Here is a 72,089-nt window from a genome sequence, read left to right on the forward strand (position 1 = left end):
ATGACTCTATGAATCTATAAACTGCCCATCAGCCATCCAGCCCATGTATTTGTAATGATGTTCGATTAAAATCATTTACAGAGGAACCTCGATTTTCAGATGGACATGGGCAGTGAGTACTTCATTCGGTTAATTGAATTCTGGATAACTGAGTTAGCCGAGCATTGGGACCTTGCGACCTTATTTGGTTAATTGAATGCCAGATAATTGAGCTTCCTCTCTAAATCTATTCAAACCATGAATTTATCCACCTTCCTGGAAAAGCTTCATACTTTTTGTGAAACAACCTTTAATTTTATGTTATTCTCCTATTATTTACATGTACCTTATACACTGATGTTCCACTACTGTTCAACTCTTTGTCTTTACAGTCTCACTCAGCTTGCCTTTACTCCAATCACTACAAAGTTCTGCTGTTTTAACTTTTCTCTGGAGAGTTACAAATCTTCCTTTGCCTGTGCACTCTACTATTCCAATTCCTGCTTTTAATAAAATTCGTGTGTGCACTGATCCCAGCCCAGTTTATGTACAGTCCATTCCAAAGTAACAGTTTCCTCTTTCCAAGAGACAATGGCCAGTATCCCATGAATAAAACCCTTTCAACCCACACCATTGTTTAGCCGCACTTTGGTTCTAAATTGATTACAGTATATCTCATCTAACAAACCAGAAATTATTACCTTTGTGGTTCTGCATTTTAATTCCACCCCTAACTTCTCACACCTCCCTGAACAGGACAGTATTCCTAGTTCCACCCGTGTCATTGATTCCTACATGCATCTTCCCACTCATACTCAACATTTGTCCCCACCCATGAAGAAATGTCTTTAATCCTGGCAACAGGAAGGCAACACAATAGTTGAGACTGGAGAGAACTGTATCCATCCCTTTACTGCACCGTCCTCTGTCACTATTAAATGCTTTCCAGTCTTCCCGCACCATCCCCCCCCCCCCCACCCCCCACACCCCCCCGCCGTTGAATGGAAACCCCCATCATGATGCTAAGACCAATTTGCTCATCCACCCACCATTCTAAATAGATTCTGCCACTCCGGCAAAGTCACCACCTGCTGGATCCCAACAGCTTCTTGACTCTAAGTCACATCCCTGTCCCTGGCCATTGACCAATTCTTAAGTCATAGACTAATAGAGTCATAGAGATGTACAGCACGGAAATAGACCCTTCAGCCCAACTTGTCCATCTTTCCCCTCTCACTCTAAACCTATGCCTTCTAGTTCTGGACTTCCCCACTCCAGGGAAATGATTTTGTCCATTTACCCTATCCATGCCCCTCATGATTTTATAAACCTCTTTAAGGATACCCCTCAGCCTCTGACATTCCAGGGAAAACAGCCATAGCCCATTCAACCTCTCCCTATAAATCAAGTCCTCCAACCTTGGCAACATCCTTGTAAATCTTTTCTGAACCCTTTCAAGTTTCACAACATCTTTCCACTAGGAAGGAGACCAGAACTGGATGCAATATTCCACCAGTGGCCTAACTAATGTCCCGTACAGCCGTAACATGACCTCCCAATGTCTGTACTCAATACTCTAACCAAAAAAGGAAAGCATAACAAATGCCTTCTTCACTGTCCTATCTACCTGCAACTCCACTTTCAAGGAGCTATGAACCTGCACTCCAAGGTCTCTTTATTCAGCAACACTCCCTAGGACCTTACCATTAAGTGTATAAGCCCTGTTAAGATTTGCTTTCCCAAAATACAGCACCTCACATTTATCTAAATTAAACTCCATCTGCCACTTCTCAGCCCATTGGCCCGTATGATCAAGATCCTGTTATAATCTAAGGTAACCTTCTTCGCTGTCCGCTACACCTCCAATTTTGATGTCATCTGCAAACTTACTAACTGTACCTGTTATTCACACATCCAAATCATTTATATAAATGATGAAAAGTAGTGGACCCAGCACCAATCCTTGTGGCACTCCACTGGTCACAAGCCTCCAGTCCAAAAAATAACCCTCCACCACCTCCCACTGTCTTCTACCTTTGAGCCAGTTCTGTATCCAAATGGTGAGGTCTCCCTTTATTCCATGGGATCTAACCTGACTCACCAGTCCCCCATGGGGAACCTTGTGGAATGTCTTACTGAAGTCCATATAGATCACATCTACCACTCTGACCTGATCAGTCCTCTTTGTTACTTCTTCAAAAAATTCAATCAAGTTTGTGAGACATGATTTCCCACGTATAAAGTCATGTTGACTATCCCTAATCAGTCCTTGCCTTTCCAAATACATGTACATCCTATCCCTCAGGATTCCCTCCAACAACTTGCCCAGCACTGACATCAGGGTCACTGATCTATAGATCCCTGGCTTGTCCTTACCATCCTTAAACAGTGGCACCGCTATCCATTTTGAAATAGATAAATGCAAAACCAGTCTACAGTTACTGCGACAACATGAAGACAACTTCACTCGTTATTTAATACTGATGCACACTATTCATTTTGTAGTAAGCTTTAAAATGAATAATAGAAAATTTAAAATTTTGATAAAGACTGCAGGAGTGCATGGAAACATTAGCTGATTGAGCAGATAAGTGGCACCTGCAATTCAGTGTAGAAGATGATGAAATTTTGAGTAAGAACAGGGAAAGGCAGTAATTACTGAGCAGTGGTGCTTTTTTAATTTGTTTATGAGATATGGATATCACAAGCAATGACCTGTCTGATTTGCCCTTGAGAGATCATTGAGACGCAACCATATTGCTGCTGTTCTCCTCATTTGGTAAGGTCAGCAGATGTCTTTCTTTAAAGTACATTAGTGAATCACACGGGTTTTTACCACATTTTGTCGTTTCATGGTTACCATTACTGATGCTTGATTTTTTTAATATAGAATAAATTTAAATTCCCAGACCATTAGCCTAAGTGTCTGAGGAACTAGGCACTGATGTTGCCACTATGCCATGGTCTCCTGATTTTGTTTCTGGAGCCACAGAATCAATATAACAACTCAAGATGAAAAAGTAATTTTGTGTATGTTCCTTAGTAGTACGTTATTTACAATATCTTGTAAAACATAAACATAACAGCATCTGAAGAAGTGTAAGATTGATTTACTTGCATGTTACCATAATGTGGAATTACAATTCAGAAAAATGTGAACTTCATGGAGTGACATAATGGAGATCGTTAAGGTTATTTTGGTCTGTACAGTGATGAATTATTTATGCTGATCAGTGAGGTTATAACAATGGCACTAATTTAAACGTACTCTGAAATGAATGTTAGAAAATAATTCGAGTAGTTTGGATGTAACATTTTCTTCCACAAACTGATGAAACATCACCTAGCATTTAGTTTCGAGAGAATAGTTCATTAGAGTCACAGAGTCATAGAGATGTACAGCATGGAAACAGACCCTTCAGTCCAACTCGTCCAAGCCAACCAGATATCCCAACCCAATCTAGTCCCACCTGCCAGCATCCGGCCCATATCCCTCCAAACCCTTCCTATTCATATACCCATCCAAATGCCTCTTAAATGTTGCAATTGTACCAGCCTCCACCACTTCCTCTGGCAGCTCATTCCATACACGTACCACCCTCTGCGTGAAAAAGTTGCCCCTTAGGTCTCTTTTATGTCTTTCCCCTCTCACCCTAAACCTATGCACTCTAGTTGTGGACTCCTCAGCCCCAGGGAAAAGACTTTGTCTATTTGTCCTATCCATGCCCCTCATAATTTTGTAAACTTCTATAAGGTCACCCCTCAGCCTCCGATGCTCCAGAGAAAACAGTCCCAGCCTGTTCAGTCTCTCCCTATAGCTCAAATCCTCCAAACCCAGCAACATCCTTGTAAATCTATTCTGAACCTTTTCAAGTTTTACAACACCTTTTCTGATAGGAAGGAGACCAGAATTTGGGCGGCACGGTGGCACAGTGGTTAGCACTGCTGCCTCACAGCGCCAGGGACCTGGGTTCGATTCCCGCCTCAGGCGACTGACTGTGTGGAGTTTGCACGTTCTCCCCGTGTCTGTGTGGGTTTCCTCCGGGTGCTCCGGTTTCCTCCCACAGTCCAAAGATGTGCGGGTCAGGTGAATTGGCCATGCTAAATTGCCCGTAGTGTTAGGTAAGGGGTATATGTAGGGGTATGGGTGGGTTGTCGCTTCGGCGGGTCGGTGTGGACTTGTTGGGCCGAAGGGCCTGTTTCCACACTGTAAGTAATCTAATCTAATTGCACGCAATATTCCAACAGTGGCCTAACCAATGTCCTGTACAGCTGCAACATGATCTCCCAACTCCTGTACTCAGTATTCTGACCAATAAAGGAAAGCATACCAAACGCCTTCTTCACTATCCTATCTACCTGCCACCCACTTTCAAGGAGCTATGAACCTGTACTCCAAGGTCTCTTTGTTCAGCAACACTCCCTAGGGCCTTACCATTAAGTGTATAAGTCATGCAAAGATTTGCTTTCCCAAAATACAGCAATTCGCATTTATCTGAATTAAACTCCATCTGCCACTTCTCAGCCCATTGGCCCATCTGGTTCAGATCCTGTTGTAATCTGAGATAACCCTCTTCGCTGTCCACTACACCTCCAATTTTGGTGTCATCTGCAAACTTACTAATTGTACTTCCTATCCAAGTCATCGCATCCAAGTCATTTATGTACATGACAAAAAGTAGAGTGCTCAGCACCAATCCCTGTGGCGCTCCAACACCACTCTCTGTCCTCTACCTTTGAGTCAGTTCTATATCCAAATGGCTAGTTCTCCCTGTATTCCATGCGAATAGAACATTTGGAAAATGATATTCTAATCAAGCAAAGTCAGCATGGACTCATGAAAGAGAAACCACATCTGACTAATTTATTAAGGATTTTCGAGGAAAGTCTTAACAAAGTTGGTAGAGGGAAACCAGTAGACGTTGTTTGACAAGGTACCTCTCAAGACATTAACTCATAAGATGAGAGCCCCTGGTGTTAGAGGTAGTATATTAACATGGGTGTAGAATTGGCTCATGAGCAGGAAATAGCAAGTGGGGATAAGGGGTTGTTTTTCAGGTTGGCAACCAGTACCCAGTGGGGTTCCACAGAGATCAGCGCTGGGACTGCAACTGTTTACAATTTATGTTAATGACTTGGAGGAAGGAAGTGAATGTATAGCAGCCCAATTTGCACATAACAACAATAAGTGGAAAGGTAGGTTGTGAGAGGGGAACAAACTTTACTGAGAGATATTGATGGATTAAGCGGGCAAATATTTTACAAATGGAGGATAATGTGGGTAAAATGTGAAGTTTATTTTGGAAGAACAGAATATTATTTAAATTGGAAAAAACTGCAGAAAGGTGTAACACAAGGCCTTGGGGTTACTTGTCCATGAAACACGGCAAAGCTAGCACACAGATGAAGTGAATAATCATGAAGACTAATAGAATGTTGGCCCTTGTTTCAAGGGGGTTAAAGTAGAAGAATAGGGAAGTGTTACTGCAACGGTACAAGGAGCTGGTGATACCACATCTGAACATAAGGGGTATGAATGCCTCCTGGAGCAAAGTGTCCAGGTAAGTCCACTCCTTCCTAATGATTGTTCGCAACTTTGACTCCCCACTCATCCATTCTGAGGCAGAGTTGCTCAAGTTCGGTTGTCAGGGGGGTGCAAAGAATTCCACACATTCCCACATGTTGCAGTTAGGGCATACTACCTTCTCTGTAATGTCTGCCTAATCTTACTTATTTGGTTAGTGAGTTAAGTAGTATAACGACAAATTTCAGTCACTAGCTTGGAAAATAAAGAAGGACATCAGCAACTGGAGCAAAACAAAAACAACAGTAAAAAAGTAAGTACCAACTTCACAATTGCAATAAATTCCCTACTTAGCAATTAGTTCAGGAAGCACTCTTTGGAAATAGGCAGAGTGTAATCTAATTAGTAGATTTCTAATAAGTTGATAGATTCAGATGAATGTTTTTGTTCCTTTATGTTGGAAAAGTTTCAGATCTAAGTTTCTAGTTTCAGGTTAACTGCTATATGATTGGTAAAATAGAGTCATAAAAATTGATACAACAAGCACTTTGTTGAATGTTGAATTATTTATTACAGCTATATTTATTTGAAATTTGCATTACTTAGAATATATGTCTTCACAACCACAAACCAATCTTTCTTTTAACTGAAACTTCACATGTTTAAAAAAATACCACATCCAGAGGAAATGATCCAAGTGACTCTTACATTTAAACATGAGTTCCTCCAGTTGCTGCAGTGATTTCTTTGGCTCACTGTTCTGTATTATTTATATTAATATCTACATTCCATAAATTACTATTTACTTCACAAACCTAATTTATACAACTTCCAAAATATTATAAATGGAATTTTGTTTTACTTATGACAGCTGGCATATTAGCAACTTTGCTAAGTGTGGATCTCTGTGGCCATAAATTATGTCTCTGAAATTTATGATGAGCATATAGGATATAATATAGAACTTGGCCTGTTCACTTCCAACATCACTGAACTTAATGACCAGTTACTAGATATTTTGTGATAATTAGCAGCACAATTAGAATTTCATCTTCGCTACAGCATTTCTATATACGAACTTCTGTATATAAAATGCCACTGTTTGCCTGCTTCAGAAATGCTTTGTGAAAGCATATAAGTAGCTGCAACTTTAGAAATTTGCAGAATTATCACTGAGGTGGATTGGCAAAAGTGAAGATCACAATTATAATCAAAAGGTAGAAGTTAATGAAGGCAATAGGGATCCTGGTGTCAGACAGCATTATCACTTGGGATGGAAGTGACCAGACAATTAACAAGGATCCCAGTATCAAATGTTGTGTATGGGCTTTAGGGCTGCATTAGAACCCTTTCAAGATATTTGTTTGCCCTTTAATCTTTGAACCTGTGCATCCTCCTCTCATCCTGGCTGTACACAACATCTCAGAGAGGTAGAATTAATCCTCTGTGAAATAGCTTCTATTCTAACTGAGGAATTACATCTCCAGCTGGATGAATTATATTCCAATGTGTGTAGTGTAGCATGACAAATCTGTCTCTCTATTCACCTTCATCCATTAAGGAAATTGTATGTTTTGACTGTGGAATGTTTAAAACCATTGTGTGCCTGAAGGCTTTTCCTATCTGCCAAACAGTTAAAGATCCCAAGCATATGGAAAAATGCAAGAAATCATAATATGAGTGTTCAAATTTTCCACAATTATCATATTGCATCTTCCAGCAGATCAGCAGTGATTACTAAAGGGTTGTGCATTAAACTAAATGATGCAGAGAAAGTTAGTCTGTTTCTTCCTCTCTGTTGCTAGCATTTGGATCGGGTAATATCTTTAGCTCAGTCAGAAAAGAGTGATGTTGCTCCTCATAGGCTGTTGTTACCCATATAAAGAAATCCGTTCCTTTTTCAATATCAATCTATTATTCCTGGTTCTGTTTAAAGGGCCAATTGCTGGCAAATGGGAGGAGATTAATTGAGGGTATTTGGTTGGCACAGACAAGTTTGATCTAAGGGTCTATTTCCATGCTGTACATCTCTATGACTCTATCTCAATCTGGTGACTCTGAAATGTATAAATTACCAGTCTAAAAATGTAGAGGAACTTTAAATGTTCCTCTTTATGTTGAAATAGATTGTGCACCTGCTTTAACATGTTACTGTTTGGACAATAAAGATGTTACTGTAAGCATAAATATATAGATGAATGAGGAGCCAATAGCACAAAATGTTCAATGATATTTTGTGCCATCTGAAAAATATGTTACTGTTTGAACAGTGAATCATCATAAAATTTATCACTTCATTCTATTTGTGTTCTATTCTTCAGGGACAGGATGCACTGAGTATGAACCTATAGTAATTATAATGATTAAAGGTGTAGAGTTTTTTTGTGATTAAAAGGACAGATGTTGATCAGAGATAGCACAGTGCATGGAACTGACAGCATGATTTCAAAATGTATGATCTACAGAAAGATTAAACCAAATTGTGATGGCACTAGGGACAGGCATAATTGAGAAAAAAAATCGCAGGTGGTTTTCTGTATGCTGGACATGAGCTCAGATCTTGTAATCTTTTGAAAGGCGGGGGCTGAACTCTTTATGGGCAGAGGGACAATTGAAATGTCTGACAAGATACTCATGTGCATGTGTCCAGGATTTTCTCAACATCGCCCAACCATATTATGCATTATCTCTCACATTTTGGTGTTGATGATGCCTTGCTACAAACAGAGCAACATTATTAGATTCATGGGCTCTTAGCAATTCTATGAAGAGGTACTGTGTGGTTCTGTGTGGGAAACAGTAAAATCAAGTCTTTATATCTTTCAGAGCAGAACTGTTGTTGTGCTGGTATTTAAAACATGCTTCAATTCTCTGCTGTTGATATGCTATCTATACACTGCATCTAGAGCTGTGTACATATGGACATTGACACCAGTTACTGTGGAACTATAACACAGCACAGACAAAAGCCTTTGGGAGGAAAAAAAGGAGAACTGAGGATAAAGCTAGTCTGATGAAACAGGGTGGGGAAAACTCCTTGTTTGATGCTGCACTCTCCATATAATGGGCTAGGCTGAACAGACCATGGGAGTCCCGATCCCTTGCCAAATGTAATGGAAGGCTCATTGCTGTCTGGCTAAGAAAGGGAGAATTATTTTGTTTGTAGTACTCAAGGAATGATCAATTGATTCCCCATGACCATCTTTCTCTCTCTGTCTTTCTCTCTCTCTCTGACACACATACACACACCTACCAAGTTTACTTTGTTTTCTGTATTTATAACTGAGTTTACTTTACATTATTCTGTGTAATATTCCACATTTATTAAGAGAGAATTGCAATGCCAGAAGGAGTTGTAAATCAGCTATGCTTCCTTTTTCTGTACGTTTTGTGATAACTGTTTCACGTAGGCTGGAAGGAATTAAGTGCAGCTCCTGCATATTCATTTGGCATAAAGAGGAAACTGAGCAGTGGTTATGATGTGGCAGATGATTGATGGCAAACTTTCTTCCTCTGACTCAAATGGCGAACTGGACATTTTGTCTTTTATCTCTTCTTCATTTTCAAGAATTGTGCTGTTGTTGGAAATCAGGTTCCTTGAAAACTGAATTCTTTGATCTTCCATATTTAAGAGATGTGACTCCAATGCAGAGCTGTTGATTTTGAGGTAAACATGCTTTCAGCATTGAAAAGCCTTACGATCTTCTACCCATTCCCACCTGCCAAATGCTATTCCTTTCCCTTTTCCCTTTGCCTTCCCTCCCTCCCCCCTTTCTCCTCCTCCTCTCTCTTAGCTTCCTTCCCTTTCATTCATCCACATTCATTTTGCATTCTCTTCTTCCTTTTGCCTCACTCTCTTTCTTCCACTTTGTTACTGTTCCCTCACCTCACCCTTATCTCCTCCCTTGCCGTCTCACTCTTACTCACCACTCTACTGTGTTATATCTGACAGCCAGTGTGCAACATAGCTTTACAGAACATGCTCATGATGTTATCATCATGTCATGGCATGAGACATGATGGTATAAAGGTCTCAGCTTCCATCGGGCTGAATCTGGAATGTGACAGGCTGATAGAGCACGTAGAGGCAATTAACATTTCAGGTTGGCGCTGCTTTGAATTCTTGTGCTTGTAATTGATTGCAATTGTGATTTTGGAAGCCAAAACAGGAAAATGGATTATTATCTGAATGGCTATAAATTGAGAGAGAGGAATTTGCAATGTGACCTGGTTGATCTCTACACTAGCTGCTGAAGGTAAGCATGCAAGTGCAGCAGGCAGTAAAGAAGGCAAATGGCTTGGTGTCCTTCATAGCGAGCAAATTCAAGTACAGAAGCAAGGATGTCTTGCTGTAGTTATATAGAGCCCTGATGAGACCACATCAGGAATATTGTGTGCAGTTTTGGTCTTACCTGAGGAAGGATACTCTTGCTTTAGAGGGAGTGCAGTGAAGGTTTACCTGACTAATTCCTGGAATGGCAGGACTGACATATGAGCAGAGATTGACTTAGTTAGGATTATATTCACTAGTGTTCAGAAGAATGAGGAGGGATTTCACGGAATCCTATAAAATTCCAACAAGACTAGACAGGGTTTATGCAGAAAGGATGTACCCAGGAGCAGGGGAGTACAGAGCAAGGAGTCACAAACTAAGGATAAAGACTAACATTTAGAACTGGAATGGGAAGATATTTCTTCATCTTTGCTATCATAGAAAACAGTTGAAGCCAAAACAATATTGTTTATTTTGATTTCAAGGAGTTGGAGCCAGCACCTGGGGCTAAAGAGGTTAAAGAATATGGGAGAAAAGTGGGAACAAGTTTTTTTTAGATTTGGTGCCAAAGCTCCTTATTTAGTGTGAATTTCCTGCGGTGAGGCTGAATCCTTTTACTCCTGGCTTGTATCTCTTAAACATACAGCTGCACAATATTTTACATAATAAATGGATTATAATACTGCAAAATAAAGAAAATAGAAGAAAAAAATAAAAGGGCACAATGGCAAATCAAGTAAAATGAAGGAACAAATATTCTCTGCACTATATTTCAATTTTTTATTAAAAAAAACTATGGACATTCAACAGGAGATAGAAGGCCAACATTTAATAATTAATTGGGCAATGAGTGACACCTTCAGTGAGTTACAGCTTTTTGAGCAATATATATGCAAGTGTAGTTCACTGATCAAGCAATAAATGGTCCGAAGAGGAGATTGCTGAAAGTTTATTTTTTAGTGACAAGGACAGGTTTCACAGAATAAATGCATTCAGTCTTTCAGAGGACAATATTTGAAGATGAGTTTAAGGTAAGAAACAATTTTCAGATTAACATTCTCCAAATCATGTTGCAGATGGTAAGTTTAGATGAATTTGTCACAATATGCCACAGCAAAGGGCATGGTGATTTCTCTGAAAAGGTGCGAACTGAATTATTAATTAGCTCTACACCAAAATAAGCCCTTTTGGAAAGATCTTCTAGGCAAGAGAAAGGACCATACCATTGACACCTTGCTAAGAAATGGGTATCAGCATAAGGTCATAATGGGAAGCCAACATCAAATATGTGATGATTTTCTTATTGTTAATCTACCACACCATGACAATGGTACAAGGCAAGTAAAAGCTTTAAACATCAACACTTGTATATGCCAAAAAGCCAGATTGACACAACCTGGAAGGCAAAATCATATAGGAACTAATGCCAACATATTATCACTATGCATTCTATAAGGCATGTACCCCAACAAGTGAAGCTTCATTGTAAACCTACAAGAAAGCATTTTAAATTGTAAAAAGGATTATGAATTGCCCATTTACAAGGTCCCCTTGAATTCCCAAAGTCTTCTATCTCATAAATACCGGTATGCCAGCAGAGGCAGGGCTACTGTTATGCACAGATCTAAGCTTAGTAACTAGTAAGATTCAAGCCAGACTCATCATGGTGGTGAGGAGAAAGTGAGGACTGCAGATGCTGGAGACCAGAGTTGAAAAGTGTGGTGCTGGAAAAGCGCAGCAGGCCAGGCAGCATCTGAGGACCAGGAGAATCGATGTTTCGGGCATTAGCCCTTCTTCCTGAAGAAGGGCTTATGCCCGAAATGTCGATTCTCCTGCTCCTCGGATGCTGCCTGGCCTGCTGTGCTTTTCCAGTACCACACTTTTCAACTCATCATGGTGGTGAGAATTAAAGAGCTACAGGACTTTCTTCTTAAAAGACAAAGAGAATGAAAGAGATCTATGCCCAGCAAGTCAGTGGAGAACTACCATGACTACATACTAGACAGCGAGTGTAAATCAGAAATCTAATCACAAATATCTGCAGATTAGCAAAGGTTTCTAAAACACACAAATATCCAAGATGATATGATGTTATTACAAATCATGACACTACATCACGAAGCCAGTTTAAACCAATATACAACATGCCAATCATTTACAGAGAGAGTGATAAGGAAAACGGCAGCAACAGCAACAATTATGTGGTGATGTTGAGTGACAATAACTGCAGCAATTTCTTAACCAGGAGCAATTGAGAATAACACATCTCTCTCCTGATGTGTACATGATCATCCAATCAGGATGTGTTATTAAACCTACTAAATGTATTGAATTATGCACTGAATCGTGTTTAACCCTGTATTAACTATTTGTATACTTATTAACTTGATAATAGATGCCTATAAATCTCTTCAGGATTTTTTTTCACTTGAATGTTGTGTTGTGTCTCACAGTTAGTAGGCAATATAGCTTTGAGGGACATGCTTATGACATTGGCCAGGGCATGTAAATTAACGGTGCTTCTGTGAATGAGTTAGAAAACTATAAGACATAGGAGCAGAAGTGGGCTATTGAGCTCATTGAGTCTGCTCTATGATTCAATGAAATCATGGCTGATCTGCTAACCTTCAACTCCACTTTCCTGCCTTTCCCCATAATCCTAGATTCCCTTACTGATTAAAAATCTAACTCAGTTTGAATGTATTTAATGATCCAAATTCCACAGTCTTCTGAGGCAAACAATTCCATAACTTCACTACCCTCCATGAGAAGGAATTTCTCCTCATCCCTGTCCTAGATCCCCTTATTTCGAATTTACCTGCTCCTACATTCTCCCACAAGGGGAAACCTTTCTATATCTACTCTGTCAAGCCCCCTAAGAGTTTCAATAAGGTCTCTTATAATCCTACTGAATTGTAATGAGTACAGGCTCAATCTACTCAACCTCTCATCATAAAATAGTCCCTACATACCTGATATCAAACTAGTGAATCTTCTCTGGACTGCCTCCAATCTGTCCTTAGATAAGGGAACCAAAACTGTTCACATTATGCCAGTTGTGGCCCGACGAGTGCCTCGGGTAGTTTTAGCAAAACCTCACTACTTTTATACTACATTCTCTTTAAAATCAAGACCATGATTCCATTTCCTCTTCTTATTCTGCACTAAAGTTAGAAACTAACTTTTTGTGATTCATGTTTGAGGGTTCCCAAATTCTTTTGTTCTGTAACTTTCTCCAGTTGTTCTCCATTTAAAAAATCAGCTCCTCTATTCCAGCTGCTGAAGTGCATAACCTCACATTTCCCACATTATATTCCACCTGGCAAGATTTTCCCAACTCAGTTAACCTGTTTATATGTCTCTGCAGACTCTTGTCATCTTCAACTCTTGTCTTCTACCTATCTTTGTGTCATCTCCAAACTTGGCTATTGTACATTCACTTTCCTCATCCGAGTCATTAATATATGAAGAGTAGAAATGTTTTAATTCTGTCTTAGCCAACAGTAATCCTTGACCAACAGCTAAAACAAAGTCTTGTCACCTTTTTCTTTGTTGTTGATGGGAGTTTGTTGTGGACAAGTAACTGCTACATTACTACATCAGACTACACTGCAAAACTGCAGAGTATTATTCAGGATGCCCGAAAGTCAAGAAAGGTTATATAAATGTAAGCCTTTCTTCATTGTTACTGATCATGGACAAATACCTTTCAACATTATTAAGTCCCAACATGAAAGCTGCAAAGTAATTTTGTTGTGCAGTTATCAATTTATCTTTACTATTACAATTTTGCTACACAAAATGGGCTGAAAATTTTATTCTGAAGTGAGTTATCCCTGTCCATCAGCTTTTTAAACTGTTTCCTGAGGACCTGTGATCGACATCACACCATCAGCATTTTCCAAATCAGACCTTTATCTGCTAATTATAGATAATTATCATTGCAGAACATTGTTCAATAAAAAAAAACTTCAAGCTGTGATAATTTTAAACAACTTTGATTTTACTTAAAGGCACTGGAACATATTCACAATTCACATTTATACTTTTGGAAACACGACAAGTCTTTTGAAAGTTTAATTCACAGAAACCAGACAACAATACTGAGATTGTGCAATGAAACAAGCCAACTATTTCTCTTCATGCACTATCATAGTGTGGATTACAATGAAGAAAGTACTGTTCACTACAATAGTTGTCCAAGTTCACCAAAAGGATATTTTTAGGAAATTTGATAACATTGGCATTTAAGTAAACATTTAATATGGAAGAGTGTACAATATCAAAACTGCAAATTCTGGTTTTAAACAGAGACAAAAATGATAGTTGTTTTTATAAGCTAAACATAAGATAATTCTTTTAGAGGTAATTGAAAAACTTCTGCTTATAGGCACATTTAAACACATTAAAGCACATTAATTAAAGCCAATTACCAAAGACCTGCAATTTATATGGTATTAATAATGACTCACTGACAAATGAACAATGTATTGAAACTTTAATAGGTATGCCTTTGGTGTTTTCACACATCTTTCTGTTTCAATACTGGACAGCTGTGAGTCACAGGAAAATCAAACTGCTCTAGTAATTAAACTAATCAAATGTCAGATTTATTACCTCATAGAGTCATAGAGATGTACAGCATGGAAACAGACCCTTCAGTCCAACCCGTCCACGCTGACCAGATATCCCAACCCAATCTAGTCCCACCAGCCAGCACCCAGCCCATATCCCTCCAAGCCCTTCCTATTCATATACCCATCCAAATGCCTTTTAGATGTTGCAATTGTACCAGCCTCCACCACTTCCTCTGGCAGCTCATTCCATACACGTACCACCCTCTGCGTGAAAAAGTTGCCCATTATATCTTTCCCCTCTCACCCTAAACTGATGGCCTTTAGTTCTGGACTCCCCCAACCCCGGGAAAAGACTTTGTCTATTTATCCTATCCATGCCCCTCATAATTTTGTAAACTTCTATAAGGTCACTCCTCAGTCTCCAATGCTCCCGAGAAAACAGCTCCAGCCTGTTCAGCCTCTCCCTACAGCTCAAATCCTCCAACCCCGGCAACATCCTTGTAAATCTTTTCTGAACCTTTTCAAGTTTTACAACACCTTTTCTGATAGGAAGGAGACCAGAATTGCACACAATATTCCAACAGTGGCCTAACCAATGTCCTGTACAGCTGCTATATGACCTCCCAACTCCTGTACTCAGTATTCTGACCAACAAAGGAAAGCATACCAAACACCTTCTTCACTATCCTATCTACCTGCCACCCACTTTCAAGGAGCTATGAACCTGCACTCCAAGGTCTCTTTGTTCAGCAACACTCCCTAGGACCTTACCATTAAGTGTATATTTCGTGCTAAGATTTGCTTTCCCAAAATGCAGCACTTCGCAGTTATCTGAATTAAACTCCATCTGCCACTTCTCAGCCCATTGGCCCATCTGGTCCAGATCCTGTTGTAATCTGAGGTAACCCTCTTCACTGTCCACTACACCTCCAATTTTGGTGTCATCTGCAAACTTACTAACTGTACCTCTTATGCTTGCATCCAAATCATTTATGTAAATGACAAAAAGTGGAGGACCCAGCACCGATCCTTGTGGTACTCCACTGGTCACAGGCCTCCAGTCTGAAAAACAACCCTCCACCACGACCGTCTGTCTTCTACCTTTGAGCCAGTTCTGTATCCAAATGGCTAGTTCTCCGTTTATTCCATGAGATCTAACCTTGCTAATCAGTCTCCCATGGGGAACCTTGTCAAACGCCTTACTGATGTCCATATTGTTAAGCCATGTAAAATCTTTAAGAAAATGGGACTCAATCTGACTTTAGAGAAAAAGAATTAATGTTTTGGGTTCAATATGGTTCTTTGACAATGCAAAGGTGGCATACTGAACATAAAACATTAACTCTGTTTTCCTTTCCACAGATGCTCCCAGGTCTGCTGCGTTTCTCCAACACGTTCTGTGTTTTCAGATTGCGAGCATCCACAATGCTTTGCCTGAATTTTGATAATGATGTGATTGTGTACAATGATGATAGCAAGTAGGCAGTCCATTTTAATTCTCTTGATTTTTAGTTTTATCAAAGTGAACTTGTTACACCAATTTTACAGTTTATTTGTAATTTTACTTATTTTGCTTTAATCTTTGTGTTTTCTCCTCTCTCCATTTATCTGCATTTCACACTTATGATTTAATATTTATTGTTACATATTTATTTTTAACTCTATCAGTCTATTTATTATTTGACTTTATGGATTTCAATAATCTAAAACCACCTGGGACTTCTCCATTCACAGTAATTTGATTAGATTAGATTACTGGAGTGGTTTATTAAAACTATTAAATTCAAACTCAGCTGGCATATAAAGACAGATAAAGACAAATGTCTTTATTTTTCAATTTGTTCATACCTGATCTTGTACAATAAAAGCCACTGAGTAATGTTGGGAGTTAGCATTAGAAGGATTCAGTAATTTTCTCCTCTTTAGTGTGCTGTCTTCAGGCAAATATGCCATGTTGTCATACAGTTCAACATGCTTCCCTGCTAAAGTGTGAAGTTCTAGAGCTTCTATATGACTTCAGAGATTCGACTGAATGAGCAGACAGACATTCATCAAACTCTTTAGAGTCAACAGTTTGATAATATTCCTTCTCTTCCTTTGATGTATTTTGCTCACTTTCCTGATCCATGCTTCAATTTCTAGAGATCATCTAAGTTTGTTAGCCTCACACTGCATGGATGGTGTTTAGCCATTGTCAGAACTGCACTATATTTTGAATTTTCCATTACCATCAGCGGCAGCTTTTCAGTGTCATCCAGGTTGGTGCAGACCACAACTGTTACACATTCACTGTTTTGCTTCCACAGTTAGACATTTAATTGTTAAATATTAAATAGTGAACTGATAAAAAAACAGTGAAACAGTTTAGTTTCATCCATGCTAAAAATGTCTCATTGTATGCACAATCAGAACACGAGTGAGAGCATTTTGTAGCCATTGCTGTAGGCTACTTCATCATTTTCCACTTCAACACAACATAGCCTTGCTCCAATTGGTTAGTGCAATCCCAAGACAAATCTTTACAAATTTGCTTAATGCAGCTACCAGTCCAGAACTTTGGCTTCCAATGGACATCCTTTTCCAAGAGTTGCTTTTTTACCTGCAGGAATGGTTAATAGTTTCACCACAATCAGAGTTCAGTTTATCCACCATTCTGAGGAAGGGTCACTGGATCCAAAACGCTAACTCTGATTTCTGTCCACGGATGCTGCCAGACCTGCTGAGCTTTTCCAGAAATTTCTGTTTTTGCTTCTGATTTACAGCATCCACAATTCTTTTGATTTTTATTCAGTTTATATTAATTTGACTTATCGCAATTTCACTGTTGTGTCAAATCATATTTTAATGTTAACGAAGCAGGCAGTAGAACACTCGTAAAATAAATCATCACTTCAACAACATCTTCGTGTCACTCCAGGACTGGATGCCCAAAAGTGGTGTGTGCATATTGCAGCCAAACAAGTTGTGACTCCTTCTAAAATGAAAGACAGTAAGGCAGAAGAGTTTCCTGGACAGTCATGAAATAGAAAGAAATCCGAGCCTCTACCATAAATTCTCCAGTTCTTTGATAGAACAGACATGTAAAAGTGTATGTTGTCACAACACTTGAAATCTTTGAGTGCTGGCTGGCTCAATTGGTTGGATAGCCACAGTGCATCAGACTAGTTCGAAGTGAACAGAGTTTGATATCTGTTCTGACTGGGGTGGAGTTCACATCTACCTACCTGGAGGTCATAACACAATGGATCAGACTTGCCTTTGCGCAGCAAACTTGACAGGAAAGACCAAATGATTTACGCAATGTGTTTCTATATGTTGTATGGTCAATTCAGCTCACAATATATCTCTGGTCTTCACACAGAAAGGTTATGTTATAATGTTGGAGAAACTCAGGAGCAGGTGCAGAGATAGAAAGAGAGTTAATGTTATGAGTCCAGTGACCCTTTGTCAGAAACGTTCTCTCAACAGATATTGTCAGATCGGCAGAGTTTCTCCAGCATCTTCTGTTTTTGTTTCAGATTCCAGAATCCACACTTCTTTGTTTTATTACATTATATCAAGTCTAACTAGCCTAATCTCACTTCTAATTGATTTGCTTTGGTGAATGAGTGATATTCTTCAGAGGTAACAGACTAAAGTAAACTAAGTAAAGCCTAATATATAAAACCCGTAAAATGGTAAATCCAAATTAATCCATAGATGTGATATGTGAGTGGCGTGGGAAATGTATCTTGATTTATGAATTTAGGCTATATGCTGGAAATTGTAAATAGATCACTTCTTGGGGCTATTGCATGAGATAAATAATCATCAGTTCTTCCAAAAAAAAACAGTTGCTTATATGGTTTTTGCCAAAATACTAGCATAAGAGAAGAAAGACTTGACAGCTAATCTTAACCAAGATGATAATTTCTTATAAAAGCTCACAGATGAGAGATTTCATCTCAGTTTAGAACATTAAAGTTGGTTTTCAATTGGCAGCATTTTGATTCTTTTTCCTGTGGGGGTGCACGCTTCAGTACATCATTGATATGTTATATGGGAAAATATCTATACACATCAACACCATATTTGTATGGATTTATTCTGAGGTCACTTTCTCCATTTTTCACTTTGCAGGTAATCACATACCATGTATCAGCCTTCGCTATGTTGACAGGTCATCTCTAATAAGGCTTCTGCTAATAGCTCTCTAAAACTAATTGCCCAGAAGTGTCCCATGATTGTTCAGTATGACACTTTCTTCAATTTGAGTCTGCTCTTGTGGAAATCCCCAGTACATCTCTTCACCATAAATTGGAATGATAGCAAAAGACTAATGAGGTTAATTTAAACTTCATTTTGCTCATAGTGCAACATACACTAGGAATCAGTAAGCCAGTTTACACCAAGCTGATTTTCAAGCAAGTTTTAAATCTGTTTTGATTAATTTTTAGTGCGTATCGCACTGCTGAATAAGATCAACTTCACTACCAAAATCTGCAATATGAAAGAGTCATAGTAGCTGCAATTGCTTCCTCATAGATGTAGTTTTTCAACAGCTGTCTTTGGCCTGAGCAATAACTTACTTCAAGACCTACAAAAGACATTTACAGTCTCTATATGCTTTTCACAGGATGTGGAAGTTTTATTTTAGATTAGATTAGATTACTTACAGTGTGGAAACAGGCTCTTCAGCCCAACAAGTCCACACCGACCCGCAACCCACCCATACCCCTACATTTACCCCTTACCTAACACTACGGGCAATTTAGCATGGCCAATTCACCTGACCTGCACATCTTTGGACTGTGGGAGGAAACCGGAGCACCCGGAGGAAACCCACGCAGACACGGGGAGAACGTGCAAACTCTACACAGTCAGTTGCCTGAGGCGGGAATTGAACCCGGGTCTCCGGCGCTATGAGGCAGCAGTGCTAACCACTGTGCCACCGTGCCGCCCCAAGTTCCTGGCAAAAAGCAGCATCTATTGCCCATCACAAAACATCCTTTAGAAGGTGGTAGTGAACTGCTTCCTTGAACTATTGTAGTTCATGCGAGAGGGGGTGTTAAGAAAACTTCATGAAAGGTAGTTCCATGATTTGGAACCAACCACATTGAACAAATAGTGATAAAGTTCCAAGCCCGATTGATTATGACTGGGAGGAGATCTTGCAAGAGGCAGTATTCCCATGGATCTGCTGTTGTGGTCCATCTGGGTAGTAGAGATTGCAGGTTTGTTTCTTAAGAGACTGCAGTGACTTTTTGCAAAGTTTTTTTTATCCTTTCAGATAAAAAGAATAGGATCAGGAAAGGGGATGTCCAATGGACCGAAAGTTTAAGATACAAAACCCATTTCTTTCGATGTATAGTTGAGAACTTTGTAAAAAACTTAATCATAGTTAAAGACATAGTACACAATGCGAATAAAATCAAGAATTTAGAATGGTCACAAAATGGCCACAACATTACATAATCCAGTCAATTAAGTTTAACTTGTATCCACATTCCGCATTCAAGATATTATTCATAGTCTTCAATATCAGACAATGGTATCCCATTACAGGGACTAGATTCCAATGCAGTGCTGCGGGTTGTCATGCGGGTTACACTGGCAGAATACCATCCAGGTTTGGAACCTTGGAATTTTCGGCTACACATCACTTCTTTAAACATCTCTCTGAATCGAGTAGACATGAGGTTGTAGAGAATGGGATTGACTGCGGAGCTTAAATAGAAGAATACACCGGAGACAATATGTACACACTGATACAACCTGTGCAGTTCTTCAGTCCAGTTGTTTATCAGAATCCACATTAATCGATCTGTGTGAAAAGGTGCCCAGCAGATTCCAAACACAATCACCAGAACAACTGAAAAGGACAAATTGAATCATCAGTGCAAAAGTTAAAAATGGAATAATTTACAATGCTGCAATAATTCAAAATAACTATTATGTTTTAATGGTCAAAAGTAACAAAGTAACATTGAATTCAATAAAACTAGGGCTGAATGAGTCAAGAAGCGACCACTTACAGAACTTTTAAAGTGACATTCTCCTGCTTTCTTTTGCGATACTGTAGAGGTTTGGGAGATACTTCTCTGGGGTTCACAACAGTTGTTAGAGAATGAAAGGATTTTCATGTGCTTGTCCATACTGTGGGGCTGTAACACTTTAAGAAAGTGCATTTTTACCTGAGGATCTTTCTCAAAACTTGATTGGGTAGGGAAAGAGAATTACATGCAGAAACCACAAATTTAACCGTAAATTGCATTTTCAGCAGGTAGCCACAAATATGTGCACTTATAAGAATCCACATTCCCATCCAAAGGGAAGTCTAGAATACAACAATTGGGAGATGTGTTTCAGCTTCACAATGTTCTGATATAACTCAGCTAAGTACTGCATTAGGTTCTGGGCATTGCTCCTCAATAAGGATACAATAGACGAGGATGTCGTGAAGATTAATCAGAACAATACTGGGCTAAATGGATACCATTATGAGGACAGATTGCACAGCTTAGTTTTTAATCTTTTTAAACATGGAAAGTTAAAGGGTGCTTTAATTGAGGTGCTTAAAATGATTACAGGATTTGATAGATTAGGTAGACACTATTTCTTCTGGTGGAGAAGTCAAGTACAAAGGAGAATTTACGATAGGTAAGGGTCTAAAGGCTCAAGAACCAAGACAGTATATGGAGTTATCATTTAGGTCGGTTCTGGACTAACAGAACAATAGAAGAGGCTGAGGAGTTGAATGGACTGTTTGTGTTCCTATTTAGAGAGTACAGACCCAGGACAATATGTATCTGAACTTTGAGAAGAATAGTCACTTTCCAGAGAAGCTGTCAGAAAGTTGTGTTGCCTCCTGCAAACAGCTGCTGGCACAACATTTTCTGGGACAATCAAAATTCAATGCACAATGCAGCTCTGAATTTCTTTGCCTCTGGCTCCTTCCTAATCACAACAGGAAGTAATAGTAACATTAATCAGTCAGCATTTTCTGCTTGCATTCATCAGGTGCTAAAGCTATGGTTCCTAAGGCAAACACATCCATTACTTTTCCTGTGAATTTCTAGTTTTTAGGCTCAGTATTAAAATTGGCATCACAGCTATTGTGTGGTATAAAGATTTTAAAGCAATTTATTTGAATATTAACATGCAAAGTAGCCTTGTTGACTCTATAACTGCAAATGTGTTGCTGGTTAAAGCACAGCAGGTTAGGCAGCATCCAAGGAATAGGAAATTTGACGTTTCGGGCATAAGCCCTTCCTGATGAAGGGCTTATCCCCGAAACGTCGAATTTCCTATTCCTTGGATGCTGCCTAACCTGCTGTGCTTTAACGAGCAACACATTTTCAGCTGTGATCTCCAGCATCTGCAGACCTCATTTTTTACTTGTTGATTCTATAACCTCTGTATCAAAATAAGATATAGGGCTTCTGTTAAGATAACAGACAAAGGAATTCAATTTGCTACCTTTTATACTCCAGACTTGTAAATCTTACGGGTTTTGCTTCCAATAATGTAATTTACCCAATGTGGCAATGATTAAGCTATCTGTCATCACAAGAAACCAGGCATGGACATCGTGGTGTTAAAGAATCTAATGGACATTTATTACGGTTCACTAATCTATCTCAATAATACATTCACAGGCACATCAGTGACTGGGCTCACATTAAGCGATTATATTGTACAGAGCAGCAGGCTGCTTATAGCATGCCATGCTTCAAGTGATCCACGTTAAGTTCAAATATGCAATCTTTATACCCTAAGGCCACATGCCAGGATATAGTGATGATGCCATTAGTATGTCTCCAAAAGTTATATTACGTACAGTATCTCTTAAATGTATATTCACACACTGATCATGAAACTTAACACAAAATCCTCCTGTACTCTCTGAAACTGTTGTAGCCAATTGTCCAGATTCTCTGAAGTCTAAAACTGCTGTTCAGTAGATCTTCAATCAATTTTCCTAATAACTACCACTGAGATCATGGATTACTTTTATTGACGTCCATCACTGCTAACCATGTCCTCTTTGGTGACTTTACCTGATGTGGCAATGGTTATGTTTTCCCCTGTAACTTAAGAATCTAGGTGTGGATATGGCATGGTGTTGAATCCAAAAGATATTTATTAGCTCAGCCAGCTAAGGAGTTCAACGATATATACAAATATTGTATTTATTAGCACATCAATGTCTGGGCTCATGTTAAGTTTCTTGTCATGTGTCATGCTTCAAATGATCCAAATTAAGATGCTATCTCTAATCTCTAAACCCTCAAGTCACACGCTATGAACAGTAATGATATCTTTAGGATGTCTTCTAAAGATATACTGACTCCGGCTTCACCGGAGGCTCACTGATGATGTTAGTTAGCATGGTGACGAAACATCTGGAAATGAACCTTCCAGCTCAGCGAGCAAACTTACATCCAGAACTGACATATTCTATCCATTAAAGATATAGTGACATACCAACAATGACATATAATAAAACCGAAAAAACTAACATCAAAGTTCAGTCTACAGCTTTTATACTGTGTGATATTGGTAAAATAAATGCATTTCATATAAAGCAATTGTTTGAACAGATCACTTAATTTAAACTGGCTGAGGTGCATATCCCCTTTTGTGCCATTTTCCTCATTGGTACAATACACATCACCGAAAGGTGAAAGCTTTTACTTAATGAGGCTGAAACAAGTGAGATTATTTAATTGGTAATTATTAAGAACTCGGACAGCACAAGCAACATTTTAGAACAGGCTTCTTCAACTTTTTTTTGATGTGTGCTGGCATATGAAAATCTTCCCAGTGGATTTAACCTGGAGTGCTTTGGCCTGGCAGGTCTGACATCCTTCAGGGCAGGGGTTCATAAAATGCTCCTTGTCAACATTAAAGGGAACGTTTGGAAAGAAAAGGGAAACATAGGCAACTGTCCTCTTTGGTGAAGATATCAATAAGCCACTAAGGTCAGTGTAGGGTCCCATCATAGATTTTGTATCACTAACAATTGTGAGTGATACAAACCTTACAAATGAAGTAAACAGTGATGAGAATAGAAGCAGTCTGGTGAAGTTGACAGATTTAAATTAATGCAGAGCACTGTAAAGTGATTCATTTTAGAAGATTAATAGGGAAAAGTAATATAAACAAAGTGGTACAATTTTGTGCACAAACAAAGGGACCTAGAAATTTACATAAACAAATTGATGTAAATGTCAAGACAAATTGATAGAGCTGCTTAAATAAAACAAAAACACTAAGCTCAAGCTGGTGCAGCTGATGATACTTCCTGCAAATATAGTTCTCTGAGCCACAAGTAGCTTCCTGAAATTCCTAACTGGAACAGAGTGAAAAATTAATAGGACACAGCTGAAATGGGTATTGCTGAAATGATAAACATACTGCTGAACATTTCATCTGCCCCTCACTGGGACAGACATAAGAAGACCAAATTTCAAATGGAGCTGAATGTCAAGATGTCAGGGAAAAGCAGAGGGTGTGTATAGGCTCTCCTGTGCTCCTGGGTAATTCAAGAAAGGTGCAAGGTTAAAGCATTTTCTATTTATCAATAAATGTCCCGACTTCTGATCTCATGACAGACAGGTGATCATCATGGAAGCAACTCAAGATGTTTGGGCCCAGGCCACTACCTTGGGAAGTTCTGAAGTGATATCCTGAGGCTGGGTTCATTGCCAATTACTGTCCTCATCCTTAGTGCTAGATATGATTTCAACCACTGGAGAGTTTTCTCCTTTACTCCCATTGCCCTCAATTCTGTTAGTGCTGCTAATGCCTCACTTGAACAAATCTCGTCTTTATTTCAAGGTTACCACCTTAACCTTATCATGGAACTCAACTACTTTGTCCTTGTTTGGACCAAAATGCTGATGAAGTCTGGAACTTGATGAACTTGATATAACCAAAACTGAGCATTATTGAGCAGGTTATTTGTGAGTAGGTGTTTCTTGAGAGTGCCATTAAATAACACCTTATAACACTTTGCTAATGATTGAGAGTAAACTGATGAAACAGTAAATGACCAGATTGGATTTAATTTTCTTTTTACAGACAGGATATTCTGGGCTGTTCGTCACAATGTTGGCTCGCTTTTAATATAGCTGAAAATGTATTGCTGGAAAAGCGCAGCAGGTCAGGCAACATCCAAGGACCAGCAACACATTTTCAGCTCTGATCTCCAGCATCTGCAGACCTCACTTTCTCCTCACTTTTAATATGGCAACTTTTTGAGATTGCTTCTTCATCAGATTGAGTGTGAACAGTCTGAGCCAGTGGGTCAACTGTTAGATTGCAAATAAGGAAGTTCTATTTATTTACTCCTCAAGGTCTTTTAGACTCCAGAAAAAATAATGTTTTGGATAATCAGACCAGAGAATCTTTCAATTGCAATTCTTCTTCAACCTCCAATAGCTGAGCTTGTCCACCCATAGCTGGCATGACCACACTGGCAGAGAAAGCCAAGATTAGAATAGTGCTGGAAATGCACAGCAGGTCAGGCAGCATCCGAGGAGCAGGAAAATCGACGTTTCAAGCAGGAGCCCTTCATCAGGAAGGCTTCTGCCCGAAACGTCAATTTTCCTGCTCCTCAGATGCCTCTAATCTCCAGCTTCTGCAGTCCTCACTTAAGCCTGGCAGAGAAAGTGTCAAGCCTTTTTTTCTGCAGGCTATTTGGTCTCCCTGACCTCAAAGGGCCTTTCAGAGACTACTGAGTATGCTATTATCTTTGATCCCATTATTGGTGAGAAGCAAGTCAATCCCATCCATAGGCACAATGGGAATGGCTTCTCAATCACTGACCTTGACACAAGGTCACACTCCATTTGCACCCAGTAAAGGGGGATGGAAAAGCATCCTCTGTCAGTCCATTCTTCCAGCACCTTGGCACTTACTGTACTCTCTTGTAGGAAGTCATGCCTTTTCCCAGCAACAGAGTTTGACTGGCCTCAGTATCCCTTGGTATCTCTGCAGGCTGTTTGCCTCTCCCTGTCAAAATGAGGCTGTTCTTGCACAAGATGCAAAATCCCGGTAAATTTTTTCAATGTGAGCAAATGCGAGGTCTTGCACTTTGGAAAAAAGAATACAAGCATGGACTACTTTCTAAACGGTGAGAAAATTCATAAAGCCAAAGTACAAAGGGATCTGGGACTGCTAGTCAAGGATTCTCTGAAGGTAAACATGCAGGATGAGTCCGTGATTAAGAAAGCAAATGCAATGTTGTCACTTATCTCAAGAGAGTTGGAATATAAAAGCACCGTTGTGCTACTGAGACTTTGTAAAGCTCCGGTTAGGCCCCATTTGGAGTACAGTGTCCAGTTTTGGTCCCCATACCTCAGGAAGGACATACTGGCACTGGAGCGTGTCCAGTGGAGATTCACACGGATGATCCCTGGAATGGTAGGTCTAACATATGAGGAATGGCTGAGGATCCTGGGATTGTATTCATTGGAGTTTAGAAGATTAAGGGGAGATCTAATAGAAACTTACAAGATAATACATGGCTTGGAAAGGGTGGATGCTAGGAAATTGTTTCCATTAGGCAAGGAGACTAGGACCCGTGGACACAGCCTTAGAATTAGAGGGGGTCAATTCAGAACAGAAATGTGAAGATATTTCTTCAGCCAGAGAGTGGTGGGCCTGTGGAATTCATTGCTGCAGAGTGCAGTGGAGGCCGGGACGCTAAATGTCTTCAAGGCAGAGATTGATAAATTCTTGATGTCACAAGGAATTAAGGGCTACGGGGAGAATGCGGGTAAGTGGAGTTGAAATGCCCATCAGCCATGATTGAATGGCGGAGTGGACTCGATGGACCGAATGGCCTTACTTCCATTCCTATGTCTTATGGTCTAAATCTCAGGAATTTGTTTAACCTCATTCACACTCTAAGGAATGTCTTCACAGGGATTCACAGTTGACGTCTGAGTCATAGCCTTGCCTGATATGCTGTCCGACTGACTCCCATTCTTTGCACTTTCTATACGTGCCCTGATAAATCCCATTAGATTTTCCAATAGCTTTCAACAATTGATCTGAACTTGCCCTGCCTTGTATCGGTTAAAATACATAGGCTTCTTACCTTTCAACTGAACACTATAATTTCTATCCTGAGAAAGATTTCCAGTATTTCCCTTTTTCCAATGTGGGCTCAATTTCCAATCACTCTTCCCACCTTCTGATATTAAGACATAGGAGCAGATGAAGGTCAGTCAGTCTATCAAGTCTGCTGCACTGTTCAATGAGATCATGGCTGATCTGATCATTCTCAACTCTGTCTTCCTGCCTTTTCTCCATAACCATTGATTCCCAATTAAAATTCTGTCTCCAACTTGAATGTACTTAATGGCCCAGGCTCTACAGTTCTCTCCTGTAAAGAATTCCATAGGTTCATCACCCTCTGAGAGAAGAAATTCCTCCTCATTTCTGTCTTAAATATGCAACCCCTTATTCTGAGATTATGCCCTTTAGTCCAAAACTCTGCCAGAAGAGGAAACATCCTTTTTGTGTCTATCCTGTCAAGTTTGCTAAGAAAGTTTCAACCTTGCCTCCTCAAAGCTAGGAATTAAATGTAAGTTGCCTCACCCTCACACCTCAGCCAATAGTGACTTCATGGGACCCAGTAGGATTCCTGTTTCTTACTTTGAGCTGTCTTAATTCATACTCTTTTTTTTTGTTGGGTTTTCTTGAAACTCTCCTCTCTCCTTGCTCTTTACTGTCCTGTCCATCTCTGTTATTTTTCTTTTTCTTAAAGTTCTAATTCCCTCTGGTCCAATTTTACCCTCTCTACTACTAATACTCATTAATCTCATTACTCACAGTTTCCACCTGTAAATCATTGGCCACCCCGTTAATTTTTTAGAGTTTCTGACTGTAAAATTCTAACCTTGAGTGTCTCACTGGGTTTTTTTTTAACTATTTAAGAGACTAAACATTTACACCTTCAAAAGTAGCTAACCCTAATTCTACTAGGAATATACAGTGGTCGAACGCAGACATTTCAATATGGCAGAAATGCAAACTCAAAAAAAAAGCTTTTCGCAGTTTTATTTGAACAATTGGTTTTTAAGTGGCAATTTATCATCTTAAATCTGATGTTTTATCTGTGGGTTTAAATCACAGTAAGATCCCGCGATTTATTATGAGCGGGTCCTGAGTGAGGTTCCCTGACTTGTGAATAGTTCCAGATGAATATTTCAAACTGTAAAGCTCCAGAGTGAGGACAGATGGACCATACCCTTGTTTATTCAACAACCCCCTTGTTGCAACCAAGTTCACTTCAAAAAGGAGTCCCTTCCCTTGTGGATACGTCTCTCCCGGACTCACATGGATTTGTGGTTTGACAGGAGCCAATTTAACCAGGCTTTTTTCTCTCTTTTGAATTAACCTAAGGAGGGAGTCACTTTGGCTTGTTTTAAAACATGTTGCGTCTGAGCAAAAAAAGAACCCACAAGGGAGGAGATCCATTTTTAAATTAACCTTGATGCAACCAACGGAGGGAATTGAGTGGAAGGGGAACCGGCTCATCTCTCCTCACCTGAGAGTGTAACAGTTTGGAGGGATCGGTATGGGCGGCACGGTGGCACAGTGGTTAGCACTGCTGGCTCACAGCACCAGAGACCTGGGTTCAATTCCCGCCTCAGGCGACTGACTGTGTGGAGTTTGCACGTTCTCCGGTTTCCTCCCACAGTCCAAAGATGTGCGGGTCAGGTGAATTGGCCATGCTAAATTGCCCGTAGTGTTAGGTAAGGGGTAAATGTAGGGGTAGGGGTATGGGTGGGTTGCACTTCGGCGGGTCGGTGTGGACTTGTTGGGCCGAAGGGCCTGTTTCCACACTGTAAGTAATCTAATCCCATCTGGAACTGTGACAATTTGAGGAACCGCACCCGGGAGTCTGTCAGAACAATGTGCGGATTTCCCTCATCGCATCGCGCTGGTTCTACAACCTTCTTGGTTTCTCATTATCTATTTTTCCCCGCAATTTGCAACAGCATTGTTCCAGCTGTAAGGACCTGTATGAATGGTGTAAAAGCCAACTCACATTTGTGCACTGAAAAAATGCCTCACCAGATTTCTTTTTAAAAACCTCACAGTGGTGACTGATTTTGGAAATCAGCATTCTAATTCATTCAGACTACAATGTCCCCGCGAAGTGTTCCTGATGTATTTTTAAGAGAACGTACTCCTAGAGGTGTGAGGTAATAGTAAACTCTTCTGAAAACCTAGGCGGACATGAGGAATACTGTCCTTTCAAAGGACTTGCTCCCTTTTGTTCGCAGAAGGTGGAAGGATTGTTTGTGTAAACGTTCTTTTATTTCAAACTTACTGAGCATTTTGGTAACTTGGCACCTCCTAACCTTCTCCTGCTCCATGCGGGCGGTTTGATAATTGGCGTTTCCCAATCCAGGCTTGAAGTCGGAGATGACCTTCTCCCGTTTCAGTTGCAAGCCAATCAGTAAGTACAGCATACTAATGATGATCATAGGGACGACGAAAAACAGCACTGTGGTGATCTGAATGACCAGATTGTACATCCAGGCGGGCTTTAGCAGCATACAGATAGCGGACTCCTCAATGTGTTCCCCAAACGGGGTCCTCAGGTAATAGATGCCGTGGAGGCTGGTGTTGGGAATGGCTGAGCAGAGGGAGATCAGCCACACCGTTAAGATGACCCGTTTGGCGTGAGTTCTGGTCACCACATACTTCGCCTTCAGGGGATGCACGACGGCGATGTACCTCTCCACACTGAGGGCCGTCACATTCAGTATTGAAGCAAAGCAAACCATCTCAAAAAGGAAGGTTTTAAAGTGACACCCGGCTTGACCGAGGAGAAACGGGTAATTCCTCCACATCTCATACAGTTCCAAAGGCATGCCCAGAATCAGCACCAAGAGATCGGAAATGGCGAGGCTGAATAAGTAATAATTGGTCGGGGTTCTCATCACTTTGTGCTTCGCGATGACGATGCAGGTCAGAGCGTTTCCGAATGCGCCGACCACAAAGATGCAAAGGTAACTCAAACAGACCGGCACAAAGAAGGACGACCGCCGGGGACCCAGGTACTTCAGCAGCAGCTCCTCCTTGCTCATGAAAAAGTCCTCCGGGATGGCGTTACTCCCGCTGAAGTTCTGCTCTCCCCAGGTTTTGTTGCAGAAGTACTGATAGATCGTTTGGAGAAACGCGCTCCGATTCCTCAAGGAGTCTATTTGAGAACAGTTTTTGGGGAATTGGTCCTGACCGGGTGAAAGTTGCATTATTCTCTTCCTGCCTGTCCAAGACTGAATGAAAGTCAGTGAATATTCGAAGGCATGTTGGAATCAAGCTGTCATCATTTTTAAACCCGTCAACTTTATCGCTTATTTCAAACTGAGGTCGGCATCATAAAACTGGGAATATTTTACATGCGTTTTATTTCGAGTAGAGACTTCGCCCTGAGTTGGCTAAAACTGTTACTTTCTGAAAAAATGCTCACCACTGATAACGAAACGATTGCAAAGCCGGAAGATTTCCGTGCTTTTTCAAAGCAGCAAAGTTCTGTTTCCCCGCTTCGGCATGAACTGAGTCTGTGCTGAGATGTGAATATTCCTACTTCTGGTTAGCAGTTGAATCAGCGGCACTGTCTTTTCCTTTATGATTTGAGTTTGGACGTCAGTCTTCAGTCCGTGAGAGCTGATCTTCAGGCAGAAAACTCCACCCTGTCCACTCTTGGGCACTCAGCAGCAGTCTGGGCAGCAGCTCCTGAGAGGAGTGGGCAGGACACTCCCCAGTGAGCCGCAATGAGCCGCTGCACCAGGTTAGTTCCAAAGCTTTGAGGTACCGCCGCTGAGATAAAGACATGGAACTTTGCATCACTTCTGACGTCTACAAGGATTAATGAAACAAAGCTGTCTTCCGAATGATATTCCCGGAGGATTGATCAGCACTGATTTGAACTGATGGTTTCTGCAAAGGAGACCTTTATGAAAAAAGTGAGCTTTCCATTTTAAACAAAAGCTGACTTTTCTGAGGATCCGAACATGAGTGTCAATACATTTTAAATGTGTGTTAATTGACCATCTTTAGTGTTTGTTCTGAAGAAGGGACTCTGGATCCGAACCATTAACTCTGTTGACTCTCCTCAGATGCTGCTACACCTGTTTTCCCCAGCCATTTCTGTTTTTGCTTCTGATTTCCAGCATCCGGATTTCTTTATTTTATCTTAGTGTTCGGCTTGTGAGGTCTGCCAGGCACTGGAGTAGGAAATGTAAGGATCCAGATCCTTTGTATCAATAGCTTAAATATAATTTTATAAACATTTCTTTGAAAATCTTTAAAGAAGGACTCCGCTAGTATTTCATATGTTTGTGTTGAAAATATGAGTTTTCAGTTTCCTCCCTGTGTCTAAAATATTTAACCTTCGTGTCTTTAAAACAGCAGGCTACACAGTTTAGAGTTCCATGCAGAAGTGGAAACATTGGGAAGAAACGTGATGACTTCAATTTGATAATCTCAAATACGTTCACAATTGGTGCTTTTTTTTGTATGAAATCTACAAATCGAAATTGCTGGTTATTATAATAGCATTATTGCTGTGTCAAATCGATGTTTTGAATATTGTAATGCTGATACTAGTTAAGTGCATTTTTCTTATGGACAAGTTTAAAACAAATCTTCCTCCCTATTCTCACAATCCATAAGAAAATTGTGATTGCATTTTTCCTTCCTATTATTTCCCCCCCCCCCCCCCCCAACTACACTCCCCCCACCAACTCCTCACTGTTTGTGGACTCAGACCTTGTAATAGTACTGTGATAAAATAGGACACAAATGAGCTCCCAGAAATGTTACAAAAGATATAGTAAAAGGGAGGAACTGAAGGGAATCAGTACTGATTTTTTAAAAAATGGCTGAGGAAATAGATGGGCTCAAAAGCTAACAAATCACCAGGGCCCGATAATTGACATCCCAGTGTATGAAATCAAGTGGCCCTGGAATTACAGTAGGAATTGGTGGTCATCTTCCAAATTTCTGTTGACTCTGAAGCAGCTCCTACAGATTGGAGGGTGATAAATGTAACCCCACTGTTCAGAAAAGGAGGGAGAAAAAAAACATAGAATTAAATATCAGTTGACCTAGCATCATTAGAAAGGAAAATGTTGGAGTCTATTATAAAATATGTGATAACAGAAAACTTGCAAAGCATGAACTGGATAAGACAAAAGGTTTATGAAAAGAATATAATGCTTTACAAATTTACTGGAGTTTTTGAGAAAGTAACAAGAAGAACAAACAGAGGAGAACAAGTGGATGTGGTGTATTTGGATTTTTGGTAGGCTTTTGATAATGTCTCAAATAAGATGTTCATGACAAAATTAAAATATATGGGACTTGGTGTAAAATATTGGGATGGACTGGCAATTAGTTGACATTCACAAAACAGAGTAGGAATAAATGAGTCTTTTTCCAAGTGGCAGGCTGTGGCTAGTGAACCGCTGCAGGGATCAATGCTTGGGCCCTTATTATTGTGATATATAGGGAACCAAATGCAACAATTTCAAGTTTTCTGAAGACATAAAACTGGGCAGGAATGGTCTGATAGATGCAAGAAGGCTGCAAGACAATTTAGACAAACTGATTGAGTGGGCAAACACATTTATTTACAGATAAATGAGAAGATACATTTTGATTTAAAAATAAACAGAATTATTTAAATGATGATATACTGAGAAATGTGAATGCAGAAAGGGATCTGGATGTCCTTGTACACTAGTCAATAAAAGTAAACAGGCAGGTGTAGCAAGCAATTAAGAAGGCAAATGATATTTTGGTTTTCATGGCAAGAGGATTTGAGTTCAGAAATAGGGATATTTTATTGCAGTTACACAAAGCCCTTCGTGAGACCACATGTGGATTACTATATGCAGGTTTGGTCTCCCTATCTGAAAAAAGATATAGCTACCATAAGGGGGTTCATTGGAGGCTCACTTGGCTGATACTGGGGATGACAGAACTGTCCTATGAAGAGAAGTTTGTTTGATTGGAACTGTATTCACTAGAGCTTAAAATAATGTGAGGTTCTGATTGAAATGTGTAAAGTTCTAATAGGGCTGCACAGACCAGATGCAGTGAAGGTGAGGTGTTTACAACCAGGAGTCACAGTCTCAAGATACATATACACCATTTAGGACCAAGATGAGGAAATACTCCTTCACTCAAAGGCTAGGGAAATTCCAGCATTCTTCTACTGCAAAAGGCCGTGGAGACCAAGTCACAGAATATCTCCAAGAGACAGATAAGTAAGTTTTTAGTTTTTAAAAACATTGAGGGATACAGAGATAAAGCAGGGATATGCCTTTGAAACAGAGGATCAACCATGGTCATATTGAATAGCAAAGCAGGCTTGAAGAGCTAATTGGCCTTTTCCTGCCGCAGTTTCAATGTTTTTATAGTTATTACATGAAGTTAAAACAAAAGTTGGATTTATTTTACACACCGTTAGAGAGCAAACAGTACTTTTCAGTGTGAGTATTGCTGTTATTGTAGGGAGAACATTGGTATTGGTGTGCACTTTTCACACCCTCCTTTAAACTCATCTTCCTTCAGGTGGCTCCCTTTTTATTTAGTTCTTCTCTTACCATCTGAGTGATCTTATGGGTGGCTGTGAAAGGCTTGGCTGAGATTCTTAGACTTGTGAATGAAGGAATAGCCATCAGTGGTGGCTGCAGCTAAATGGCCTTTTCCTGCTCCAAAAGGTTGGTGGGTGCAGAGGTAATTTTTAAAATTGTTCTACGAACATCAACTTGTGTAATTCATCATAGGTACATCATATTTTTAGACTGGACTCATCAGTCAAAAACGATTTGCTTTTGCCTTTCGACCTCCAGCTAATGCTTCAAGCATTTATTTGGAGCAGTCTGAAATTGTTGGCAATATGCCTCTAAGACCAACTCATCGATCCCAAGGATGGAAACTTCTGTCTACTCAAAGCCAGCAGATATTTAGCAGGTCCTTTTAGAAGGATCTTTCAGAGAGACATTTGAAGGGAGCTTTTGAGCCTTCACTGTTAACTAACTCTGAACTATGCAAGTTCATGGCTAATGTAACTGTACAACTACATTTTTAAAAGTAATGCAGAAGGACTCCATATCTCCCATTTCATGTTTAGGAATGAATAAAGAATATTTAAAGACTTCAAAGCTTGTTTCATGGTCAGGGACATTTAGGCCGATTAACCTAACCTCACTCGGGGATAAGATCCTGGAATCCATTGTGAAGGATGAGATTTCTGAACACTTGGAAGGGTATGGTAAAATATGGCAAAGTCAGCATGTTTTCATCATGCCTGACAAATCTGCTAGAATTCTTTGAGGAAATAATGAGCAGGTTGGACCAAGGAGAGCCAATGGATCTTATTTATCTGGATTTTAAGAATGTCTTTGACAAGGTGCCACACAGAAGGCTGCTGAGTCAGATAAGAGCCCGTGGTGTCAGAGGCAAGGTGCTAGCATGGATAGAAGCTTGGCTGTCTGGCAGGAAGCAGAGATTGGGGATAAAAGGGTCCTTCTCAGGAGATGGCAGCCAGTGACAAGTGGTGTTCTGGAAGGTTCAGTGTTGGGACCATGACTTTTCATTGGCAATCTAGATGAAGGAACTGAGGGCATTCTGGCTAAGTTTGCAGATGATACAAAGATAAGTAGAGGGACAGGTAGCATTGAGGAGGCGGGGAGGCCTGGACAGGTTAGGAGATTAGTCAAAGAAGTGGCAAATGGAATACAATGTAGGAAAGTGTGCAGTCATGCACTTTGGTAGGAATAATAGAGGCATGGGCTGTTTTATAAGGAGGAGAAAATTCAGAAGTCTGAAGTACAAAGAGACTTCAGAGTTCTAATCCATGTTTTTATTGTAAACTTGTAGGTTGATTCAGTAGTTAGGAAGGCAAATGCAATGCTGGCTTTTATTTTGAGAGACTTGAATATTAAAGCAGGGATATACTTCTGAGGCTCTATAAAGCTCTGGTTAGACCACATTTGGAATATTGTGCACAGTTTTGGGCCTTATATCTCAAGAAGGATGTACTGGCCCTACAGCAAGTTCAGAGGAGGTTGACAAGAATGATCCCAGGAATATTACGCTTAAAATAGGACAAATGTTTGAGGACTCTGGGTTTATACTCAATTGAGTTTAGTAGAATGAGGGGGGGCCTAATTGAAACATACGGAATACTGAATGGCCTGGATAGAGTAGATGTTGGGAAGATGTTTCCATTGGTAGGAGAGACTAGGACCCAAGGGCATTGCCTTAGAGTAAAGGGAAGAACTTTTAAAATGGAGATAAGGAGAAAGTTCTTCAGCCAGAGAGTGACAAATCTACGGAAATAATTGCCACAGAAGGCTGTGGAGGCCAGATCATTGAGTATATTGAAGATTGAGATTGATAAGTTCTTGAGTATCAAGGAAATCAAGAGTTACAGAGAGAAAGTGGGAAAATGGGGTTGAGAAACATATCAGCCATGATTGAATGGTGGTGCACACCTGATTGGCTAAATTTTTGCTCCTATGTCTTATGGTCTTATGGTCTGTTTCTGGGTGGGGAGGACTCTTCCTTAATACCTTCCATCTGCTTAAGTTCTTTCTGTGCTGTAACTCCATTTCAGAGCTTGGAAATATTTTCCTCCTTGCTTTCTCTCTTTATCTCTTCCAAAGCCCCAGCTGCACTTTTGAGTTTTTGGATGGAGCCACTTCAAGAATCAATTCTTCATCTAGCTGCTCTGGAATGGGATTGGGTCCATGGTGCTCAGCCAGTAGTTTAAGGATTTTGTTTTGGTTCAGGTTACTGTGCAATTTCGTTTCTAATCCTTTAGCAACAGTCTTCAACTGGTCTAGGCGCCTCACACAGGGCACCTCACACCTTCAGTGCATTATCTGAGACAACATGGCACCTATTGATAAAGTTCACTTGAGAATGTATCTTTAAAAAAGTTCTGGGATTTACAATTGAAAGAACTGAAACCAACATGGTCATTCTAAAAGATGAGAGACTTTACAAACAATCCAGGTCATTTTCAATATACAATTTCAGTTGCATCACACTGTAAACCTTTGCTATAAATTTTGTGTCTTATGATCTTGTACTCCAGAACCATCTGATGAAGGAGCAGCACTCCAAAAGCTAGTGCTTCCAAATAAACCTGTTGGACTATAACCTGGTGTTGTGTGATTTTCAACTAGAGTAATAAAATTTTGTTACAGATACTTAATTTGTTTTACAAACCATTTTATCTGTCCAATTTAACGACTTAGGCTACTGATCGGTTTATTTTGCTTTGTTTCTTATACAGGTATTTAGACTTCAGTCAGATTTTGTATCCTTTGGTTAAATGTTTCACAAATTTTGTTTGATCTAGTCCGGATGGGAGGCTGAGTTTCTGTATGGACAGATGACATATTTTAAAGCAAATCTATACCTACCTGTACTTGCCACCTTTATAGGAGCAGAATGTGATTTAATTTTTCTCCATTCCTTCTGTACGTGGACTTTGACTTTCAAAGGACCAGAATAACATTACAATAAACTTAAACCAAAAGTAAAGATTATTTCATGCACACTTAGATGCTGATGAATAATTGTGACACATCACAGGAGAAAACAAGAAAGAAGCCGCAGATTGTTTTTATAATCAGGACCAGTTGTGAGAGTTAGGAATGCTCAACATAGCAACACCTCTGTGGCTCCTGGACAGATGAACTGCCTATGTGCCAACAATACAGGGAGAGAAAGCCTTCTGATTCTAAGAAGACATCTTTTCTCTACTTGAAGAGAAGTAACAAAAAAAATTAGAAGGTAGCTCGCTATTCTCACTCATTATTTTTTCAATAAGCTGCTGCCTCTAATCAGTGACTGAAAGACTGAACAGTTAGTGTGCCAACTGCGCTGTGGCTTCAGTAAAGAACTTAAGAAATTTGGAAGGACAAGCTCAGAGATTAGAAAGGTTTGGAAGAAGCAAAAGGGCTCTCTGTTGAATTCTGTGGACAGGTGCTATTAAACTGGGTTCCTTTTTTCTCCCTCCACCATCCATAATATTTTATTTTTGTTTATCCATGTCTGTCCATGCATTGTCTGAAAGTTTAAAGAGGGGTAGAGTTGAAGTTTGAGATTTCTAGGTTGATAATTTCTATTTTGTTTGCCTGTGGTTCAACTCATTTATTAGTAATAAACAATTGTTTATTAACAATCTTGTTAAGTACAGAAATATAGTTACCGTTTTCTATCAACTTGGTTGGTCAGCCGAAGGGACTATGGATTTTGATTAACTTAATGAAATCTTTAACTTTTATGATAATCCCAGAAATTGCAGAGCTCATGTTTCAGGCTTGCTTTCCTAAATGGATCGTGACAGGACAAATGTGTGTGCTGTAAAGAGTCACAGCTAAGCCGTCCCTGCACTGTAAGGAAAAAGAAAACAAGCTTCTCTCTCTCTCTCTGCTGGAAGCCAAAAAGCAAGTGAAACAACAGTCAAAATGAAATAGATTATAGGACTTTCCACTGACCTGAAAAATCAAGGACTTCAGCATCAACTGTTCAGCTACCAACATCATTGTCACTGGTATCACTGAACATGATGGAGATAATATCCCAGTGTCTACTTTTCAGAGACAAATCTGAATATCTTTTCCAACTGTTTTTGTGAACTTGCCTCTCATTTATTATCTGTGTATATGTGTTATTGCTTCTCACATTTAATAAGTAATAAACTCCCTCTTTTGTTAAGCCAAGATAGTTTTGTTAAATTAATTGTATTTAAAACATAAAGTCATTTGATTCTGATTGAAAGACACCCACATATAAAAGGATTCTTTAAAAATTAACCTTGTTGCAACCAACCAAATGCATTGGTGAATAAAGAAGGGTAACCAGTTCATTCCTCCTCACTCACGAGTTTGACAATTTTGGGTATCCATATATAATATCATATCCATCCAATACAATATCTAAGCTTAAAAGTATTCCTGAAAGTCATTCTGATGATTTTACAAGCAAACATTTGGCTATTTGAGAAGATTTGTAGCTCAGGTTGAGGTTCTAGTTGTAAGTTTGCTCACTGAGCTGGAAGATTTGTTTTCAGACGTTTTGTCACCATACTAGGTACAATCCTCTGTGTGACTCCAATGAAGCACTGGTGTTATGTCCCGCTTTCTATTTATGTGTCTTGGTTTCTTAAGGTGGATGACTCATTTCCAGTTTTTTTTCTCTCTCAGAGGATGGTAGGATTTGTTGAGAAATTAGCATAATCACAAAACTGAATTAATTAGAGGAAACCTATAACACCATCAACAATATTCTTACTGGCATAAAATTCACAAAAGAGGTGGAGAATGACAACAGACTCCCATTCGTAGACGTGACAGTGGAATGAACAGATAATGGAGAACATAAACCAGCATCTACAGGAAAACAACACAGACAGACCAAATACTTAACTACAGAAGCAATCACCTCAACACTCACAAATGCAGCTGCATAATATCAATGAGCCACAACAAACTGCAGCACCCAGGAACTACGAACATCAGAATATAAATACCTATACAGCATATTCAGGAAGTACGGGTACCCAATAAACACAGCCCACCAATTTCTCAATACCAAACCCAAACAAGCAGACACAACGTGCCCAGAACCTGTAGCCACATTACCTTACATCAAAGACGTTTCTGAAATTACTTGCAGACTACTCAGATCCCTTGGCAGCATGGTAGCCCACAAACCTACCAACACACTTAAACAGCAGCTGACGAGCCTAAAAGACCCTATACAAACAACTAATGTCGTTTACAAAATACCAGTGCAAGGACTGTAACAAAAACTATATCAGACAACTAGGCAAAAAACTAACCAGCAGGATATGTGAACACTAATTAGCCACCAAAAGACATGACCCACTATCACTAGTATCCTAACACACAGATGAAGAAGGAATTCGATCAATAAACACATTGATTTGGGCCCCATCTACCATCCTCTGAGGAAAAGAACTGAAAATGATATCACCCAATTTAAAAAACCAAGACACCTAAATAGAAAGAGAGACATAACACCAGTTCGTTGATGATTATACCTAGTATTGTGACAGAACGTTTGAAAAAAACCTCTCAGCAAGCAAACTTACAACCACATATGACTATTATTAACATCAGTGTACCCACCATCACAATCTCTGATAGATCAAAATGAATACTATGAAAATCTAAAACATTTAGTCTGACTGAGTTTTTGAATTTTTTTAAACTCATTCATGGAATGTGGACATCACTGGTTGAACCACCATTATTTCTCATTAGTAATTGCCCAGAGGGCAGTTAAGAGTCTAACACATTGCTGTGGGACTGGAGTTACGTGTGGGCCAGACCAGGTAAGGATGTCTGGTGACAAGACATTAGTGAACCAGATGAGATTTCTGACAATCAGCAACAGTATGATGACCATTCCTAATTCCAGATTTTTATTGAATTCAAATTCCACCATCTATCATTGTAGGATTTGAGCCTGTCCCTCGAGAACATTAACTGGGTCACTAGATTGACATTCCAGTAAAAATGCTACTAAGCCATTGCTTCCAACGGATCATTTATGTAACTCGTATAAGTTATAACTTGTCTTGATCAGTTAACCCCGATTCTAAAGGGAGTCATTTGTAAAATATGGCATAGGCAAGTGCAATAGTACTGAAACTACTGCTGTGTACAAATCATAACTTGACTATCACCATGACAACCATTGGGTTTCCATACAAATAGAATACCATAAGGATTCACCCTCTTGCCAAACACTACACATCCACTCAGCAGAGGGAGGTTAAAAATGTTAAAATAACATATTTCATGAGGGCAAGTAGAGTGTAGGATGAACCATTGACTCACTAAGCAAAGGTTGATTTCCATAAGGGTCCATTTTGGAATCTATAACATGAAAACACATAAGTGTCAGAATGGAAGATGTTTTCGTAAACAAAACTTGAATCCAATTGATCTCACAAAAGGTTACAAAACATTCTGCAGAGAGGACCTCGAGAAACTATTGGCCAAAATCATCTGTCTTGACATGTTTATTTAAACGTTTTGCCAGGTCAATGATAACATGATAACCAGAACCACAAAAAGCGGATGCTGCAATCTTTCTATTTTTTTCATGTTTGTTTCTTTACTCATCTATATATATATGCCTTCAGAAACTGGAATATACAATGAATTTTCATTTCCAGACACATGATAAATTATGCAATATTTGCATCCTCTGTCCAAAACTAGGATTTTCGAAGAGCTTGATCAGAAGTTCTTCCTTCTTGATGACCATGCTCTTTTTTTACCTACAAAGAGAAAGATCACAACATCATCATGGACTGTTTCTTAGATGCCAAAAAGAAATTTGGCCTCACAATCAGTCTAACTGGAATGAAAGTTATATCCTCACCTGCCCTGAAAATCCCTTATGTCCAGCATTACTATGGAAAGGCAGTGCTATGGACTAGACCAAACCTTCTCAAAGTTTATCAAGGAGATAGTCTAGACCCTAACTGTTACCTTATTTAGGCATTGTATTTCAATGTGATTAAATTGGGTTGCACTTCTCGGTTTCAAGCACAATGTATTTTATTCTTACACCACAGTTAAAATACAAACAAAAAATGAATAATTTGTATCACTTTAACAGTATTAAAATACTTGATCAAAATAATATATATCTTGGCTATTACTCATCAATTTTTCCAATATAACACAATCCCATAAACACACCTTTGGCAGAGGGTGATCTGTGTGAATCTTATTCCACCACTCGTATTTCCTTTGTCTAATTAAAAAAAATATTTAATCTGTTTTCCAAGGAGCAGGCACCTCACCACCAGATTGAAACAGCCCTCTTCAAGAGAATCAGGACAGAACAAATCCCCCTTAAAGGCACTTATCATCACAGCACATCATGTCTACATTGGAAAAGAACATCTACCTAAGAAATAACACATTGCATGCACTTCTAAATGCTGGCGTGAACTGTGAATTGTTTAAATATAGTAGTGCTTTTAGAAAATTCCATGTTAGTGAAGGCAAGAGAGTAGAACAAATGTTCAACAGAAAACATATTGGAAAACAATTAGGCTTTGCAGTCACTTGGAACCCATAGCCTGTTTTAATTATAGATGAATCATATGCAGCATCATAAATGGCAATGAGAAAAGTTTCATTAAAATCTGTTTGAGTAATCTGTTTGCATGTGGAATCATAGTCCATTAAAAATAAACCTGTTCCATGAGTAAGCCATTCAAAAAAATCTTCCACTTCTTTAGCATTAATGTGGGATGCCTGTAGATGGTAGTGTGATACATCTTTAAAAATTGGTCTTGTCCTCCTGACCTGACATGTCACACAAAACATTTTCTCATATTGTAAATGTTATAGACCAGGCCAGACCTGTCAAAACATTTCCTGAAGGTAGCCCAGACTCGAACTTTTCTAGTTGTTTTGAGCAGATGTAAGTGGATATTCCAGGAGTAATCAGCTGGTCCAACCACTCAGTTTAAAATAAAACAGATTTTATTCACACATGAGTAAAAGAGAACAGAATATGAAATAACATTAACATACTTGAAAACTCAATCGACTCCATTGCAACATAATGATGCTGTTCCAATTACTTGCAACATCCTTGTGGGATAAAAAGGTAAAATCAAACACAGGAGGGATGTCAGAGGGAGAGAGGATCAGCATAGAACTACTTCTTTAGGTCCCCAGCAGCTTCTCTGGGCTCCCAGCTAAGACTTGACCAGCAGGTGCAAACAAAATCGCTTGCTAAAACCAAACCAAGCCAAACCTGAATTGGGAGAACTAACCATTCATTGAACAAGTGTTTATTTTTAAAGAAAAAAAACGCACTTAAAAGCTTCTTCAAGTAGATAAGCCCAGACATATCGGAACCTCTGCCTTTTTGACCGGTCTGACAAAAAAAACCAAGAACAGCATAACTTTGTTAAAGGAGCAGCATCATCACATAACAATCACTAAATTTCAAAAATATTTCATTGACTGCAAAGTATTTTGAATCATCTTGAGATCCTGAAGGGTGCTGAATGAATACAAGGTTTTTTTGTTGTTCATTTATGGGAACAGGGCATCGCTGGCTGGCCAGCGTGTATTGCCCATCTCTAGTTGCCGTTGAGAAGGTGGTGTTGGGCTGTCTTCATGAACCGCTGCAGTCCTCCTTTTATAAGTTGACCCACAATTGGGGAGGGAATTCCAGGATTTTGACTCAACAACTGTGAAGGAACAGTGTTATGTTTCCAAGTCAGGATGTTGACTGGCTTGGAGGGGAACTTGAAGGTGGTGATTTTCCCATGTATTTGCTCCTCCTCTCCTTCTCGGTAGAGTCATGGGTTTGGAAGTTGCTGTCTGATGATCCTTTAGTGGAACTCTGCGGTGCATCTTGTAGATAGTACACACTGCTGCTACTGAGCATCAGTGGTGGAGGGGCTGCATGCTTTTGAGTGTGGTGCCAATCATGTTGGTTGTTTTGTCCTGGATGGTGTCCAGCTTCTTGTGTGTACTTTGAGCTGCACCCATCCAAGCAAATGGAGAGTATTCCATCACACTCCTGACTTGTACCTTGTAGCTGGTGCTCTGGGGAGTCAGGAAGTGAGTTACTTGCCACAGAATTCCTAGCCTCTGACCTGTTGTTGTAACCATTGTGTTTATGTGGCAAGTGCTAGTGAGTTTCTAGTTAATGTTAATCTCCAGGGTGTCACATCATTGAATGCCAAGGGGTAGTATTAGATTGTCTCTTACTGGAGATGGTCATTATCTGGCATTTGTGTGGTGTAAATGTTACTTGCCATTTGTCAGGCAAGCCTTGTCCAGATCTTGTTGCATTTGAACATGGACTGTTTTCGTATCTGAGCAGTCATGAATGGTGCTGAACATTGTGCAATAATTGGCAAACATCCCCACTTCTGACCTTATGATGGAGGCAAGGTCATTGATGAATCAGCTGAAGATGATTGGGCTTAGGACACCATTCTGAGGAACTCATGCAGAGATGTAATGGATCTGAGAGAACAGACATCCAACAACCACCATGTTCCAGGTATGGTTCCAACCAGCAGAGAGTTGGCCCCCAATAACCATTGATTGCAGTTTTGTCAGGGCTCCTTGATACCACATTTGGTCAAATGCAGTCTTGATGTCAAGGTCTGTCACTTTTACCTTGCCTCAACAATTCAACTCTTTTGTCCATGTTTGAACCAAGGCTATAATGAGATCAGGAGCTGAGTGATCCTGGTAGAACCCAAACTGGGCATCAACTGAGCAGGATATTACTGAGCAGGTGTTGTTTGATCACTTTACTGATGATCAAGAGTAGATTGATGGGGCCTTAATGGGCAGGTTGGATTTGTCCTCTTTTTTGTGTACAAGATATACCTGGGCTATTTTCCATATTGTTGGGTGGATACCAGTTTTGTTATTGTACTGGAACAGCCTGGTTCAGGGAACAGCAGGTTTTAAAGCACAACCCTAAAGTACACTTACTGGAATGTTTTCAGGGCCCATAACCTTTGCAGTATCCAGTGCCTCCTATTTCATGATACCATGTGGAGTGAATTGAATTGGCTGGTATTTGTAATGTTGGGGACCACTGAAGAAGACTGAGATGAATCATTCAATCTCCACTTCTAATTGAAGATTGCTGCAAATACTTCAGCCTTATCCTTTGCACTAATGTGTTGGCTCTTCCATCATTGAGGATGGGATATTTGTTGGCCCTCCTCCTCCAGTGAGTTGTTTAATTGTCCACCAACACTCACAACTGGATAGAACAGACCTGCAGAGCTTAGATCCGATTTGTTGGTTGTGGGATCACTTAGGTCTATCTATCACTTACTGTTTATGCTGTTTGGTACATAAGTAGTCCTGTTTGATAGCTTCACCAGGTTGACACCCCATTTTTAGGTATGCCTGCTACTGCTCCTAACATGCCCTCCAGTTCTCTTCATTGTACAAGGATTGCTCCCCTGGCTTGATGTAACTCTTCAGTAGGGAACACATGGGCCACGAGGTTGATAATTGTGCTGGAGTACAATTCTACTGTTGTCGATAGCTTACAGCACCTCATGAATACCCATTTTTGAGTTGCTTGATCTGTTCAAAGTCTATCCCATTGAACATGGTGAGAGGGCCACACAGCACAATGGAGGTTATTCTCTGTTGAAAGTGGGACTTTGACTTCACAAGGACTGTGTGGTGGTTATTATTACCTGTACTGTCATGGACAGATACATCTACAACAGGCTAACTGGTAAGGATGAGGTCAAATATTTTCTTCCCTCTTGTTTGTTCACTCGGCACCTGCCACAGACCCAGTCTAGCAGGTCCTTTAGAACCTGACCAGTTCAATCAGAAGCATTGCTGCCGAGCCACTCTTGGTGATAGACATTGAAATCTCCCAACCAGGGTATTTTGTGCCCTTGCCATCCTCAGTGCTCCCTTCATGTCTGGTTCAACATGGCAGATTACTGATTCATCAGCTGAAGGAGGGTGGTACGTTGTAATCAGCAGGACTGAAAGCCACAAGACTTCATGGGATCCTGGGTCAGTGTTGAGGACACTCAGGACAACTCCTCCTGACTGTATCCTACTGTGCTGCCATCTTTACTGGATCTGGTCTGCCAGTGGAACAGGACATATCCAGGGATAGTAAAGGTGGTGTCTGAGACATTGTCTGTAAGGTGTGATTCTGTGAGTATGAATATGCCAGCCTGTTGCTTGATTAGTCTATGAGACAACACTCCCAATTTTGGCACTAGCTTCCAGATGTTACTAATGAGGACTTTGCAAGTTCAAAAGGACTGTTTCTGCCATTGTCTTTTCCAGTGCCAATGTCAATGTCAGCTGATCAATATAGTTTCATTTTTTTGATGAGACTTCATCATGATTACTACAACTGGATGCCTTGCTTGGCCACTTCAAAGGGCAGTTGGGAGTTAACCACATTGCTGTGGATCTGGAGTCAGATGTAGGCCAGACCAGGCAAGGAGGATAGATTTCCTTTCCTGAAGGACATTAGTGAATGAGATGGATTTTTCCAACAATCAACAACAGTTTAATCATCATCAGTAGATTCTTAATTACAGATTTTTTTTATTGAATTCAAATTCCATCATCTGCCATGGTGGGATTCAAACCCAAGTCCCCAAAGCATGAGCTGCGTTTCTGGATGATTAGTTTACTGATACTATCACCAGGCTATTTCCTCCATTGACTATAGAACTACCTTGTCTTTGTTAAAGATTTCAGCTCTGACTACCATAGTTTGTGAAATAGTAATTTCCTCCTGCATTTCGAAAACATGCTGTGGCTGCATTACTCATGTTAATTAGATTTTAATTATTTATTGCATTTTTAACTTTTAACATAATAATTATTATTCTTTTCCAGATGTCCTTGCATTGCTAAAATATATCTTCAGTCAATATTATGCTCTTAGTGATATATCTGCAAGTTAGTAATTCATCCAGCTAGTTGGAGCATAAATTCTGTCTGACTCCCTGTTTGTCTTGTTGTGATCAACAGTACTGTAGCAACTTGGGGCAGGGAGGAGGGGAGCAAACTGCTGCTTGGGCTCCACTTCATTTCCCAAGATGCAAGTGAGGTGAAATCATTTGTATTTATTGATTTATCTGAAGTTCTAGCGCACTTGGAAAATGCATCATCAATTTAAATTATTGTTCTGGCTATGGTTAGATGGTAACATCAACAACACAAGAAAATTAATTAATAATGAAAAGATTACAAAAACAATAAAAAATGGAGCTAAAAGAAACAAAGTTTGTAGCTTTTACTATAATATAATGTTTTCTCTTTATTATGTATTGTTTTAAATTCAGCGCAAGCTATTGACATTTTACATAATAGACACAGTAAAGTACTTCCTTTCTATTTATGTCAAACTGCTATGGTCCAATATTCCCATTGTCATTGCAAGCTGTAGATGTTAGATGATGGAGAACCAGAAAAGATACTCAGTTTATGAGTAATGGTTTTTAGAACTAGTTGTTTAAAATGAACAATGTAATTTGCATATATCAGTGGGTGTATGTATTCATGGCATCAGAGGTAGTGCAAGAGATTAAATAATTGGAATGTCAACCTTTGAATAAATTAAAAGATCATGATTTATTCATATTCAATGAAGAGTAAAATACTAATACTTAAATTATACATCAGGTGAGGTGAGGTGAGAATCATTGTCCTTGACATTAGTGCAGCAATTAGTCATGTATGTATCAAGGAGGTCCATCAAAACTGGAGCCAATAAGAATCAGGGAAAACTCACCACAGATAGGAGCTTGTCGGAGGTCAATAATCTTAGTGCAAGAATATCATTACCTGAGCTTTGCAGTTCAGTGTGCTTAGTTAAACCTTCTGCACTTGCTTCATTACTGGTCTTCCTACCAGCATGAAATCAGGGTGGACGTTCATGAATAATTTCACAATATTCAGCACCACTTGTAGGTACCGAAGCAGTCCATATCCATATGCAACAAAACTTAGACAACATCCAGGCTTGGGCTCTCAAATAACAAGTAACATTTGCACCACAGAATTGCAAAGTGAAGGCCATTTCCAGCAACAGAGAATCTAATCATCACTCCTTGACAGTCATCACCGTTGCTGATACTTCCACCATCAACAACCTGAGTTTTATTCATTGATCAAAAACTGACTGGATCAGCCATATAAATACTGCGACTATAAGAGCAAGTCAAAACCTAGAATTGTATGGTCAGTAACTTACCTCCTATATCCCAATACCCATTTATCAACCCGAAGGTACTGATTGGGACAATAATGCAATACTCTCTGCTTTCCTGGATGAGTGCCACTGTAACAACACTCATTGAGTCATAAATTTGTATAGTCATAGTCCTTCGGTCCAACCCGTCCACGCCGACCAGATATCCCAACCCAATCTAGTCCTACCTGCCAGCACCCGGCCCTTATCCCTCTAAACTCTTCCTATTCATATACCCATCCAAATGCCGCTTAAATGTTGCAATTGTACCAGCCTCCACACATCCTCTGGAAGCTCATTCCATACGCGTACCACCCTCTGTGTGAAAAAGTTGCCCCTTAGGTCTTTTTTATATCTTTCCCCTCTCACCCTAAACCTATGGTCTCTAGTTCTGGATTCCCAACCCCAGTGAAAATACTTTATTTATTTATCCTATCCATGCCCCTCATAATTTTGTAAACCTCTATAAGGTCACCCCTCAGCCTCCGATGCTCCAGGGAAAACAGCCCCAGCCTGTTCAGCCTCTCCCTGTAGCTCAGATCCTCCAACCCTGGCAACATCCTTGTAAATCTTTTCTGAACCCTTTCAAGTTTCACAACATTATTCCGATAGGAAGGAGACCAGAATTGCACGCAACATTCCAACAGTGGCCTAACCAATGTCCTGTACAGCCGCAACATGACCTCCCAACTCCTGTACTCAATACTCTGACCAATAAAGGAAAGCATACCAAACGCCTTCTTCACTACCCTAGTTTTGAAACAGACCCTCCAACACATCCATGTTAACAGGTATCCTAAATTAATCCACTCCTATTTGTCAGAATTTGGCCCATATCCCTCTGAACCTTTCTTATTATGTACCTGTCCAGATGCCATTTATATCTTGTAATTGTACCATCCTTCCCTGCTTCCTCTGGCAGCACATTCTATATACACACCACCCACTGCATGAAAATGTTGCCCCTTAGGTCCCTTTTAAATCTTTCCCCTCTCATCTTAAACCTGTGTTCTCTAGTTTTGGACTCCCCCAACCCAAGGAAAAGGTGTTGGCTAGTCACCCTATCCACGCCCCTCATGATTTTGCAAAGTCACCCCTCAGCCTCCGATATTCCAAGGAAAACAGCCCCAGTCTATTTAGTCTTTACCTGTAGTTCAAACCCTCCAACCCTGGCAACATCTTTGTAAATCTTTTCTGAACCCCTTTCAAGTTTCACAACATCCTTCCTATACAAGGGAGACAAGAATTGAATGCAATATTCCAAAAGTGGTTTCACCAATGTCCTTTACAGCACAACATGACTTCCCAGCTTCTACAGTCAATGCACTGACCAATAAAGGACAGCGTACCAAATGTCTTCTTCACTATCCTGTCTACCTCTGACTCTACCTTCAAGGAAACATACACCTGCTCCCCTAGGTATCTAAGTTCCACAACACTCTCCAGGAGATTACCATTAAGTGTATATGTCCTGTCCTGACTTGCCTTACCAAAATGCAACACCTCATGTTTATCTAAATTAAAGTCCAACTGCCACTCCTTGAAGCATTGGCCCATCTGGTCAGAGTCCCATTGTACTCTGAGATAATCTTCTTCACTGTCTGCTACACAAGCAATTTTGATGTCATCTGCAAATTTACTAACCATACCTCCTATATTCTCATCCAAATCATTTTTAAAAAGTGACAAAAACCAGTGGACACCACTGGTCAGAGGCTGCCAGTCTAAGGAACAACCATCCACCACCACCCTCTATCTCCCATCCAATTTTGTATCCAGTTAGCTAACTTTCCCTAGTTTCCATGTGATCTAACCTTGCTAACCAGTCTACCATTAGAACCTTGTTAAACACCTTGCTGAAGTCCATATGGACAACATCCACTTCTCTGCCTTCATCTATCTTGTTTGTCACTTCAAGACAAACACTTAAGAAGATGACCACCATCCTGAACAAAGCAGTCCACTTGACTGGCACCTTTTCCACCACTTTCAATACTACCAATGCATAGGAACAGCAGTTATACAAGCCATAAGATATACTGCAGAAACTCACAAGTTCCCTTCGGTAGAACCTTTCATCTCGAGTTCGATCACCTGGAAGAATGAGGGCAGCTGATGCATGGGAATGCTACTACCTGCAAATATGAAGATCAAAGAACAATGCAGCACAGGAAAAGGCCCTTCGGCCCTCCAAGCCAGCGCCAATACGTTTTTCCTTTTCATACTAAAACTATCTTCACTTATAGGATCAGTATCTCTCTATCCCTTTCCTATTTATGTATTCATTCAGGTGCTTCTTGAATATAGCTATGAGTCTGCTTCCACCACCTCCTCTGCCAGTGCATTCCAGACACTCACCACCCTTTGTGTGAAAAACATGACTTGCACATCTCTTTTAAATATCTCCCCTGCACCTTGAACCTTTGTCCTCTGGTACTTGAGCCCTTAACTCTGGGAAAAAGCCTCATACATTGTATCATCCACAAACATACTAATTAGACCAGCCACATTTTCCTACAAATCATTTATGTAGACCACGAACAGCAGAGATCCCAACACTGATCCCTGTGAACACCAGTAGTCACAACCCTCCATTCAGAAAAGCATCCTTTCACCGCTACCCTCTGCCTCCTATGATCAAGTCAGTTCCATGTATCCATCTTGCCAGCTCACCCCTGAGACCATGTGACTTCACCTTTTGTACTGCCATGAGGGAGGTTTTATTGGTGTCCATGTAGGTAATATCAACCGCTTTTCCCTCATCAATCATCTTCATCACCTCCTCAGAAAATTCAATAAAGTTAATGAGGGCTTGACCCCCTCCACACAAAACAATGTTGTGTATCACTAATAAGTCCAGTTGCTTCTAAATGCATATAGATCTTTTCCCTAAGAAGCTTTTCCAATAATTTCCCTACCACTGATGTGAGGCTCACAGGCCTATAATTTCCTGGATTATCCCGGCAAAGTTTGCAAGTTTTCCTCCAAATGACATACCATTCTGGTTTGGAACTATGTAACTGTTCACTTACTCTTGCTGAGTAAAAGGCGTGGACCTACACCTTAGAGACTGCAACAGTTCAAGTAAACAGCTCACTATCACCTTCTCCAGAGCAATTAAGAATGGGCAATAAATGCTGAGCCAGCCTTTAATGCCTACATCCCCGGATCTATTTTAAAAAATAACATAAGTAACATTGTCTTTGCTAAGTTAAATTTTAATTTTACCTTTAACCTCATGTACAAATTTAATTATACATTTTGTGCCACTATTTTGCAGTCAGCTGTAATTTTAATCTTACAATTTTAGTGTCCTTGTATTAAGACTGAATAGATAAAGGTTATGTCCATAGAATTGAGATTGATTTGATCATTCTTCTTGCATTTATTTGGGATGAGACTTCATTTAAACACAACTGCTAAAATATTGTTGGGGTATTGCTATGAGGAAGTTAATATTTTGAGAGAATTGAATTTAAATGTTAGATTTAATAAATATCTTCAGAGTTCTTGTCATTTCAACTGTGCATTTAATTTAACTTTTGCAGCACTGTCATGCTTAATAACTACATCTTACCAATTACTTAGATATTACCTTGAAAGTTAAATGAATATAGTTGAACTAAAAGCTAAAAAGTCATGTTAGTATTAATCACAGTTCTTTGTGATAGCTTGGTTTTTCAAAGGACCATAAATGAGGAAATTATTAAAAAATATACGTAAGGATAACAGCTACCTCAAAGTACAATGGGATCTTGATCAGATGGGTCAATGGGCCGAGGAGCTGCAGATGGAATTTAATTTAGATAAATGTGAGGTGCTGCATTTTGGAAAAGCAAATCAGAGCAGGACTAATATATTTAATGTTAAGGTCTTGTGGAGTGTAGCTGAACAGAAATCTTGGAGTGCAGGTTCATAGTTCCTTGAAAGTGGAGTCTCAGGTAGATTAGTTAGTGGAGGAGATGTCTAGTATGATTCCCTTTATTGGTCAGAGCACTGAGTATAGATGTTAGGAAATATTGTTGTGGCTTTAACATTGGTTAGGCCACTTTTGGAATATTGTGTACAATTCTTAGTCTCCCTCCTATAGGAAGGATGTTGTGAAACGTGAAAGGTTTCAGAAAAGTTTTCCAAGGCTGTTACCAGGGTTGGAAGGTTTAAGCTACAGGGAGATGCTCAACAGGTTGGGGCTGTTTTCCTTGGAGCATCGGAGGCTGAGGGGTGACTTTACAGAGGTTATAAAATCAAGAAGGGCACGTATAGGGTAAATAAATAAGTTATTTTACCTGGGTTGGGGGGGGGGAGTCAGAACTAGAGAGCATAAGTGAGAGGGGAAAGGTTTAAAAGGGACCTAAGGGGCAACATTTTCACGCAAAGGGCAGTCTGTGTATGGAATGAGTTGCCAGAGAAAGTGGTGAAGCCTGGTACAATTACAGTGTTTAAAAGGCATCTGGATGGGTACATGAATAGGAAGGGTTTAGAGGGATATGGACCAAGTGCTGGCAAGTGGGACTTGATAAATTTAGGCTATCTGGTTGGCATGGACAAGTTGGACCAAAGGATCTGTGCCTGTGCTGTACATCTCTATGACTCTAAGAAGTAATTAATCTAAAACATGGAACCCACAAAGCCTGACTTGTTCCTGCCAAAACTAAAAATGGAAAATATGAAACAAAAAGTTGAGTGTCTGAAGGAGAATGATATTGCTGTTTTTGATCTAAACCATCTTATCTTTTCAGTTACTGACGTGCAACATATTTCTAGAAAATGTTGCTTGTGGTTCAGGTTTCCAAACTTCCCAGTTTTTCATTATAGTTTTACTGATCTAGTCTGGGTCCTTTTGTCTGAATAATGCTCTCAGTGCTTTTTGTGAAAATGAAATAATCAGAACTTTTGCAATATTCTACATTCCAACAGTCACTTCACAAATGGTAATTTGGAACAGCCTTTGATATTCAGCACAGAAAAAGATCTCATACATATATCTATTATTTTAAAGTTATTCTGGAAATATATCAAAGGTCAAAATTAGAATATTTGTAATTTTCCAATTTACTTTTGCATGGCTAATATTCTTGAGTTATTGAAACATTTGAAATCCAAATAAGCTGGTCAGATAATTGTATCATGTGAGAGGGGTTCACTGACATGTTCTATTCTACAACTTCACATTTTGAAAACAAAATCAAGACTAAAATATGAAAATAGGTTTTGTTATTTATTATACCTACGCAAATATATCACATATTTCAAAAACTTAAAATTTCATTAGATTTGTCCACATAGGTGCTAATTTATACCCATTGGCTAACGTGGCAGGTTATTTCAGTTTAGTTGCTGTCAGCATGTGGCAAGTAATTTGAACATGACAAATAGGTTGTTAAGTAAAAAGCACTTGCTGCCTGTGAAAAGGATGCAGACAAGCCATCCAATTGTAACTTCATGGTTGAAAACAGTTATAAATCTATGATTCTGAACGTGAGTCTGTGCATCCCTATGGATTCAGTTATCACCATTTGATTGAATCCCTATTAGCCATTTTTCAACATTTTGTCATACAGGAACAACTTGTGTTTTGTCTCAAAACAAGTCAGATCAAGTCTTGTTACATGTCTTTTATAAGCATGTAAACTAGTAATCATAAGAACTAGTTATGCAAATCAATAGAAGTTATTTTCACATGTTTTACCACAACAAATACTGTAAAAATTGTGATTTGGTTCACTTTCTGTGACAATTTGAGTAACAATATTTTTTAAACCAGAGTTCATCTGACAATGTGGAAAGTTGACCAGGATGTCCTGCCCAGAAAATACAGGACAAACCTTTCCAGCCTGTTACCACTCCATCGATCTACACTTCATCACCAGCAAAATGATGGAAGCTCTGCTACCTGTGCTATCAAGCAGCGCATGGAGTAATAGAGTGAAAAAGCTGCACAGCATGGGCATAGGCCCTTCGATCCAACTTGTCCATGCCAACCAACTTTCCTAAACTAATCTAGTCCCATTTGCCAGCATTTGGTCCCTACCCTTCTAAACCTTTCCAACCATATCCCCAACCAGATGCCTTTTAAATGTTGCATTTTGTACCAGCCCCCACCACCTCCCGTGGTCGCTCATTCCATACATGCACCACACTCTGTGTAAAAATGTTGCCCCTGAGGTCCATTTTAAATCTTTCTCCTTTCACCTTAAACCTATACCTTCTGGTTGTGGACTCTGCTACCCACGTAATCAACAATAAACTGATTACTCATGCTCAGTTTACATTTCACCAGCCCAATCATTACAGCCTTGGACAAAAGAGCTGAATTGAAGAGGTTAGAAGAGACTGTCTGCTCATGATCAAGTCAAAATTTAACCAAGTGTTAACCAAGAAGCCAAAGCAAAATTGAAGTCAAAACTATCCAGTGGATGGAGTCATTTCTAGTGTAAAGAAGGTTGGTCGTGGTCATTGGCAACCAATAATCCCTCAAGACATCCCTGGAGGATTTGAGCTCTAGGGGAGGTTGAATAGACTAGGGCTATTTTCACTGGAGCATTGGAGGCTGAGGGGTGACCATATAAAGTTTTACAAAATCATAAGGGACATGGATAGGATAAATAGACAAAGTCTTTTCCCTGCGTTGCGGGAGTCCAGAACTAGAGGGCATAGGTTTAGAGGGGAAAGACATAAAAGAGAGCTAAGGGGCAACCTTTTCATGCAGAGGGTGGTACGTGTATGGAATGAGCTGCCAGAGGAAGTGGTGGAGGCTGGTACAATTGCAACATTTAAAAGGCATTTGGTTTGGAATATGAATAGGAAGGGTTTGGAGGGATATAGGCTGGGTGCTGGCAGATGGGGCTAGATTGGGTTGGGATATCTGTTCGGCATGGACGGATTGGACCAAAGGGTCTGTCTTTGTGCTGTACATCTATGACTCTATGCAGGAATTCCTCAAAGTAGTGTTCTCGGCGCAGACATTATCTGCTGCTGCATCTATCATGAAATCAGAAGTTCATGGGTGATTTCAAGGCCTTCAGTACAATTTGCATCTCTTCAAATACTGAAGCCATCCATGTCTAAGTGTAGCAGGATCTAGACAACATTTGGGCTTTGGCTGATAATTGATAAGTAACATTCATGACATATAACTACAAAGCAATGAACATTTCCAACAAGACAGAGAATCTAACCATCTTCTTTGACATTGAACAACATTACCATTACTAGATTCCCCAAGAATCATTGTACAGTACAGTGGACTACCATAGCTGAAAATGTGTTGCTGAAAAAGCGCAGCAGGTCAGGCAGCATCCAGGGAACAGGAAATTCAACGTTTCGGGCATAAGCCCTTCTTCAGCTTATGCCCGAAACGCCGAATCTCCTGTTCCCTGGATGCTGCCTGACCTGCTGCGCTTTTTCAGCAACACAGTTTCAGCTCTGATCTCCAGCACCTGCAGACCTCACTTTCTCCTGTCGACTACCATAGCTCAGAAATTTAATTGGACCAGACATATAAATGATGTAACTGCAAAAGTACATCAGAAGCTAGAAATTCTGAAACAACCTGTCTTCTGACTTCTCAACACCTGTGCACAAGTCAAAGGTAAGAGAATGATTGATGCATTTGGCTCCAGTAATAGTCAAGATATTTGACGTAAGGACAAACCAATCCTCTTGATAAACTGTCAGTCCTCTGCCTTGAACATTAGTCCATTCTCCACCAGTGCACTGTATACAAATGCAATGCAGCAATTTATCAAAGTATCTTCCAAATCTGGAACCTCCGCCACAGAGAAGGACAAAGGCAGTAATAACATAGGAACACCAACTGCAATACCTTATTCAATTGCATACTCTCCTGACTTGGAAGTATGTTGCCGTTCCTTTACTGGCACTGGGTCAAATCCTGGAACTCTCTCACTAACACTACTGTATATGTATCTACACCAAATTGACTGCAACAATTCAAGAAGAGGACTTAGTGTCACTTTCTCAAGGACATTTAGGGATGGGTAGTGGACATCCCATTTGCGCACTTATCTCATGAAAGATTTTAACAATTGGAATAACAAGGAACACTTCTCAAATAGTATATAGGTACATTAAAAAGATATATCACTGTTTTTAATATTTGATTCCTGTTAAAATCCTGGGGCAGACCATCAAATTTATGTTCGAACCTTGCTAGGAATCTCTGAAAGTCGGCCAAGTGTGAAAAATAAAATATTTCACCGTTTTCAACAAATGACAATAGAAGTTAATATAAAAGTCTGAACAGTAATCGAATCCACATCATACAAATTATAATTTAATATCCAAAAGTAACCTGGAGTAAACAAATGCTAGGCAAATGTTCCAAGGAAAAAACCAAAAAGCAAATGTAATCAAGACAGATCCCATGGATTTCTCAGCAATGCTTCCGAGACGTCAGTGACATGATGGGTCATCGAATCTCATTAAAACGTCACAGGAAAGTTTAGTACTTTACTTTTGACAACCTGGTCTCAAAGTGCATTTAACAACTATTCCATCATGGACTACTCAATGAAAGTCATGGCCCAGATCCATATATCTTTAAACTTTTAAACTTTTTGGATTCATTTCTGATTTCTAATTTACGTATATGTATATTGCATTATTATTTCTTGTCATGTTTAGTAACGGATAAACTCACTGTTTGATAACTGATAATGCCTGTTTAAATTGACTCCTTAAGATATAAATTCCTTTGTTCTGGCGGGAAGGTGTCTATGAAGGAGGAGATCCTATGTGAATTAACCTCATTATGGCCAACTTGGAGATAAGAAGTTCAGCCCTTCTTACCCTGGAGCTTAATGATTTGGGGTATCTCAGCTCGGACCACAAAGGATACACCAGCCAAATCCATCAGTTATACTCCATTTGAATTATTTTACAAACACCAAGTATGAGGGCCTATGAAATTACTGAAATATAGGTTTTTAGAACAGAAGGACAAAGTCTCCATGTTGGACTATGTAGCAGAGTTTCAAGATTTAGATTTAGATTTTATTGTCACAGGTATTTGAATACAGGAGTGTAGTGAAAAGTGTACCAAGTCACCATTCTCCGGCACCATCTTAGTATACAAAAAAAACAGGATTCAAAGCAGAAGCCGAAATAAAAAAAAACAGCCAAAAGAAATGGAAACATCCAGATCAGCCCCTGCTATGAATCCTCACCACCAGAGAAACAAAGCAACAAAATCCCAAGCTACCAACAGTGCCCCCAAGGTCCCGCCAGAGATTCGACAAGCCCTTGAAGTGGCCCAAGATAATCTCCAAACAATCACACAAAAATCTCCCAAACTGTGATGAAACAAAAGGTAGACAAATATGCCAGCACCCAATTCTGTCAGCCATCAGACTATGTGACAGTACTACCAATATCAGATAAATCCTTAAACGTAATAACTTAGGAAAACTTGCCTGAGCCCTTATAATAAACTGAGGGACTTGTGGCAGTGATTTGAGCTAACAGGCCAAACAGAAGAATTGGTGTGGGTAAATTGTCCCTTTGAAACCAATTTTATATCACAAACTGTGAAAGCCTTGCTCGAGTTTGCACTGCTACAACATAGGGGTGGCTACATTCAGTATCAGTGTATTCTGAGCAGAATCACGGGATGTCATTCTAAGGATTTGAAAGCTCCATCTGTCAAACAGTTAATAATTTTAATGGGATTAAACTTTTGCCCAAAAGTTGGAAAATCAAAAATTTTAAATGGGATATCCAATGGTTTGCATTTGGAAATTGAAGACAATGAAAAGGATAGAATAAAGAGACTAAAAATGGAGCACCAGAGATTTGAATTTCTAGAAAATGAGAAAGAAACATGGATGTTCTCTCCTCAGCCTTTTGAATGGGTTTGACCTGCTTCCCAGTAATAACCTGACACAATCGAAGATAACAGCATCTACAGTAAATTGCGAGGATCCTGCTGAGGTCAGAGCCTGCCATTTTCCCTGACTGTGTAGTCATGTCGTCCACAGCCAGGCAAGACCACACAACATTGACTGAGGTGACACTGCAAGCAGAAAACCCTCCAGTCTGGTTATCCGAAACCTTTCTCAGAAATCAAAGGATCCCAACAAGATAATTAATCAAACATCCTTTATAGCAGCCCAAGGGCTGGCCCATTTTCAAAAACACCACTTTCAACTTCTCACACTAAAGCTGAGGCAAAAGCAGTCCATCAGTGCAATGACATTAAGATTAGGTGCTAGTGGGGAAGAGGAGACTCCCTCACAGACCTGAAAATGCAGAGTGGATGGTGACCTACCAGCTGGTGGTGCTGCTGAGGTACTGTGGGCAAATACTATAGCTTAAGTGCAAAGTTTCAATGGCTGGTACATGCAAAACCTAAGTTGGCATCAGCCAGCATTTTTACAAACTAAAGCTACACAAAAATATAAGATTTTGCAGAACCTGCCATACCTACCACGTTGTGGGAAACCCCAATGTGCAATTAGATCTGAACCAACAATTCCCATGTTGGCCTTTGCAGAACCATTCAGATGTTAGTGAACTCTGTGGGACCCTTGCCCAAAACAAAAGGGACCTACCAGGTATTCTTGCATCATGGATATAGCTACCTTCTTCCAAGAGTCTGGTTCCCTGAAATTTTGCCAAAACAGTAGTGAGGAAATTGATCCAAAGCTTCACCCAGCATTATCTGCCCACTCTGATCCAGTCAGATCAGGGTGCAAATTCCTTGTCCAAATCTTTCAGGAAATAATGAGTAACTGGATGTGACCCAATGGAGGTCTTCAGGGTTTGCAGAATTAGTACAACCAATGATTAGGGCATACTGCTGTGTGTACCTCCATAACTGAGAAAAAGGACTATATTCTCTCCTGTTAACCACCAGGGACATACCCATCAATTTTATTCCATTTGAATCAGTTTACAGGTACCAAGTGTGAGGGCCTCTGAAACTACACAAACATAGGTTTTTTTTAGAATAGAAGGTCAAAGTATCCATTTGGACTATGTAGCAAAGTTCCAACAGAACTCTCCCAAGTCCTTAAAGTGGCCCCAGAACATATGAAAATCTCTCAAAAGTGATGGAACTAAAGGCAGACAAGACAGCCATCAGACCATGTACTAGTGTACCCATTAATGTCCAGTGAACTCTTAAAGGCCTGGTTTAGCGGCCCACATGGAGTAGTCAAAAAGCTCAGGCAAATGAATTATCTGATTGTGACCCTAGATCACGGAAGAAATCAAAGGCCATGTTAGGTCAACATGCTAAAGCACTACCACTGCCAAGAAAAAAACCGACAGGTAAAAAGGTAACTGCGGGGATGAATTGGAAGAAAATGTGGGTGAGACTCACAGTTAATCTACATTGTCTTAACTTCAAGGAGAATAGATTGTAAATGCAGCGAAGTTTGCTAAACTCCTACTATTCAGACCACACCTGAAACATTTTGAACAGTTTTGATTCCCATTTGCAGGGACAGACATACTGCATTGGAGACAATCCAGTGAAGTTATTTCAGTTGATCCTTGGTATGGAGTTATTTTCTTACAAGGAGAATTTGAATATGTTACTCCTGTATTCACTGGAATTTAGAGAGGAGACCTTTATAATTTTAAGGAGGCTTGACAGAGTAGGTATGGAGAGGTTGTTTCAGTGGAAGAAGCTAAGATGAGAGGACATAATCTCAGACAAAAGAATCACCTATTTAAGACAGAAATATGGCGGATATTTTTCTCTCAGAGGACAGTGAAACTGTGTTTCAGAGGGCTATTGAGGCTGAGTCATCATTTTCGTGACTGGGATCGACAGACAAAGTTTTAAGCATGATCATGGTTAATCTGATACTCATCCTCAAGTCCACTTTCCTGCCTTATACCTATAACCTTGGTTTTTATGGTAAACTTGCAACTTTTCTGGTTGCACCCAAGTACAACAGAATATTTATTTGTAAGCTCAGTTTCAAGGGACACAGCTTTCTTACAGTAAGAACAGTTCCATTCTGTTGTCATATTTGTTTAGAAATGATGGCTGCTATCAAGACTCAGTCCCGAAGAATAGTGTCAGCCCACCTTGACATAATTGATCCCTCTCCTATGTGAGATTTTGTGATAATGGATAGTTCAGCAATTCATGAAGAAATTTTAATTCAAGGGATTCTAAATGGTTTTACTGATCAATTGCTACGAACTGGGTGGATATAATTTGTATCTCTAAAGTAGTAACATCAGACTGCTTTTTTCTTACATATTTTTGCAATTTCTCCATCTGTGAGAGAATTCTGCTTCTCAATTACTCTTTCTATTTTTTTTCCCTTTCTGTTGTATGATTAAATGTCAATATTTTATTTCTGAGAAAGCTGTTCAACATTGATCCTTTCCATTCCAATAAAAGAATCCTGTTATTTATGAGGAGCAGAGAGTGTGTGTGTGTGTGGGGGGGGGGGGGGGGGGGGAGGGGGTGTTGGTGCTAGTGATTGACTGGTTTGGAGTCAGGAAGCTGGGAAAAATAAGTGGCCTTTGTGACTGGACTGAGAACAATCTTTCCTCCCATATACTTTCTAACATGATAATTTGTTTGAATAAATGTGCAGTTTATTTGGCATAAACTTTATAGGTTTTGCTCTCAAGCTCGGTACATCATTATGACATACAATAAGATATCCCCCACCATAGATGGATCTCTATTGGTAAACAGCCTGTCTGTGTATCAACAAAGGATTATTGATAGCCTTTGACTCTATCTGAAGTACCCAACATGCTAATTGAAGTGGCATTAACATGGCACAGAATGCATGACAAGGCAGGGTAAGGCATGGATGCTGGAGGCATACAGGTAGGTGCTAAGTAAGCAGGTGTTACAAGAGTATGTGAACAGCCCTGAGATGAAATCTGATCCAATCTGAGATCTGGGTGCTTTTCCCTGTTCACAGAAGTTTCCATGTAGCAGCCGTTTAATGCAAGCTTTTGATAAACCCTAAATTGCAGATCTCAACTTTTTAAGTGTCCTGTATGTGGATACAAAAGATTCCATGAGGATCCTGAGGGGTTAGAAATTATCAGATTCTTGGAGAAGGGGTGCATGTGGCTGGTTGCCATAGATTGTGTCCTGAGATGATGTAGTACGGTGCCAAAGAGAAGGCTCTTCTTAGCCAATGGGGAGCTGAAATTGCCAGGTCTGACCTCCATGTTGAGAACTCTCAATGCCTACCTTGCTCATGGTATTAGAAAGTTGCATATTAATGAAGCCAGATTTGCAATCAATAAGATAGTTAACAAACAATAATCCCCTTAACAATTAGCTCACCACTGCTGAGTGAGAATCTCATCTCACTCCCAGAGCTTATTCAAAAGATGCAGTGAGTTGCTCCTAATGTTGACATAGACCTAATGTTGACTTTCTTGTTCAGGTCTACCACATTTATCATTATTGGTCACAACTTTCAGCAGCCTATAATATTCTGCCTTTCCTTTTAAAAACAGCAGGTTTTGGACGTAAAAAAGTTGTGTCATGGTGAAGTTTACTATACAGGAGTTTGAAGATGGTTTTGAATGTTGCTGAAAGTTTTCTAGAAGTGGAGGATATAGTGTGGATTATATGAGATCCTTGACAAAAGCTAAACTGAATGGTTTTGTAAATAAATCAAAGATAAAATTGGCTTAGAGATTGTAGAATTTGCAAGAGTCAAAGAAATGCTGTGGGATAAGGGGCTTAGATCTTTCAAGTTGGAGAACATTTTTCAGCATGTAAAAGAAATTATGCTCATGGAAGAATTCAGAAATAGTAATCTGACATATTTAAAAATATGTTTAATTGAATACTAAGTATTCTGGATCAAGAATCAGCAATTCTGCGAGATACCAATGAAAGTCTGCTGCAGAAAAATGGGTGGAAATCCACAAGGAAATTGGAGTAATCAAATGTCTACAGATAGAAGTATTAGTTTTAGAGAGCAAAGTAATAATGGAGGAAGAATGAAAACTTGTCTAAAGACAGTAACATGCTCTAATTGAAATAAGACAAAGCCAACTGTTGGAAGTTAAATTGAAGACTGACTGCAGTAGTAGATAATTCTACGAAAACTTAGAAAAGGGGCATCAGGAAAGGGGGATCTCACTAAGCAGAGACAGATGGCTTAGCACAGTCATGTAAGTTCTTTGTCAAATATTGACAAAAAAAAAGACCACTGAAGGACTGACTAATTTCTCAAAAGGGGAGTATGCTTTGAATCAAGGAGGTAAACCAATAAAGACATTGAGATACATTGGAGTAAGTCAATCATTTATGATGGTTGCTGATACTACTTGTCTTCTGGAGACATTAATGGGGCAGAAACCTTAAACTGGAGGTAAAAAATGGAGGTTACAAATTAGTCTCATTATACAATGCTGAGTGATGCCAAACCCCACAAAAACACAACAAAAATTTTGGATGAGTGACTTAGTTAATGGATAATTTGTAGTGGGACCAATGTCACAAATTCCTACAGAAGAAATTAATTTTGTTTTGGAAAATGATCTAGCAGGTACAAGAATAGTCAAGGATATGTTGATAAATGGACAGCGGTGGGAGAAGAAACTGAAATTTTACAAGATGAGCATCCTGGATTATTAATGACGAGTCATCTAGACTCTAAACATTAGCTTGCCCTCTCTGTACAGATACTGCCTCACCCACTGTGATTTCCAGCACAGATTCCAGCAACTGCAGTAATTTGCCCCTATCCTGGATTGTTTCCTGACTGTGTTGTCATTAGTTCTCAGGTCCATTGAATTAGACAGGAAGGAAAGGAATCTATGAAATAGATAAAAGCAAATTACTGCGGATGCTGGAATCTGAAACCAAAAGAGAAAATGCTGGAAAATCTCAGCAGGTCTGGCAGCATCTATAAGGAGAGAAAAGAGCTGACGTTTCGAGTCTAACTGACCCTTTGTCAGAGCTTTGAGAAAGAGACAGTTAGACTCAAAATGTCAGCTCTTTTTTCTCCTTACAGATGTTGCCAGACCTGCTGAGATTTTCCAGCATTTTCTCTTTTGACCTATGAAATAGAGTTGATTTAGAAATCCAGTCGTTGGTTATAATTTTCAAAGGCTTAACTAAAAAGGATGACACTAATAAGAAGGAAATTGATGTTTAGCTCACCATCTTTAGAGTCATAGAGTCATAGAGATGTATAGCATGGAAACTGACCCTTCAGTCCAACCTGTCCACGCCGACCAGATATCCCAACCCAATCTAGTCCCACCTGCCAGCACCCCACTCATATCCCTTCAAACCCTTCCTATTCATATACCTATCCAAATACCTCTTAAATGTTGCAATTGTACCAGCCTCCATCACATCCTCTGGCAGCTCATTCCGTACACGTACCACCCTCTGCATGAAAAGGTTGCCCAGAGAATAGAAATGCAACAAACGAATTTGAAAGTGGAAATGTTATGCCAAAAAGTCTATTCGGAATTTGGCTCAGAAACAATGCCTTACAATTATTACTTGAAAAATCAAAAAGTAACAATTGAAGGCAACCATGAATGTCAATGGATGAGGATTTGATGTGATTCATAATGTAATTCCATTTGAGTGGCTCACAAAATTTCAATGGCATGTCACTTAGATATTAAGAAAGCATAGGCTAAAATATGAAAATATTCTTGTCAGACAGTGTAAATAAGATGCAATTAAATATTTTTAGACGTGCTATCTATGTCAACTCTTGGAGAAACCTCAGTCAGAGACAGAAAAAAACCTGCAGATGCTGGAATTCGAGGTAGACAAGGAGAAGGCTAGAATAACACAGCAAGCCAGGTAACATCAGGAAATGGAGAAGTTAACATTTTGGGTTTAACCCTTCTTCAGAACTTGGGGGTGGGTATAAGGGGATCTGCAGATAAATGGGCGGGGGGGGTTGGTGAGAGAGTTTTGGGTGGAGAGAAGAACTCAGTGGTGAGTTAGTGACATGTGAATAGTTAGAGGGTACGGCCTGGTTGGTTGATGGGAGGAATGAACCCGGTTGGTAGCTGGCAGGAAGGGTCAGTCAGAGGATTGAAAGGGAGAGGAAGGGGCTGGAAAGGGAGTTAGAGGATGAGAAGGGAGGTTATTTGAAATTGGAGAACTGCTGTAGGTTGCCCAGGCAGAAGATGAGGTGTTCCTCCTCCAATTTGCAGTCTGATTCACTGTGACAATGGAGGAGGCCGAGGATGGTCATGTCAGAATGGGAGTGGGAAGGGGATTTAAAATGGCAAGTGACTGGGAGGTCAGGCCGGCCCCTATCGCTCGGCTGAGATACTCAGCAAAATGTGTCCGAGTTAAGGTTTGGTCTCCCTGATGTAGCGAAGACAACATCGGGAGCACCGGTAGAGTTAAACTAGGTTAGGGGAGAGCAAGATGAGCTTCTGTCTGACCTGAAAGGACTGTTTGGGGGTCTGGATGGAGGTGAGGGGGGTGGTGTGCCAGCAGGTTTTGTATATGTTATGGTTAAGGGGGAAGGTACCTGATGGTTTGGTGGGGGGTGGGATTGGGAGGGAGGGTGGGGCGAATCAAAGATTGGCAAAGGGAATGGTCCTTGCAGAAGGCAGAGAGAGGTGGGGAGGGGAAGATGTTCTTGCTGGTGGGGTCTAGTTGGAGTTGGCAGAAGTGTTTAAGGATGATGCATTAGATGCAGAGACTGGTGGGGTGGTAGGGGAGATCAAGGGGGACCTTGTCTTTCTTGCATTTGGAGGAGGCGGGTTTAGAGGTGTAGAGTGGGGAATGGAGATGGTGCGGTGGAGGGCTGTCTGGATGACGGGGTGGAGGGGGGGAAGCATGGTGTTCAGAATAAGTGAACACCTGGGAAGCTTGGAAGTGGAATGTCTCCTCGTCAGAACAGAGGCTGAGGAATTGAGAAAACGGGATGGAGTTCTTGCAGGATACCAGGTGGGAGGAGGTGTCATTCAGGTAGTTACGGTAGTTGGGTTTATAGTGAATGTCCATCTGTAGACTGCCGCCGGAGATGGAAACACAGAGGTCAAGCAATGGAAGGGAGATGTCCGAATTGGACCAAGTGAATTTAAGGGCGGGGTGCAAGTCATGTTCCAGTTCGGCCTGGGTGCAGGATGCAGCACCGATGCTGTCATGGATATAACAGCGGAAGAGTTAGAGCATAGTGCCTGTGTAGGTACTGAAGTGAGGCCATTCAACGTAGCTGACAAACAGGCAGGCATGGCTAGGGCCTATCCGAGTGCCCACCCATCAATTAAATCTGTGCCTTCAGTACCAACATAGGCTTTTATAGAACAATTCAGCAGATTCTTAATAGATGTAAAGGATCCCTATCTAAAACCAGTAATAAGAATTAGCATCTTTTAGTGCTTGTGGAATTTTCTACAAAATTTCCTGAAGCACTGCCTTGTGATGAAATTATTGCAAAAAGTTTAACTTTTGAAAAGTTAGTTCAAGTTTGTGCCAAGATTTCCGAAAGAAATATAATCAGAACAGTATTCAAATTCTACATCACAAATATTCAAAGAGCTGATGACTGATTTTGGAATAACACAATTCACATCTTCTGCTTATCACCCACAATTTGAAAGTACATTGGAAAAATGGCATCAGACTTTGAATTCAATGATTAGAGCTGACAGAATTTCCAAGAATTTCCTAACGGTTGGGCTAAAGGAATTCCTTTTGTGACTATTTACCATTAAGGATGCTACCAATCCGTCCACAGAATTTGGTCCTTTTGAACTAATACATGGATATGCAGTGAGAGGACTACTTAAGTTGATTAAAGAAAAAGAGATAAATTAAACCTCAAATATGATGCTTCAGACTCATGTTTCAAGTTTCAGGGGAAAAAATGACCAAAGCATGTAAGTTGGCTAAAAAGCATTTGAAAGATGCTCAACAGATAACATAAAGGATAGCAGTCAAACAAGAGGACAAAGTTTGAAGTTGTGTTGCTGGAGACAAGGTATTAATGTTGCCACCTGTCTCTGGGGAACCATTTAAAGCAAGATTTATCAAACCAAAAAGCAATTCAATTATGTGAATTATGTAGTGAATACCCCAGACAGGAGAAATAATCAGTGAATATGTCATGTTAACATGTTGAACCGATATTATAATTGGAAAAATAGACAAGGGAAATGTGAGAGTGATACAGAAAAATCAGAACAAAAATCAGAAATTGAAAATTCAGAAGTTGATTCACCATCAGTGTTGAAAACACGGAGTTTTTAAAAAGTTCAGATAGAATAATTTTTTTTAATTTCCAGAAGTTTATCAAAATAACTTATCAAGACATACAGATTTGTAAACCAATCTGTGGAAACGGGCCAGGAAAAATGGTTAAGGCTGTTCATGATGTTAATGTAATTATGTGTTATCTTTAAATCAACACCTTTATAAACTAAATCAGTCTATGGAATTGCCTGAGTGAGGAAGAGAGTAAGGTCATGAAAGGCAATGACATTAATGAACCGAGCTACTGTAAATGAATCTCACCTGGCATGAGATCACTTGAAGCTTTCCAATCTTGTGTCAGTCAAAAATATTAATACTCTTTGACAGACATTAATGTGATTCTTGGAAGAGACATTGAAATAATACCAACATTGCCTTCATTTTCAGTTGTGTGTGGAAACCTTGGAAAAAAATTGAATTCATATTGTTGTGAAAACGATTGGAATTCCCTTCAGGTAAATAGTGATCTGGTATCTGATGTTACCTAATTTGAAATATAATGGTGAACAATATGTCCAAGGCTCAGAGAACTAGAAGAAAGTGAAGACTGCAGATGCTGGAAAGTCAGAGTTGAAAAGTATGGCGCTGGAGAAAGCACAACAGGTCAGGCAGCACCCAAGGAGAAGGAGAGTCGACATTTCAGACATAAACCCTTCATCAGGACTAAGCAGAATTATAGAATGCTACTAGAACTTATTCCCATTAAGGAGAATTGTGGCAATGAAATGAGACACAAATGGTAAGAGAAAGATATATGACTCTGTACAGGAATATCCTTGCAGGTATCTTGTACTTAAGAATTGCCTCACTTGACTCCATTTCAGTGATAGATGGTGTGTAGATGAGTCATGTGTCTAGCTTTCAGTCATGTCACCAATTTAGTAGGGCTATTAAACATTTACAGCACTAAATTGTCATTCATGGGGTTGTCAAGGTGACAGTGGTTGGCTGAGCCACATTTGATCTTGATTGTTAAATTTATAACGGTTATAGATTTCAAACCACTTTTCAACACAAAGCTATTTTATCACACTCAGAACAATCTCCATATCAGTTCAGAATTATCTCAAAATAAAGGCCGATTAATATTTTTGTGCATCTCATCGAATACTGGTCATTAGTGCAATAATTCTGACATCTTTTGGTTGCTTAATGAATTTTGATAGAATCTCATTATTGCCTCAAACACTCTCAGGGATTTTTCAATAGCGGGCTTGATTACTTGCCATTTTTAATCGTGCTGGAACAGTACATTTTGAATTCTAGATATGGAAAACAACACTTTGCATTACTAGTTTCTCAAAGTAAAATGAGGTAAGTTTGGAATTGCTTGTGTGAACTCTATGCAAAAACATGCTGGGCTGCATGGTCTGTTTCTGTACTTCAATTTACATGCAATTAACATCTTTATTTTCTTTTTAATAGAGTTTTCAGCCATTGCAATTAAACATTGTACAATTAAATTTAGTTGGTCATTTCAACCTAGGTTTAGGGGAGGATTGGAGACAGTTTGCAATGAATAAAGAATTGCAATTCAACAAAGTCTCAAAGTGTGTTGAACCCTTAAAAAATTCTAGGTGAAATTCACATGGAGATGAATTACCCACCTTCACCCAACCAAAAGTCATTTGGCTCCTCACTAGCCAGTAATCCAGCCACTCTACAGTGATATTATGCTGGATCGCCTTGGATGAGAGTGGGACTTATGTCCCTGTCAGTAAACCATAAACCTGTGCCCCCTAGTATTTGACATTTCTGTCCAGGAAAAAAGATTCCAACTATCCACCCTATCCAAGCCTCTAATCATTTTATAAACTTCTATTGGGTTGCCCCTCAGACATGACACTCTAGCTAAAACAATCCAGGTTTGTTCAATGTCTCCTGATAAATAATATTTTCCAATCCAGACAATGGTCTGATAAATCTCATTTGTAACTTCTCCAAAGCCCCTACTTCCTTCCAATAGTGTGGTGACCAGAACAGTAGAAATACTCCAAATGTGACCTAATTAAAATTTGTGCAACGACAACATAACGAGCCAACTTTTATACTCATTCCTTGACTAATGAAGACAAGCATGCTGTACACCTTCTTTACCATCTTATCCACTTGCGTTGCCACTTTCAGGGAGCTATGGACAAGATCCCTCTGGATAGCAATGCTTCTAAGGGTGCTACCATTTACTAGGCGAAAGTGAGGGCTGCAGATGCTGCAGATTAGAGTTTAGAGTGTGGTGCTGGAAAACCACAGGAGATCAGGCAGCATCCGAGGAGCAGGAGAGTCGATGTTTTGGGCAAAAGCCCTTCAGGACGCTGCCTGACCTGCTGTGTTTTTCCAGCTCCACACACTCGAATCCTACCATTTACTTTACACATGACTCTTGCACTTGATTTTCCCAAATGCATCACCTCACATTTATCTGGATTAATCTCCAGATGACATTTCTCCACATAACTTTTCAACTGATCCACATCCTGCTGTATCCTTTAACAATCTTCCTTACCAATCCATAACACCACCTTGTGGAATATCACTGGTCACAGATGTCCAGTCAGAAAAGCACCATTCCACAACTACCCTCTGTTTTCTATGACCAAACCAATTTTGTATCCAACTTATCAACTCACCATGCAACCCATGTGACTTCATTTTCTGGACCAGCCTACCACAAGGGAGCTTGATAGATCCCATCATGCCCTGCAGATTTAGCTACCTTAATTGTTTTCAAAGCACTTAACACTCACTCTTTCATAAAATTGACGTGCTCTAGAATTTTGACATTACCCTCGCTGATCTTTATCATCATCTAAGTCATTCTCCTTGGTGAGTATCAATGCAAAGTACTCATTAAAGATCTCATCCACTTATTCTAGCTCCATGCATAAATTCTGTCCTTTGTACTTGGGTGGACCTACCTTTTCCTTACCTCTTAATATATGTATGAAATGCCTTTTGAATCATCTTAATCTTACTTGCCAAGGACGTTTCAAGGCTCCTTTGAGCCCTCCTAATTCCCCTGAAGTTCTCTCCTGCTGCCTTTACACTCCTTGGGGGTCTTATTTGACTTCAGATTTTTACATCTTAAACATGCCTTCGTTTTCTTTTTGACTAAACTTTTGTGATGATGCTGCCCCTTAACAAGGTTATTTTGCTCTTTGCTTTTTTTCCGAGAGGGGTTGTAAAGGCAGAGGTTCTGATATGCCTGGAAATATCTACTTGAAAATGCTTTTAAGTTTTATTTTTAAAACAATTGTACAATGAAAGGGGCATGATTAGAGTAGTGCTGGAAAAGCACAGCACTCAAGCAGTATCTGAGGAGCAGGGAAATCTACATTTTGGGCAAAAGCCCTTCATCAGGAATGTGGCTGGGAGCCTCAGGGGTGGAGAGATAAATGTGAGGGGCGTAGGGATGGAGGGAAGGTAGCTGAGAGTGCTATAAGTGGATGGAGCTGGGGGTTGAAGGTGATAGGTTGGAGAGGAGGGTGGAGCGGATAAGTGGGAAGGAAGATTGACAGGTAGGACAGGTCATGAGGATGGTGCTGAGCTGGAAGGTTGGAACAGGTAAGTTGGGGGGAGGGAAAATAAGGATACTGGTGAAGTCCACATTGATGCCATGGGATTGGAGGGTCCTGAGACGGAATCGGAGGCATTCTTCCACCAGGCATCAGGTGGTAAGGGAGTGGTGATGGAGGAGGCCCAGGGCCTGCATGTCCTTGGCAGAGTGGGAGGAGGAGTTAAAACATTCGGCCACGGGGCAGTGGGGTTGATTGGTGTGAGCGTCCCGGAGATGTTCTCTGAAGCACTCTGTGAGTAGATGCACAATCTCCCTAATATAGAGGAGACTGCACTGGGACCAACGGATGCAGTAAATGACATGTGTCGAAGTGCAGGTGAAGATTTGATGGATGTGGAAGGCTCCTTTGGGCATTGGATGGGGGTGAGGTGGAGATATGGGCGCAGGTTTTGCAATTCCTGTGGTGGTAGTGGAAGGTGCTGGGAGGGGTAGGTGGGTTGTTAGGGGGCATTGACCTAACCAGGTATACACGGAGGGAACGGTCTTTACAGAAAGCAGATAGAGGTGGGGAGGGAAATATATCTCTGGTGATGGGGTCCATTTGTAAGTGGCAGAAATGTTGGCGGATGATGCAATGTATATGGATGTTGGTTGGTGGAAGAATAGGACCAGGGGCATTCTGTCCTTGTTGCGGTTGGAGGGGTGGGGTTTGAGAATGGAGGTGCAGTGCTTGGATGAGATGCATTAGAGGGTATCTTCAACAACGTGGGAGGGGAAATTTTGGTCTTTAAAGAAGGAGGCCACCTGGTGTGTTCTGTGGTGGAACTGGTCCTCCTGGGAGCAGATGGGGTGGAGGCGGAGGAATTGGGAATGGGGGATAGTATTTTTGCAGGAGGCAGGGTGGGAGGAGGTGTTATCCAGGTAGCTTTGGGAGATAGTGGGTTTGTAGAAAATGTCCATGTTGAGTCGGTCACCGTTGATGGAGATAGAGAGGTCCAGGAAGGGGAGAAAGGTGTCAGAGATGGTCCAGTTGAATTTAAGATTGGGGTGGAACGTGTTGGTGAACTTGATGAACAGTTCAACCGCCTTGCAAGAGTACGAGGTGGTGCCAAAACAGTCATCAATGCAGCGGAGGAAAAGTGGTGAGTGGTGCTGCTATAACTCCAAAAGACAGACTGTTCTACGTAACCAACAAAGAGACAGACAAAGCTGGGGCCCATGGCTACCCCTTTCATCTGGAGGAAGTGGGAGGATTCAAAGGAGAAATTATTGAAGGTGAGGGCCAGTTCGGCCAAATGAATAAGAATGTCAGTGGAAGGATACTTTTTGAGGACGTCGAGAGAAAACGAAATGGAGGGCATGGAGGCCCTGGTCATGGCGATAGAGGTGTAGAGAGACTGCATGTCCATGGTGAAGATGAGGCATTGGGGCCAGAGAAGTGGGGGTCTTGGAGGAGGTGGAGGGTGTGGGTAGTGTCCTGAACATATGTGGGGAGTCTCTGGAACAAGGGGGATAGGACAGTATCAAGGTAGGTGGAGATGAGTTTGGTGGGGCAGGAGTAGGCTGAGATGATAGGTCGGACAGGGTGGTCAGGTTTGTGGATCTTGGGTGAAAGGTATAATCGGGTGGTGTAGTGTTCCTGAATTCTGAGGTTGGAAGCTGTGGGTGGGAGTTCCCCTCAGGTGATGAGGTTGTGTAAGGTCTGGGAGTTGCTGGTTTGGTGACAGTGGGAGGAGGTCATGGTCAAGAGGGTGGTAGGAGGAGGTGTCTTTGAGTTGGTGCCTGGCTTCATCAGTGTAGAGGTCTGTGGCACACTACTACTGCACCCCCCTTGTCCACTGGTTTGATGGTGAGGTTGGGGTTGGAGCAGAGGGAGTCGAGGGCTGCGCCTTGGAGGGTGAGAGGTTGGAGTGGGGGAGGAGGGGTAGACAAGTTTAGTCAATTAATGTCCTGGCGGAAGTTGGAAATAAGGAGGTCAAGGGCGGGTAACAGACCGACACGGGCTGTCCAGGTGGAAGGAGTGTTTTGGAGGTGGGCTAAGGGGTCATGATTTAAAAAGTAAGCTTGGAGGCAGAGGTGGCAGAAGAAGCGTTTGGCATCACAACGTGAATTGAATTTGTTAATGTGTGGACGGAGGGGGATGAAGGTCAGGCCTTTGATGGGAACTGATCATTTTTCTTCAGTGATGGGGAGGTCTGGGGGGATAGTGAAAACCTGGCAAGGCTGGGAACTAGCACCTGATATAGGACTGGAGCTGGGAGTGGGGGTGGAGACTGTAACTCGAGTGGGTGTGATAGTGGGGGAAGGGGGGGTGACGTTGTTTGTGGAAGTAATGCTCACCCCGGGGTTCTGGGGAGCAGGGGTGGTGACAGTGAGATCCACGGGGAGCGTATCAGTGGTGTGCAGGTAAGTGATGTCAGTGTGGACAGAAGTGACAAAACACGTGGTGTACATGATGTTGGGGGTAGACGTGCCTGCGGTAGTGAAGGGGGGGGGAAGACATGGAACGCGTGGTGTGAGTGATGTCCGGAGGGGCAGAAGTGATGAAACGTGTGGCATTGGTGATGTAGTTGGGGGCGGAACTGGCTATGGCAGCGACCAGGAAGGGGGCAGAAGTAACGGAACGTGTGGCGTGGGTAATGTCGGGAGGGCAGAAGTGGCTGCAGCGGCGGCAACAGAGGCGACGGAAGAATGGTTCCAGTTAGGCCTTGCATTGGTCTGGCGACGGCAGAACTCATGGTGATCGCTGCTGTGGTTGTCTGTCCAGTGGTTACAGCAGCTGTAGTCTGGCCAGCGGTTGCGGAGGCAGCATGAGCAGCCATGGCTGCAAGCTGCCAGGCAGCAGGGATAGAGATGATGTCATCAATTGCCGCAGTGATGGTGGCTGGCACAGCCAGGTGTAGCTTCTAGAATGTTCGAGGAATGCTGACTATTGAGGGGGGAATATGAAAGTTTGTTGTACTTACAGTTTTTGATGTTGGAAATGTTGTAGAAATATTGTCTGCCTGTTGAGAGTATGAATTCTTCTGAGGACATAATACAGTCAGAGTCCTTTGCAGTTCTGGGAGAGTGTGGCCCTCAGTTGAGGCATAGCTGACTGCAGAGAGGTTAGTTGGCAGTGCGTGGCTGTGAGTGTGGAGTGGAGGATCCAGGAGGAGAACCGGTGCTGGAGGTTTTGAATTTGTAGTCTGTACTGGTTGTCCTGTTCAAATCCAAACTGTGTTGTTCTGAATGTGGTTAGGAATCCATGTGGGATCAATTGGTTCCGTAGTCAGGCACTGAGGAAGGAGATGTGGCTGTGATAGCGAGTATGTGGACGTGGCTGAAGAGCTTCAGGGCAGAAGAGGCAAGACCATAAGATATAAGAAATAGGAGTCAAAGCAAGGCCTTTCAGCCCATCGAGCTCCATTCAATCATGGCTGATGGGCATTTCAACGCCACTCACTCGCACTCTCCCTGTATCCCTTAATTCCTGCGAGATTAAGAATTTATCAGTCTCTGCCTTGAAGACATTTAATATCCTGGCCTCCACTGTGCTCTGTGGCAATGAATTCCACAGGCCCACTACTCTCTAGCTGAAGACATGTCTCCTCAATTCCATTCTACATTGACCCCCTCTAATTCTAACGCTGTGCCCACGGATCCTACTATCCCCACCTGATGGAAACAATTTCCAGCATCCACCCTCTCTAAGCCAAGCATTATCTTGTAAGTTTCTATTAGATCTCCCCTCAACCATCTAAACTCTAATGAATACAATCCCAGGATCCTCAACTGTTCAACATATGTTAGGCCTACCTTTCCAGGGATCATCCATGTGAATCTCCACTGGACATACTCCAGTGCCAGTTTGTCTTTCCTGAGGTGTGGGGCCCAAAACTGGACACTGTATTCTAGATGGGGCCTAAATAGAGCTGTATAAAGTCTCAGTTGCACATCACTGCTTTTACATTCCAACCCTCTTGAGATAAATGACAAAATTACATTTGCTTTCTTAACCACAGACTCAACTGCACATCAACCTTTAGAGAATCCTGGACTAGAACTCCCAGATCCCTTTATACCTTGGCTTTATGAATTTTCTCACCGTTTAGAAAATAGTCTGCCCCTGTATTCTTTTTTCCAAAGTGCAAGACCTTGTATTTGCTCACATTGAATTTCATCAGCCATTTCTTGGACCACTCTCCTAAACTGTC

At 40.4% G+C, this 72,089-nt stretch overlaps 1 protein-coding gene across 1 annotated transcript; it reads right to left on the reverse strand.

Moving 5' to 3' along the window:
• Window positions 1–19,854: 19,854 nt before the first annotated feature.
• On the reverse strand, window positions 19,855–29,613 carry nmur1a (neuromedin U receptor 1a). Its single transcript, XM_060833911.1, has 2 exons — window positions 28,686–29,613; window positions 19,855–20,204 (listed from the first exon to the last, which is right to left on the reverse strand). Exons 1-2 carry the CDS (start codon window positions 29,611–29,613, stop codon window positions 19,855–19,857), a joined length of 1,278 nt encoding a protein of 425 aa, XP_060689894.1.
• Between the last annotated feature and the right edge of the window lie 42,476 nt (window positions 29,614–72,089).

Source organism: Hemiscyllium ocellatum, chromosome 13 (genome assembly GCF_020745735.1).
Source record: "Hemiscyllium ocellatum isolate sHemOce1 chromosome 13, sHemOce1.pat.X.cur, whole genome shotgun sequence".
In the NCBI taxonomy this organism is placed as follows: domain Eukaryota; kingdom Metazoa; phylum Chordata; class Chondrichthyes; order Orectolobiformes; family Hemiscylliidae; genus Hemiscyllium; species Hemiscyllium ocellatum.

Coding starts and splice junctions, on each gene's coding strand:
- nmur1a (XM_060833911.1), bottom strand. CDS start 29,613: ATGCAACTTTCACCCGGTCAGGACCAATTCCCCAAAAACTGTTCTCAA. Junction 20,205..28,685: donor CCAAGTTACCAAAATGCTCA/GTAAGTTTGAAA, acceptor TGTCCTTTTCAG/TTGTTCTGGTGATTGTGTTT.